General features: G+C 31.3%; 5 protein-coding genes across 5 annotated transcripts; 3 read left to right on the plus strand and 2 right to left on the minus strand.

The window, feature by feature from the left end:
* The first annotated feature begins 8,326 nt into the window (after positions 1-8,326).
* On the plus strand, positions 8,327-13,958 carry HELRODRAFT_110109 (hypothetical protein). The gene is made up of 9 exons (XM_009015221.1): positions 8,327-8,458; positions 8,631-8,784; positions 9,260-9,346; positions 9,820-9,923; positions 11,502-11,593; positions 11,883-12,169; positions 12,450-12,642; positions 13,376-13,488; positions 13,667-13,958. Exons 2-9 carry the CDS (start codon positions 8,634-8,636, stop codon positions 13,675-13,677), a joined length of 1,038 nt encoding a protein of 345 aa, XP_009013469.1. The 5' UTR covers positions 8,327-8,458; positions 8,631-8,633; the 3' UTR covers positions 13,678-13,958.
* A 2,851-nt stretch (positions 13,959-16,809) lies between these two features.
* Positions 16,810-26,927, plus strand: HELRODRAFT_74885 (hypothetical protein; the record flags this gene model as incomplete). Its single annotated transcript, XM_009015222.1, has 7 exons — positions 16,810-17,006; positions 17,390-17,514; positions 18,851-18,973; positions 19,484-19,587; positions 20,154-20,230; positions 22,016-22,139; positions 26,835-26,927. 7 exons carry the CDS (start codon positions 16,810-16,812, stop codon positions 26,925-26,927), a joined length of 843 nt encoding a protein of 280 aa, XP_009013470.1.
* A 6,447-nt stretch (positions 26,928-33,374) lies between these two features.
* Positions 33,375-34,952, minus strand: HELRODRAFT_169408 (hypothetical protein; the record flags this gene model as incomplete). The annotated part of the gene is made up of 1 exon (XM_009015223.1): positions 33,375-34,952. The coding sequence occupies one exon, from the start codon at positions 34,950-34,952 to the stop codon at positions 33,375-33,377; it is 1,578 nt and encodes a 525-aa protein (XP_009013471.1).
* Positions 34,953-40,395: 5,443 nt separating this feature from the next.
* On the minus strand, positions 40,396-41,853 carry HELRODRAFT_169409 (hypothetical protein; the record flags this gene model as incomplete). The annotated part of the gene is made up of 2 exons (XM_009015224.1): positions 40,396-40,511; positions 41,514-41,853. 2 exons carry the CDS (start codon positions 41,851-41,853, stop codon positions 40,396-40,398), a joined length of 456 nt encoding a protein of 151 aa, XP_009013472.1.
* Positions 41,854-65,974: 24,121 nt separating this feature from the next.
* On the plus strand, positions 65,975-67,593 carry HELRODRAFT_169410 (hypothetical protein; the record flags this gene model as incomplete). Its single annotated transcript, XM_009015225.1, has 2 exons — positions 65,975-66,148; positions 67,426-67,593. 2 exons carry the CDS (start codon positions 65,975-65,977, stop codon positions 67,591-67,593), a joined length of 342 nt encoding a protein of 113 aa, XP_009013473.1.
* Between the last annotated feature and the right edge of the window lie 4,496 nt (positions 67,594-72,089).

Here is a 72,089-nt window from a genome sequence, read left to right on the forward strand (position 1 = left end):
CTTGCTGCAATACTTAGTACAGAGCGAATTGTAGTCAATTTTACTACTGGACGAAACGTCTGATTATAATCTACATTTTGTCGTTGTGAAAATCCTTTTGCCACAAGTCTTGCCTTGTATCTATCTACACTTCCGTCTGGCAAGGTTTTTATTTTGTAAACCCATTTACATGGAATAACTTTAGCTCCTCTGGGTAGCTCACAAAGTTCCCAAGTTCTATTTTTGTTTAGTGAATTAATTTTATTATTCATGGCATTATTCCAATATTACTTTCCCGGCTTTGAATGGCTTCTTCGTATGTATCTGGTTCATGTACATCTAATAAATATGTCTCAGCCTGCATCACATACTCATCTAACTTCTTAGGTTTCTCAAGCTTGACCTATCTATGAGTTGAACTTTAACTGAATTATCTATAATCTTCTCAGTGTCATCTGTAATTTCTTCTTTTGAATCATCATTTCTACTACTCGAGTCATTTTCTGATTTGCAATTGATTTGAGGATCTGTTGTAAAATCTTTTTGAGTCTGATGTTCAAATGATGTTGTACATTTCATAGGTTTTTCTTGGAAAACAACATCTCTTGAGAATATCATTTTATATTGATTTTTGAGCCATATACAATAGCGTTCGTCACCATCGTAACCAACAAGGTAACCTTTTATGGCTTTCTTATCCATTTTTTGACGTTTTTGATCAGGTATGTGAACAAAACATGTAGATCGAATTATTCCAAATGGTTAATTCTCNGGCTTTTTACCTGTCCAAATTCAAATGGGCTTTTATCTTCAATCGACGACTTGCCTGTTCGATTAAGTAAATATACTGCAGTTGAACATAACTCAGCCCACATAGCGACTGGAAATTCAAAATCTGGATTTGAGTACTTCAATGTGCGTGCCATTTCTACTATTGTTCTGTTTTCACGTTCACTACCACCATTTTGTTGAGGTGTATATGGTGCTGTTAGTCTTTGCGTGATTCCATGGCTGCGCAGGATGTTTCGAACTTCTTCGTTGTCAAACTCACCCCCATTGTCACTCAAAAGTTCTTTTACTTTATGACCTTGAGTCGCTGCTTGAGACAAAATATTTTGTAGTGCCTGTTTCACTTCATTTTTGTGTCTAAGTAAAGAAATGAACCTCATTTTGCTGTAATGATCTTTGAAAACAACAAAATATCGTTTACTATTAAATGATTCTGTACTGAAAGGACCACAAACATCTGCTGATAGTAGTTCACGTGGTTTATTGGTTGCATTTCTCTTGCCAAATTTTAACCGATGTGCTTTACCATAGAGACATGGTTCACACAAATCCTTGTCAAGATGAACTTTAATGTTTAACTCCTTTTCTATAACATTCTTTATGTGACGTTTATCTTGATGACCAAAACGTTCATGGTAGAGCTGCACTATTGAATTTTCACTGACTATATTCACTTCAGCCGGTGTATCTGGAGTTTATGAAATCAAGTTTGCCTTATACAAGGAACCATCTACTCGTCTTGTCCCTTGTACTACCACTCGGTTCTTTATACTGAGTTGACATTTGGTTGCATAAGATTCAAACTTGCTGTTTTTTGAATTTTTATCTTGTGCGGCTAATATGGAAAACAGGTTTCTACCTATATATGGAACATACCAGACATCTGAGAGTTTTATATACTGTTGTTTGTTATTTACTGTTGACAGCATATTTATTTCGCCTCTACCCACAGCAGCAAGAACTTCTTTTCCTGCAGCTTGAACAGAACTTGGTGCGACAAACTTCTCAAAAGTAACAAAAATCTGGATTGTTCGTTAGGTGCTTTGTTGCTCCATTGTCAATATACCACTTAGTGTTGTCTCTCAGTGTTTGATTACTGGCTGACGTGCACAAAACTACATTTGATGTTTCATCATATGCTTTTCTTGGTGTTGCTGAAACATTTTTGGAATTTTTAGAAGGTCTTCCATCCCTGACCCACTTTCTACATTGCTTAACCCAGTGTCCAGGTTTATGGCAATAGTTGCAGTTACCAACTGGTTTTGTCCTTTTAGTGAAATCTCGTGATTTGTTGAAACTTAGCTTTTCAACATTTACAACTAAGGCGTTCTGCCTTAATGATTTATCGATTGTGTCGAAAGTCTTTATCTCTCTTTCGAAAGCACAGAGATGAGTGATTAAATCATCTATCGACTGCTTTTCTTCACCTAGCATTAGCCAACTTGATTTGAAATTTTGGAAACTATTTGGGAGAATCTGCATCGCTTTGTATACTAATAGCAGCTTTGGTAGTTTATTTTTTCCCGATGCCTGAAGCCCACTGTTTAATTCGTTACATAAAGTCTTCAATCTTGCAATTTGGCCGGATACATCTACATCCGCTATCCAATTGAAATCGAAAAAATTGTTACAAACTTGGAACAGTTGGTCCTTAGTTGACGCTTCAAAATTTCTTTTTAATTCCTCCCAAACTTCAAATGCTGTGTTCTTGTCCATTATCTTTTGGTATGTATCTTCTGTGACTGCATTCGCAATTACTGATTTGGCATAACTGTTTGTCTTTCTAAACAGATCTGATTTATTTTTAAAATCTTTTGTCTGTTGCTCTGTTTGATTTTCTAGTAATTCTGGTTTCGACAACTTCCCATCAATCACATCAAGTGCGCCCTCATGGTAGTCCATGAAATCTCGAACACGACGTTTCCAAATGGGCCAATCGGCTGCGCAACTTAACTGTTTTATTTGAAGCTCTGAGTCCATTTTGAAGGAAAAAAAATTGATGTTCTTGCTTCAACGATAGTTGGAAAAGTTCTTTTAGTCACGAATTGCCATCTCTTTCTTTTTTTTTCAAAAAACTTTTTCTCTAAACAATTTATAAAGCGTTCTGGGCACATAACCTGTTTAAAATAAAAAAACTTCTTTGTTTGTTTTTAATATAATTGTTTATTAAAGAAACGTTAATTGAAATATTAGAAGACACGTTAGTCGACAAAAAGCGAAAAGAACATCACGTGCAAGTTAGTCAAGTTAGCAATAATATATGATTATCTGAAAATATGGAAAGTCATAAATATATTGAAACATATATAATATACATATATATTATTTCAATAATGTTTTGTTCTTAAGTAGCCTTTATCATTACATTTAAAATAAATTATTCGTGATTGCGTAATGGCAATGTTAAATGTTAGATGGCATAGTCGACATTTTTGCCTCTAAGCAATGTTAATAATTATACCCTTTTAGAGCACTGTTATCATGTGATCAACTTATTTTGTTGTTTTTTATGACTTTGTTTTGTTGTTCATGATGTCAAGATTTTTATTGTTGTTGTTGATGATGTTGTCTTTGTTGTTTTCATGGTTTTCTTTGATATCACGATTTTTGCTGTTGCTGTACATGTATTTGTTATGTTTCTTATATACGTATTTGCTTTCTCTTTGTTATCGTCGCTGCATAATATTATTTCAAAAAAAATTTTTGTGCCGATGTGCTCGTTGTATTTGAGAGTGGCTTGGGAAACTTTTGTCATAAGCGGGTTCGCTGGATAGTTTTGATGTCAGCTGCATTGTCCAACTCTTCTTGTTTATGGCGATTGCACTTTGTTATGCTGTTCACGTTGTCCTCCCAGTTCAAATTATTAATCTTATAAATTCGTTTTGCAGGAAATTTTGCTGTTTCGTTAGTTATTCCTCTGCATTTGTTCAGCAGATAACAAAAGATATTAAAAATTGTTTAATGTGGATGTTGGTGTTGATCGATAGTATAGTTGGGAGTAAACGACTAAATAAATTTTTCATTCCTCTGTTCAGATCATTCAAGTCAACTATCTCATCCTTCATTAACCATTCAATTGGTTTTTGGAAAGTTCGCTATAACAATGTTAAACTCAGCTCTTTAAATTTTTATTTATTTCAGTTGACAAGTTTCAGAATAGTATTTTGGGCGAGCAGATAGTGTAATGGATAAAGCTGCTGGATTCAAGTGCAAAGATATTCCCGCGTGGATTCAGGCGCGCTCACATGCATCCTATGCGTTATAAAATATTTTACTTTGAAAAATGTTTAAAAGATTTGTTAATAATAATAAAAAAATAACAATGGATATGTACACAATGCTGAAGATTATGAACTAAGTGGATAAACATATTTAAAAGTTATTTAATTATCCAATTTAAAGTGTTAAGTATTTTATTATAAATCAACATTTAATCTATCAACTAAATAATTTACTTTGTTGATGGTGATGAATGAGGCCTTAATTTGAAATGACGTGTTAATGATGCGATCGGATTAGTGACGTCACCTAAAAGCTTGATAGGTAAATTTGATGATGGTCCGGCGGAAATTAATGGGCAGATATCGTGTTGGGGTTTTAAACTTATAAAAAAACAAACTTCTACTTGCAAACAGACACAAACAGTTTACCAGTTTTATTGTGTTAGCAGTAATTTTGTTGTTTTTTTTTCTATAAGAACTCATCAAATCATGAGCAAGCAAGCATTCTCAGATGCAGTTTTGTCAAAGTAGCCAGCAGTGGCTACCACTACGAACTGCCAATAAAATCTGTGTGGAGCCTGGAAAATTGTCTACAGCTACTACAAATAATTGTTGTAGCTATTAATAAATTTCACTATTGCACGAACAAATAATACTAATTTCTTATAGTTTCATTATCTTCCATTACTACCATTGCAACTTCACTACTATTACTACTACTACTACTACTACCACTACTACTACTACTACTACTACTACTACTACTACTACTACTACTACTACTACTACTACTACTACTACTACTACTACTACTACTACTACTACTATTTAACTACAACTATCACCAAATCTAGAGATAATAATAATAATAATAATAAAAGTAACAATAATATTAATAATAAAAAAAATAATTATGTAATAACAAGCTGTTATGTTTAATAAAAATTAAATATTTTCTAACTGAATGTGCGTGTGTTCATCAGTGTTTGTGTGAATGCATGGATCTATCAGTACAAGTGTACTTATGCACGTTCTACCCAACCTGCACATATTCTAATAATAATTTGGCGTAAGTGCCTATCTGCTTAGTACACCAGGACCATTGTTATAGTCACAGCCGTGTGTTGTCGTCAATGCATTAGAAGTTGTCCTAGAATAAGAAAGTTGATGGTCTGCTATTGCTGTTACCCGTTCTTGTTGATTTGTTGTTGTTTACGATGTTGATTTGTTGTTGTTGTTGATTTGTTGTTGTTGTTGATTTGCTGTTGTTATTGTAACATGTTTTCGTCTTTGAGTATTGATGCAATTCATTGAGAACGTGTCATTTTTTAAATAAATTTCATTAATATTTTCTGCTATAAAAAAAAAAAATGTTTTTTACTTTAAAAGAAAGACCAAAGCCTGGTTCAGTTAGATATTAACAAATCTTTGGCTGTCGTGAATATTTCACTTAAAGAAAGCCTCTAATGTTTAACAAAAATTCTCATAAATTAAAATTAATATTGACACTTTCAAACAAGCTAAACAAAAATTAAAAACTATCGCAACTTTATCAACTATGCAAAAAAACAATAATATGTTTGATCATCAGTTTGAACGGACGTTTATACAGTCGATTACATAAATGGAAAATTTGAACAATTCATAATTCCTGTTATAGAGGGCTAGACTAGTTAAAAATCTTAAAAAGTTACTACCGCTACTTTTATTTACCGCCCACATTTCCACTAACCACATTCGAAAAAAAAATAGACAATTTTTTTAAATAATTAGCACAACCCTGAATAACAGTTAAAGAGTCAGCTTCGCAATCAGTATCTTGTGCACTGCAAAAATTTTACAGTAAAAATTTATTTTTTTAGATAACGTTGAGCAACAGTACTTGAGATAAGTTCCTTCGTGGTTATAATAATTACTTAAGGTCATGATAATAACTACTTGAAGTCATGGGATGGAAAGTATTTAATACTTAATAGTATCAACGAATATTCAGGTTGTACGTTAAAGTATATACATATTTAGGGCTATTAATTTAATTCTTTGACACAAGCTATCACCAAATAAGGTGTTTGATTTTTTGTTGCTTTCACATTCAAAACAACATTCCAAAAAAAGGTTTACAAAAAGCAACAAAAGTGGTATCTAAACAAAAAACAAAACCAAAATCAGACGATTTTTCTATCACCCAATCATTGACAGTAAGCACACATGCAGTGGCGGATCCTGGTGCATGCCTAAATGCATCCACATTTTGCCAGACCAGGAAAGAAGAAAATATTGAAGGTTCCCTGTGATAATATAACAAAAAAGTAAACTCAAATTAGCAAAAAGGGTCATCAACTAAAAATTTTGAAACTCCTCATCCCACACAAACTGAAATAAACGGGATTTATGAGAATTAGCGTAACAAAGGCCATCAACTTTAATTCCATATCTTTCAAAATCTTCAATCAGATTCAAAATCAATCCAAAATCCAATAAATCTCTAATCCAAATAGACGTAAAAGTGATAATTCGCACACCTTCCTGTAAAGAACTCAAATAATTGTGATTCAATTCGTTTAATGATGATTTAAATTCATCCATTTTCTTAATTTCTATGTGCAGCAGAAATGACAGCTTCGTTTGTTTGAGTAGCAAGCATTGTCAGCCTGCAAACAGACCAAAATATTTGTTATCAACGCATTCGTTCGTCAGCCATTCTATTGAAGTTCGCGTCACATTATTAAGAATACTTTAAAGTAATCGGTTTGTAGATAACAAACAGTTGTAAGCTTCGTTACAATTAAACCTTTCTATTCATCACCATTTAAACTCTCTCGCTCTATCTCTTTATCTTTCTCTCTCTCTCTCTCTCTCTCTCTCTCTCTCTCTCTCCTCTCTCTCTGTGTTGTGTGTGTGTATGTGTAAATAAAAATCTCTCTTCTTTTATCAATTATATTAAATTTTTTAAGAAATTAAAGCCAAGCATTTTTTTAAATTTGTAGACAAATTTATTTGTAAACAATTAACTTAATGATGAAAAACTTAACTAGTTCCATCCTTGTTTGTTTGCTTATCATCATCTCATTGCCGCCTTCTTCACCATCCGAGTAAGTTGCTATCTTAGTTTTGGGAATTTTTTTCGTATTTTTTTATTTCAAGATTTTTGTCAAAAATATCGCTAAATTTCTTAAATTATTATCATCACCATTTATTATAATTATCATCAGTTAATATTATTATCATCATTTATTATCATTATCATCATTCCCATCATCATCATGATCATCACCAATAACACAAGTATCATCATCTTCATAGTAATCATTTTTTATTTAGCCATCTTTTATCTTATCAAAATAATGTAATGTAATGAGATACATTCAACATTGACGTTACCATTACTACTGTTTTAACTGCAAAGTGAACATGAACATCATCAGCATCCTCACCATCATCATCATCATTATCATCATCACCATTATTTTAATAACACCAGAAGCAAGAAGATTGATGACTCGTCACTTCTGAAACTGTTGGAATATTTCAAAACCCACCACCACCAACAACAACAACCACACACAAACAATGATGATGGTGATGATGATGATGATGGCGAGTCCAATGATGGAGAGAACGAGGAGGAGGAAACGGAAAACAGTGATGATGGTCATGATGACGATGGTGGTAATGATGGTGACCATGGTAATGATGGCGATGATGACGACAACAACAATTTAGCTAAGATGCATGTAGAATTGAAGAATATGATGAAACGATTGAAGACAGCAAAGGAAAATAAGATTGTGAGTTCTGCAAGAAACTATGCTCTACCCTTCATTAAATTTTATATGAGAAGTAGTTAGAAATCGATGAATGACATCATTTAAAATTTCCTAAAACCTAGCGGCTATTAATAAGACAATAAAATTTATATGAGGTGCTTTCAATTAACGGCGAAACAGTTTCAAATAGGAAGAGCGAAAATTGTTGTATAACTAATTTCTATCGATGATATGAACTTTTTGCATTACAAATCTAGGCTATTTGCGTAAAATCTCAATCTAATAAAGTTTGATTAAATGTTGCATGTTGAAGTTAAGCATGATAACCAAGAAGTCTCTCACATATTGAAATTATTTCTCTTGAATGAAACAAATTTTTTTCAAATGTTTTTCAAATATTTCAGGTCGCAAGTGCTCAAACAAAAATAATAAGTACGTAATTATTTACTCAATTTAAAAATTGTTGTATAATTGAAAAAATTCAACCAACCGTTACAAATTTTTGCACTCTACTGATAATTTTAACGATCAATCAGTTCATATTTTATTTAAAATTTGAATCCAGATGAAGATCCTTGTGGTCCAAACCCGCTGATAATAAGCGACAGCTCGTCAGGAACCATCTACTCGCCTGGATACGCAAAAGGCCGTTATGAGCCACAGCTGAAATGTGCTTGGAAGTTTGTGGCACAACCAGGCGAGGTAGAAATTTATAACAATTTGGACTTTTCAATTAGTTAATTGAGAGCAAATTAAATATTTTTTCATAATGTAAATTGAAAGTAAATAAAATGTATTCGTGAAACATACCAGCTCATATGTTGAATTTAGAAATAATATATAGTATAAATAATTTGTATTTTTTTGTATTTAGGTGATGAAATTAACATTTCAAGTAATGGACATCGAGAGCTCACCGCTTTGTGGATATGATTCCGTGTCCGTTTGGGATGTGGTCAATGAAAAGGGAGTCCCTCTTGGAAAATTTTGTGGAAAGACACTGCCTGTAGAAACACTGAAGTCTACTGGTAAGTTTAGGCTGTCATTTTTTAATTGATCACTCCTCCATTTAATAAAAGTTTAAAACTTATGAGCACATACATGTAACATTTGCGAACTCTTTGGGGAAATTTTTATCTGTCCTATCAACTTGAATTAATTTCATTGTCAAAGACTGTGATGCTGTTTGTTGATCAAAACAAAACATCGTGCATAACCCCAAATTAGAGATTTGTTTATTTGTTTTTGCGTCGTTTCAAATCGAAGTTACTGTGCTTCAAAACATTCTTGAAGCAAGTTTTTAAAAAAATCACTCGAGTCATAATAATTATTACATACCATCATAATGTAAAACAACTTTCAATTATAAAACAACATTAGTCATTCGTTTCAAAACCTGGAACATCACCTCCAACCAAATCATTGGTGGCAACATCACAACAACAAAACCTCTAGAACAACAGCACTGATTTCATTCTATTTGATATTCCAACAAACTAACAGGTCGGTTCCTCTTTGTTTACTTCATCACCGATAAATCGAAGGGAGACGGAAAGTTTGCAATCCAATATGAATCCGTTAATCCAAAGCGTTAGTATTGCATGCATACTTCAATTCACAATCGTTATGGTTACCTCATTGGATGAGCAGATAGGATACATGCTTCATTTTGTTGAGCACTGCAATTTACAATAATGACTCTGCTGTCATCTTACGGAGCATAGCAATCATTGAATTGTTGTAATATTTATATGATAGATACACTAAGAGCAGTAAAATTACAATAACTTTTGACGTCTTATTTAAAAAGAGATTTTTTAAGATGACAAATTGATCTTTTGTTTTAAACAAAGTTTCAATTTAGAGTAAACTCAAAAAAATCAATGATGGCAGTATGTGACAATGCTCGAAGTGTTTAAAAATGCATATATTTCATTATCTGATCATAACAAGAACTGTCACAAATGCAAAATCAAAGATTTAATTTTTCAACCTGATCGTCATATCATTCATTCATTCATCTATTCAGTCAATATTTGCAACCATCATTAACCAAAATTCAGCCCCTGAGCCCTCAGACGATATGTGTGGCAAGCCAGCCATTCAACCATCAACCAGGATTGTCAACGGATACCAAGCTGTGCCTCACTCGTGGCCTTGGCAGGTTTTAATTTTTTAAATCAAGAATAATAAAAGAATAAATAAAGAATAGATAATAATGACGTTGGAATTATGATGTTTTAAGTAATTAATATCCGTAATGCTTACTGCCACTTATTACTTGATAAGATAAATGTCGTGTTACAAAAATTAGTTAATGGCTTTCCATAAAAGATATCGCGCATTTTTGTATTTCTTTGACTCATCCGCCTGCTGACATGAAATGTCACAAATTTTCAAACCCCTCCATGTCACAATTTTTTGACCAACCCCACTCTTCTTGAAGGTTACCACATAAAACGAATTGATCATTGATGTGCTGGATGAAAATGTCATCAAAAAAATCTTCTAAATAATTTTTGGGGAAGCGGATCTCTTGTAAAAACAGTTGAAATGGAGTTTGCTGAATTTCAAAATTTAATGTTTTTCAATTTAAATCTAATTTCCTCGACAGTATTTTGCATCTGTCTTTCTTCCTCTTTGATAAAGAGCATTTATTGTCATTGTCATTTTCACGTGGTTCATCTTCTTTATCCTAGTATAGAAAAGACAGATTGAATTCTAGAACAAAATATTCTTTCTGGAATACGACTAATTATTACAGATCATTTAAAAAATTTAAAAAATGATAAGTATTTGCCAGCCAATCTTTTTATTTGATCTACCAGGTTGTATTATAGTAGCTTCAGCCACACTCAATAATTGTCGTCCTGGAATGGCATCAACTGATCTTTGACCTCAACACAGGAAAAGCTTATAAAATAACCATATGTATTAAAGAAACAATGAAAAAAAGCAATGAAAACCAAAAAATAATGAAATTTATAAGGTTAGTTTAGTATTTTAAAAGAGACTTTTTAACGGACGTCAGCAGAAAACGAGTTATCAATATCCTGAACAACCGAAAAAATCAAATCAACTTCATCTTACAGCAGGGGTGGGCAAACTACGACCCGCGCTATTTTATGTGGCCCACGAGGCAATGTTCGACAAAAAAATGTCATCAGTCAGACATCATGACCAAAAAAAAGAAAAATGAGCCACAAATCTTAAAAAATTCTCATACGGGTCAAGAAAAATTTGTTTTTTAAGTATATGCGGCCCTTCAAAGATAAAATAGATCTTAATGCGGCCCCAGAGAAAAATGTTTGCCTACCCCTCTCTTACAGCTTTGAATTTGGATCAACGCAGATATTAATTCATGAATAAAGCTAAAACGTACGTCAAAGAAGCAAATTTCTTATTACCTTTTTTTTGATAAAAGTATGATAAAAGGGTTTACATTGAAAAAAATCGAAACAAAATGGTATGTCATATAAGATTTTATCATCTCCTTTTTCGCCATGTCACGAAGTGTTAAAAATGTTTTTATACCCCGCCCTCAAAGAGTGACATTCTTCATGGATAGCCCCTAGATATAAAATTTGTTTGTTAAAGTTTGTTTGCCAGTGTCCTTTTTAACCTGATTGATATACACAAGTAGCGCCACTAGAAAGTTTCCATTTCCAAAAAATATATTTAAACCGCCAAAAATCTGGTTTACTATGAAAAATGTTAAAAATAACAATTCCTCTGATAACAGGTCAGCATAAGGTTAGTGATCGGTAGCAAGCAGTACCACATATGCGGTGGCTCAGTAATCTCATCAAGCGTGATCGCCACGGCTGCTCACTGCTTGTTAGTCAACTTATTATCCACTGTTCTACTGTTCAATTCATTTTTTCGTTCTGATTTTGCATGCTAAGTTTGTTTGTTTGTTCCGATCTTATTATAAAATGTTGTTGTCCATTTTTAAAAATTTGTGTAAATTGTTTGATGTTATTTTTATTTTTCTCGGGTTCACTGTTGCAATTCCGTCCTGAATGTGTCAAATCGATAAACTGGACAAAAATGGCTGCGTTATAAACGTGTCAGCAGCATGCAATGTGAACGTTCTAACAACTAATTAACATCTCCTATTCGGCAGTTTTGACGAAAAGCACAAACCACACGACTTTCGAAGCCTCAAAGTTGTAGTAGGCGATCACGATCAGAAAACCAACTTAGACGGAAAAACTCAATCGCCAGCCATCCAGAAAGTCATATACCATCAGTCCTACAACCCTAACTCTGCTTCAAGTCCGTACGACATCGCCGTCATGCTCCTGCAGACGCCTCTCACCTTCGACAGCAGCGTTAGCCCAATATGTCTGCCTCGAGAAGATGTCTCCGTGAACAGCCTCTGTTTCGCCACTGGATGGGGGGACACTAACGGTTGGAGCTCATTTTCAATTTCATTATTTTTAAAAATATGTGTAATAATAATTCACATTCTCAAAAATTTTAAAATACTTAACTTCGAAAGAAAATGTTGATACATAATAACTAAAGTGATAATTTTTTAACTATTTTATATAATTTGATTACCAGTATTAACTAATTAGAGAAGTTTCCTAAAGTAGGTTAACCATTTTTACTGTTGAAATCTACAAATCTATAAAATGAACATCTTATTAATAATAGAAGACTAAAAACACTGAAACAATTTCTGAAGAAACCGGTGATGAAACCGTGCTCAACCAAGTGCGCCTGCCTATCGTCAGCTACACTTTCTGTTCGCAGAGAGAATATTACGGTAGTCAGATTATCGCGACCATGTTGTGTGCAGGGTACGATGAGGGAGGGAAGGACGCCTGCCAGGGAGACAGTGGAGGCCCTCTAGCTTGCTACAATAATATCAATAAGAGGTAAATTTTCATTAAAAATTAATTTCTTCATGTAGATTTTATTAACGTAATTTGCTCCAATGTTTTCTCTTCTTGCGACTCATGGGCTGTCCACAAAGGATGTCACGCTTTAAAAAGTGTCAAGTGTCAACAAATTTTTGACAATTTCGGACAAGGGACAGAAAATGAAGGCTTATGAGCATCTCGTTTTAAACTTTTTCAATTTACATCATGAATTAATAAAAATTTTCTTGACAATTTTTTGTCAATAAAAGTTTATAAATTTTTAAGTATGTTCAGTAGGCATCAAAATAATTTGCTCCTTTGATGCTTAACTTATTGCATTTTTCAATTTATTCCTAAAGTTAGGTAAGTGTTCATTTAGATTTATCTTTAACACTAATGAAGGCAGTTGATTTTCATTTACCAATCATTATTCCTGATATCGATAGCATGCATGAAACAGTTCAAAGTGTTTGCAGCTAAGAAGTAACTTAAAGAGAGGGGGGGTCAAACAAATGGGGCCTTCTTTACATGAAGGGTTTGAAATTTTGCAGCCGGAAGGGAAGGGAGCCAAAAAAAGGCAAAATATGCTTTGACATTCTTTATGAACAGCCTCAGATTTTCACATTTGAACACTCAGTCCATACAATATTTTTTGACTGTCCTTGAAATGAACTCCATGTCTACCAATATTCTTCCGCTGTGTTAAATGTATTATCTGTGAATTGAACTAGAAGTAATAATTTTTAAGGTGGTACCTGCAAGGCATAACAAGCTGGGGAGCTGGTTGTGCAAAACCGAAAAGACCTGGAATATATACCAGAGTAACAAAATATTTGGGCTGGATTTATCAGAACAGTGGAGGTGAGGTTTGATGTGTGCTGAAAATTTCTATGCTTCAATATCATCAAAATCAATTAGTGAACGAGTAGTTAGTAACTTTAAATCAAATATGAAATCGGACGCTAAGTTTGTCGTGTTTCATTAAAAACAAAAATTAAATTTTAAAAATTAAATCACAACACTTTAACCCACCTCACAGTTATTTCCTAAAGGTTTAAAAAGGAAAGAATTAACCAAGCAACTGCTTTTTATTTTTAATTATAATGATGAACATTTCAGATGTGTTATTTTAAAAATTTAATAATTTTTTTTCAATGTTTCAATTTCAAATTTGATTTTAATATTTTGCCATTGAGCATTCAAAACAAGACCCAACTCATCCAATTTAGTGAAGTTTGCTAATAGCGAGTACACACTCAACTAATAAACATTCTTCTAACATCACGTTATATTTCTGTTGATGAATAAAATAACTTTAATTGAATTACCAATAGTTTTTGCAATTTGCAACATTTTGCAATCAAACCTGGGTTTTGCTGTGGCCTTTGTTTAGGTATTGGAAATTTTTCTCCGACAAAAAATTCAAGGAATTTTATGAGATATAAAAGTGTCTGCCGTAAGTTTCGTGTTCAGGTTATCTTTACCACCAAAAAATATAAGTATACCACTACACAGTGTTAGTTGGAAGCCATATGGGGGACATGGCGTTCCTAACAAAATGATTGAGTGCTCCAAACACTATTTCTACGAAAATGTATAATGAAATATCTTATAATGACCTGTTAACTTTGGGTAAAATAAAATTGGTATGTTAGTGTCAATAATTAGTAGTTTATTAAGTTTCACGTGTTCGTTATTTTTGGACGTTATTTATTTTACATACTTCAGACAACGATGAATGGGAGAGATTTCAAGAGACCTGCTTGCCAGACATAAAAATACATTCTGAATTTTAAACATTCGCCATCTATTATACATTTTTTTTAGTCATAGGAATTGTCCTTGATTTCTGTCTCACATTATAAATGCTATGCTGGTGATAATTCTCATGATAAATTAATTCAAATGATGGCTGTTGTATAACTTGATTTAGAATTTATTTCATATCAGCGATAGGTGGAAAAAACAAAATGAAACATTATTCTTCTTAATATAACATTTTTATCTTGCAGTGTTATTGCTGTAACAATTTAACTAGATCATTTTGCTTTACAAAGTTCGCCTTCGAAGTTTAGGGGGCAAAGTTTCTCTTAAAAATATCAATAACCTCCTTGAACTGTTTAAAACAGAATTTATTTTTTCTTGACCTACTCAAGTGGACGATCTCTTTCGATTATTTTTGAAATCTCAACTCCTCAACAAGTTTCAACATCGATCTAAAACGAAATAAACTTAATTTTATTCAGTTGCTCTTCTGTCCTTGTACTTTTTGTTTCTATAATATTTTATTACAAATTTCTTTCTAAAACAATTTTTTAGACAAATATTTAACGGTAAGTAACTTTGTCAATGTAGAAAAAGAAAATACTAATTGTTGAATGCCTCGCTTCATTTCAACGTTGCGAGAAACAGCTGTGAAAATTGTAAAAAAAATAATAATGCGCAAATAAATTATTATAAGAAGCACGTGAATTGAGCGTGTTAATGTGTTGGGTCGCTGTCGAACGAAGTCGCGTTTTTAACATACAAAGCTTAAGATTATATTCATTCCAAAGCCAAATTTCAACAGATTATATGTTCAATTAAACAAATTTGGAGTTAATTTTAAATGTCATTGCCCTGCGAGTGTTAAAATAATGGTTTTAATTGAAGGTCATGCCCGTGATCTTCTGAGTTTTATATACAGTTATTTAGCTCAAGTGTAATGCGAGCTATACAGCCTGCACAGATTTATAGCTGTTTAATATATGATTCGTAATACTTTTAAACGATAAGCATGCCAGAGCGTTAAGTATATAACATATATTGAAGGTACGCATTATTGCATAGAAAATCTCATCTAAAACATATGTTTGCTTAGCTCGATAGCTGTTAATGTAAACAAGGTTGAGCACCAGCCAGTATAACATTGAATAATTTAACTCTAATTAACGAACGAGTTTAAAAGATTTGTTGGTCAAATTAAAACATTTTCGATGACTTTCAAACTCCTCGTAACTTCAACGTCGTCAGTGGTTTTCTTGAGATCCAACATGAACAACTTCATGAGACGGGTCTGCATTCATTTTTCTTATTTATTCGTTTTATAATTTATATTTAAATATATAACTAATCTATGTTATCGACTGATTATTTACATTTCAACCTTTTTTCCATAAAAAGTTTTAATAAATGACTGTGTTAGCCACCTTAACATCTTTCTTCGACGACCTGTGGCTGCCACTTCTACTACCACTGCTTTTCGCGTTTTCACGACAGCTGCCGCCATTTGTCTATTCCAAGACACTAACACTAACATAACGACACTTCTTATTTGAATGATCTCTCAAATATATTTTTATGGAGCATAAACTTTCAAGCTCGAAGTGTTTATTTATGAATGCGTGTTATTTTGTGGACCTTGCTCCTTGCCCTCGCCTGCTTGCCTGCCTGATTGCCTTATTTTAGTTTTTCAAATCATTTGCTCGTGTTTTGCGGCGTTATCGTTAAAAAAGTTTTGATGTATTAACCTTTTTTAGTATTTCAAATTGTAAATTGAATTGGCATGCAGTCAGAGAACGAGGTAGATCGGTGGACTATATTGATTTTTAAAATTTAAATTATTATTATTAATTAACATGTGTTGCAAGGGCAGAAAAGGATCGTAGATTTTTTTTGCGTTCAGTTGTTAACTAGAAACTTTACCGATTGAGAATATTTTTAAAACTTCACCACATTGAATAACAATAATAATTAAATCTTTTTGAACGAACAGCTTTCAAGACACGCGTCTGATGGCAACCTCTGCCAAGGAGCGTCCACTGATAAGTGTGAGTAGGGATGATGAAGATGGGGATGACAATGAGGTTGATGACGACGGATGACAGAGATAGTGATGACGATGATGAATAGAACGAAGAAGTTATTGATAATGATGATGGTGGTTTAAACTATTATTTTTAGCTAATAAATTAGATGATGATCAAATTACGAAATAAATTTTGAACAAATACGTTAACGCATGCGTTAATGACAATGACAATAATTTCATGTTAATGAAAATCATTTTATTGAATTTTTTTAAATGTTTATTACCGTTTATAATGTCAGAAGGAAATTGTTAAAGTAAACTTTCAATTCAACAAACACAATTAAAAATAATTGATTTTTCTTACCAGCTGAACGGTAAGATAGACTGGTTCAATGAAATGTATTGTAAACAATCATAACCCAAACCAATCCTCACCAGTTCTGAGAGGAAAAGTTGCCATGGTGACTGGATCAACCAGCGGAATTGGTCTAAGCATGGCGAAAAGTCTGGCACTGAGAGGCAGTGACCTTGTCATTCATGGGTTTGGGGATCAGGCGACCATTGACCAAATTAAATTAGATTTTGAGAGGTGAGTATTATAACATTTTATTTTTGAAAATGTTCTACAATTTTAAACTAAACTTTTATGTTGCGTTAACATACTGCATCCTCGATTTCTACATCGTACACATAATAGGTTTCAGTTGTGAGTTACCTACGCGATATTTAAATGTTAAGAATTGTACATACTTAAACGTACGCGCTCCTGTTCAATTGTGATTTATGCATGCACGAATATTATTGATTGCTGCATGTAATGGTTAACCACTTTTGCTTGCGGAATACGCTGTTTCTTCGCTACTGTATAACGCAGCGACACCTAAAAAAACACAACTCATACATTAACTTTCCAATTATTATTAGCAACTGTCATTCATAATTTTTAAACCATTTTTATTTCCACCTGATAAGAAAATACAACGTCAAGTGTCACCACTTTCCGACGGATCTGACCAAGCAGGATGAAGTAGAAAAGATGTTGCAGGAGATTGCAGGACTGCATCCGAATGGAGTCGATGTTCTCGTCAACAATGCAGGTTGGCTCGCTAGTCGTTTTTTTCGACGATGGCGAAGAACATGCAGTAAAGTCCCACCCCAAATATTTATTTATATTTATATATTTATATTTATATGTTTATTTATTTATCTATCTATTGTTGATTAAATTTTGCATAGTTTGCAGCAGCGTGTCCATTATTACACGGAGCATATTTAGTACAAAAATTAGTTATTTATCATAAAACCAGTTTGTAAGACGCCGAGTATAGATACAAGAATGTTTGCGTAGATAAAATAATAACGAAAAAATACAACATCTAAATTAATTAAGTTTCTTTTGACTTTTAAGAATTGTCGCTGCCGGTTGGCCGTTGTGTCCAGTTGCTGAATGAGTTGGTTGTTTGGTTGTTGATGATCTGGTCTGAAATATGACCAGTCGTTCTCAAATGTGGTTCAATGTGATTTGTTGTAGTTGCATGCAGTTGTTTAATTTGTAGTTGATGTTTATTTAGTTATGACTTAATATTATTTATCGTACACCCTTTGTGGATATTTCCTGTTAATTTAAATGTTGTGTTCTTTCGTTGTTATTTTTTGTCGCCAACATTCTTGTATTTATTTATACTCGGCATTTTAATAATTGTTTCTATGAATGCAACTACTTCTTGCTAGGGACGGGCGTTAATATATGTCTTCGTCATCGTCCATAAATTTAAGATGCTCGTACAAATAGCAGATACATTACGGTGAACATTTTTTACACTACAATCATTTTCACATAGACCTTAAAAAAAGACAACAGACAATATTTTTAACTCTACTAATAACCACTGCCGTGTAAAACAACAACAAAATACTGCTGTATTTGATAATAATAATGTTATTATTATTATCATAATAATAATGATATTGTAATAATATAATATAATATGCAATAATATAATAATATCTAGTGGCGCGATGATGTAATGGTTAAGGTGCCTGGCATTGTTGACGCAGTGTCCGGGTTCGAATGCAAAATATCTCCACCTAACACATGCAAAAGTGTGTGATGCGTTGATCCACGTGTGTATTGTTGTAATAATAATGATAATGCGTCTCAGTCGTATGCCACGGCGCTATATAAAATGACATTATTATTATTATTATTATTGTTGTTGTTATTAATAATATTAATACTATACTATTAGTAATAGTACTAGTAAGTAGTATTAATATTCATGGTAGTGGTAGTAGAAGTAGTATTAGATTAGTATTAGTAGTTGTAGTAGAAGCAGTAGCAGCAGCAGCAGCAATAGTCATTTTAGTAAGAGTGGTAGTAATGGCAGTCATAAAATAATTTCTGGTAAAAACTTTATTAATAAACTCCTCCAGGTTTTCAGCACGTTTCGAAAGTCCAGGAATTTCCAGTAGAGAAATGGAACGATTTGATAGCTGTCCTGTTGACGGCACCCTTCCTTCTCTCGCGATCTCTTCTGCCAAAGATGTTGGAAAAAGGTAATCACTCATTCGACTTTATATGGTAATTAGTTGTTGATGATGTTTTGGTTGGCGGTATTGTTGTTGTTGTTTGTTTGTTTGTTTGTTGCAGAAAGTAAAGTTGTTTTTGCTGATGTGATAATATATGTTTTATTTGTTCAGGTTGGGTTAATAAGAATTTGTTCAAATTTCATTATTCGTATTAAATGGAAATTTTAATGTGATAATGACGGTAATAGTTTTATAAAATGAAAAGATTAGACTGATGATGTTGAAAAGGGTGATTGACGATGATCATTATAGACGTTTGCAATGATGACGATGATCATGCTAAAGATGTTGTCTGTGACCTTTTTAAAAATAACGATGATGATGATGACAAACAATGAACATTATGACAATGAAGGTTATGATAACAATAATTATCATTGATGATCAATGATAATTATGATGATGACGACAATGATGAAATATAACAATGATGATGATGATGACCTCAAATATCACTGAACACCTAAACACATCAAGGATGGGGACGCATTGTAAACATTGCATCTGTCCACAGTTTGAAAGCCTCGCCCTTCAAAGCAGCTTACTGCTCGGCCAAACACGGCCTGGCCGGGCTGACAAAGGTTGAATTATATTTTTTTGTGTTGTCAACGTGTTAATAATGTGTTTCTGTTCGTATGTTGTTAGCGTGTTCATCTAATTTTATGTGTACATCTGATGTACCGAGTAGGTACAACATGATTTACGTGTGGTGAACAATTTTGACGCTTGTGTTAATTAATAGCAAACATTTCATGCTATGCACTCTGACTCTGATATTTGTGAGCACTATTTTGAGCAATTTTTAAGAAAATAAAGAAAAAGAACCGTTTTATATATAAAATCAACCACAAAAAGGTCGTCTCATCAGACACACTACCAAAAATCTTGGCCACCCGTAAAAATGTTAGCCTCCCTCCTGTTAAAATTTAAACATTTACAAAATTTTGTCCCCCTGTCAAAGTTGTCTAGATCCGTCCCTGTTCAATAGGTTTAAACTTTACAGTTTTCTTTCCAGCTGCAAGCTTCTATTACATTATCTCATCTGCCAAATCAACATTTGTCCCATCTGTCCTAAATTTCAATTTTCATTTGCTAAATAATTAACTTTCATTCGCCAGGTGACTTAATATTATTTTTCGTTCGCCAGGTAATTGCCCTAGAAACAGCCGGCAGTGGGGTGACGTGTAATGCCATCTCGCCAGGCTATGTTGAAACGCCAAGTTTGTAATCATTTTCATTGTTTCAGTATTGCCTTCTATAGCAACATTAGATCATTAAGATACAAAATACTAATTTTATGCTCCATTGTATGTGTTTAATATTAATTAGAAGTTTAATAAACTGATGGAATCTTCTACGATGTTTATAAAAATTAAAGTAGTCATGTATAACCAACCTTCGGATTGAATGGAATGGAATTAAAAAATTGTGATCTGTTAATTTTTATCTCTTGTTTTTTTTATCTGTTAACTGTACAGACAGCAAAAACAAAATTTGAAATCAGCAGAAAATAAAGTAAGGTTCATATAATGAAAATAATTGTTGGCTAGAACCAGATGACTACTCACAAATTTATTGCTACGTCTGAATCAATTTTGTTGAAAATATATTTTGTAAGGGAAATAATCAGCATATAAGACTGATAATTTATAGTCATAATGTACTGAAGTCCGTGCCATAAATATTCCATCCGTAAATAATTAAAATAATGAATCACAATGATATAGAGCAAACCGAATTACACATTTATCACACATTTATCATTTATCACTGATATCACACACGCACACACACGCAAGCATGTTTAAGAGGAAATTCGTTTGATGTGTCTGTTTTGACCTTTAACGTGATATTTTATATTAATTCGGTATATTTTTTCCACTTATGCTTTTAATTTGTAGCAAAATGCTCGTAAAAGTATTTCTTAGTGACTAATTTCTTAATTAATGTACAATATCTAGATAGCTATGTGTTGATATGTTATGAAATATACGGATATAGTTGAATCATCGAAATTATCAAAATTAGTAATTTCAGTGAAAAGTGCTTTCTTTCCTCTTTATAGTTTTGAAAATGCAAGTTCAGGCTTTGGCAGACAGGGAAAAGATAACTTACGATGAAGCAAAAGTTGGTTGTTGGTTGTTTGAGTGAATGTTTTGTTGGCTGGATGATTGATTGATTGGCTGATTGAATTGATTAATTTGTTGTTGACTTGTTGGTTGGTTTATTTATTGGTTAGTTGTTTGGTTGGCTAGTTGACTGGTTGGCTAGTTGAGTGGTTGGCTAGTTGGCTGGTTGATTGGATGGTTGACAGGTTGATTGTCTGGTTAGTTAGTTGGTTGGATGGTTGGTTGGTTTATAATCTGTTTGCCTCATGATTTCCTTGAGTTTTATGTTCACTTTTATGTTTGGTTGTTAAAAACTTTTATGATCTAATCAATATTTCAACGTTTTTTTCAAAAAATAACAAATAAATGCAGTTACAAATAAATGCTTATCATAGGATTTTATAGATTTTTAGTGAAGTTTACAGATTGAGGAAATAATAAAAGAGTGAATAAGTGACATGGAATGAATGATGAATGAGTGAACGATTGAAATGGGTATTGATGACTAGATGATTGACAGATAGGTTAAATAAACACGCGCTGATGGCAGGTACTGATTGACTGATCGCTAAAAAAGGGTTAATAATGAAGTGGTCGAGTTCAAAATGGTGATGGTGATGATGTTAAGGATGGCGATGAGGACGACGACGATGGTGGTGACGGCAATGGAGAGGATGATGGTGATGATGGGGTTTGAAGAATTTATGGAAATCAAAAATAAAAAAAATTATGGTGATCAATTTTAATGTGATGAACTCTGCTATGACATCATCGATGATGATGATTATGTCGATGTGTTTGTTCGTTGTGGTGATTATATTAATGATAACGATGAGAATGATGATTATGATGATGATGGTGATGACGACAATGAAGAAAAAGATGATGATGATGATAATAGTAATGATGATGATTATGATGGCAAATGTCTTTCCAGCGATAATAATTTAATCTTTTTAAACCACAAACAGAAACAGTTCCTTTCTTCTTTCCATCCATCGAAGGAGGCAGTTAAAGTTGAACAGGTGTGTTTGTGTATGTGTGTGCGTGTGTGTGTGCGTGTGTGTGTGTGTGCGTGTGTGTGTTTTGTTCTATGTATATATCCCGGATGTGAGTGTTATGTTTGGTCGTTGTATTTGTGTTGCACTTGTTTTATTTTCCTGTTTATTATTTGGTTTGTTTGTGTTGCTTGTAAGCGTTGTTTGTTATTTGTATTGTTCGTTGTTTGTGTTGCTAGTTTGTTTGTGTTGTTTGTGTTGTTTGTTTGCATTGTTTATTATTTGTGTTGTTTGTTTGCGTCACGTGTTGCGTGCTAGCATATCGTTGGTGGTGGCTGGTCAACGCAAACGATACATGCAACTGTTGTGTTCCGTGTTGCTGTTGTTTTTATTTTCATCACTCGCCGACTTTATTTAAAAGTCGGCGAGTTTGAAACTCAAAACCACACCGCACTGCCCGGTGCTATGCTTGCGAAGATTGCGCAGACGAACATTCGACAAATGAAGGTTGCTCATGTAGGTCAGGTCCGCAGTGCAAGTGTCAAAACGTCTTGACCCAACCCAGATGTTAAATGGGAACAAATTAAAAAATGAATGACACTGCGTTTGTAAAATCTGCGTTAGGAACGATTAACACATTTTATTTGTTGTATTTTAATGGCTCTGATCGATGGGTATATTTCGTGAACAGTTTAAATCGCATTATTTTGTGAATCTAGCAAAATTTATTCAGCGTTGCTGTAGATTTGTTAGCTCTTTAACGTTTTCAATCAATGGCGCCTTCGTAAATGACCATCATTGAAACAGCCATTCGACTTTACGTCTTGATTGAATCATGTGCTTAAATTATTGACAGCTGAATATTTTCATATTCCATACCATTTAAAAATTTGACTAGCGCGAATGAGTCTGTACACAGAGTCTGCCTGATCATTCCGATTGCAAAAAAAAACAGCAAATTTGAAAGTGACACTAGAAGATAATGAGCCTCATTTGCATCTTTCTTCTTTTCTGCGCATTTCATTCGCGCTCACGATCCAAGTCTTTATCATATTTGCTAATTAGGTTAAACATTTCCTATTTCTTTTTTATCCTTGTTATTTATTGTTTTGTTTTATAGAGATGAATTTAAAATTGTTGGAAATCTGATTTTTGAGCAAAATAATTTAATATTCTTGATTTCCATATAGATTTAAAAACGTGTTTTTTAAATAACTTCTAAAAAGATTTCTTTCTCAAACAGTGTAATATAACTCAATCTTATGGAAGCAATAACCAACGGCTGGCAAACATTTTCTTCGCAAAATTCGTCCCCCCATCTATCGCTTATTATCTGGCAAAAATTTGAAGAAATAAGTAAAAGTTAAAAGAAAAAACCAATAAAACTGGTTTGAATAATTAATGTTCGTGTTGGGCTTCGCAAATCGCAAGTTTTTATTTCGAGAGTTATTCTTAGAGATGCAAATGCAAATCTGTCTTGAAATAAATAAGACTTTATTTTTAGGATTTAATCTCCGTTTAATTACAAAATCGCAAAAATAAATAGAACAAATAAACACTTTATAAATAATAATAATAAGAACAACAAAATTTGCTAGTCGCATATCTAGAAATTTTCTAATGATGAGCTTAAACTTGTTTGAAAAAACTCGGCGACCATTTTTTTCTGCACATCAATCAATTTTTTAAAAATTTTGCTACTAATTTAGGCTGATGAAAATGCCTTTAGTTCAATTTTTATAAATTCATATAGAGATTTCGTTTATTTTTGCCGTAACCAAGCCAGGTTGTTCATTGGAAGGGGGGAGTTTCAACCGCAAAGCTCTCCCCATGCCTACGCTTCTGATAAATGCAGGCATATTCAAGTTTTGCTTTGTTTTAGAACCAATGTGTACATGAAAGCAGGTAGTGACCACAAAAAATATTCTAAATTAAAGAAAATAACCATTTGAAACCATAATAATCGTTTTTAACCAGTTGTACCCATAATAACCATAAGTAACTTATATAAACTTATATAACCACAGTTAAACCTTTTTTCTTTTTGTATAATTTGATTTTATTGAAAGTCATAATTTTACATATATATATAACCATAACCTTGTATAATCATAATAACCACATATAACATTTATAGACATATATAACCGTAATATAAAACCAAAACAACCATAAGCTGCAGACACCGTACAACCTGCAACATAAACTTGGAAGATAAAACTTTTCGGAGCAGTTGCATTGACCGATTTGTTAACAGGGAAGGAAATGCAATCAATCCAGCGAGATCCCAGTGGCGAACGTTCCATAAATATTTTAACAATATTAAAATCAACTGCCCCCCAATAAGTAGTAGTGCAGGAATGGGGTTATATAATATATACGTATGTTTATATATGTGCAGGGAAATATAATATATATATATGTGTGTAAATGTTTTTAAACATTACGTATACACACACATACGCATACGCACACACCTACACGCATATATATATATATATATATATATATATCAAAAGACAAAAATTAATGCAGTAATTTATGAAATCTACCGAATTTTTAGCGTTGGATAGTTTTTTATTACATTTCTCAACGTTTCTAACCAAATTATTGTCATCATTATTTATTTTATTAAAGTTAGAATAATATACAGATTTCCAATTCATTCTCCATTGGATTTATCAATTATCTTCAACACTTGTTGCGGTTTATATAGAGAATTTGTAAAACGCAGGCCTTTGTCCATGTGATTTGCATTTATTGTTATCAATACTGTCCGTTACTCTTCATTATCAGTTTTTTAGAATATCACTCTTCAAGACTTTCATTGTATCATGTTGTTGATTTGTTTCCGATGTTGAAAATCGTGAAGCCATTCAAAGTTCATGCTTTATCATTCTTCTTAAAAGGACACTTTTTATTTCCTGACCGATTTTTGTGGCTCCCTCTATAAGGCTTCTCTGTTTTTAATTATCACACACTCCAGAAACATTATTTCGCCGTTGGCTCTCGAATATACGAATGCAATTTTGAACTTAAGTAAAATTCAACCATTGAAAATTAATAACAATGAGATATGAAATTATCGCAGTCATCTTGTAATGTTTTCATTATTTTTATATTACTATACATCCGATTAATTGTCAGGTTTTAATGTTTTTATGTTGCGAGTAATGCAACACGCGAGATATTGAAAACGTTGAATTGAAGTTATTGCTGGCGTAAAATTAGTGACAAGTTATATTAACAAATTCAACGGTTGATGTCTTACGAATTGTGAATGAATTTTTCTGCAAACATTCTGTTGTATCAAAAGTTCAACATTGCTTTTCTGTAGAAGTTTCTAAGTTATTAGTTGTTGCTTGTAGTTGAACAAAATGAAATTTTTATTTTTATTTGTTTCAATGCTTAGTACCAGAAAATGTTTAAATGGACGGGTATTAAAAAAATTAGGAAACTATTAAATGGTTAGACAATGATTGATTATTATTTAATAATAATGTATGAAAATATTTGAGGAATTGATTAGAAATTTTACTTCTTGCGCTGTTTTTTTAAAGTTGAGATTTTTTAATGACGATATATTTGTACCCAGAAAATTTTAGTCGGTTACTAAAACACTACAAAAATTTGGCCATAAATAATAATAACGAGTGAAAATATTTTTCGTTGCAAAATTTAGGCTAAAAATTTTCAAAAAAAAAATCGTTAATCTAAAAATATTTTGTTTGATCACCCATGTGATCTTTCCAACTCTTTAACGAGTCATGAGACGGGGCGCCATTAATTTTCCCTCCTAATTGACGTTTTCGTCAATCTGAGTTGCAATTTTTTATTTTTCTTCTCTTTTTTGAAATTTTGTCCTGTAAATTGCAACTTTGTGAAGCTTTTTTGTTTTTTCATTCAAAAAATTGCTCTCCTTGTTATAATGAAAATGTTGGCAAGTGTGTCAGGTGATTAGAATACATGAACGAGTTGGTTGAGCCGTCATTTGAGGGCTGTGACATGGAAGCTTGCATGACGTGTTTATCGGACTGTTGATCTGTCTGTTGCTCTGTGTATGTGTGTTATGAGTGTTGTGTATATATATGTGTGTGTGTGTGTGCGTGTCTTTCTCTCTCTCTCTCTCTCTCTCTCTCTCTGTGTTGTGTGTGTGTATGTGTAATGGGTTATGTATGTATATGAAAATACCCTTAGCTGATGACGATGTCTTTTTACTAAAATGAACATATCGCACTGTAGACACATATCCGTTACACTCACTTGTCACACACACACACACTTGTAACAAACACTCACACACACACATAAACCCACACACGTGTCTGATATGTTGATAAATAAAAAAATCACGTTTCAACGTTTTTAACGAGTGATTTTGTGTTTGCTTTGCAATTAATCTTCATTTAGAGGTTGTGCTCCTGCTGCTTATTTAAACTCGTGATGATTAATGCTACTCACTGTCATCGTCATCATTCAATGTCTCTCTCTCTTACAGATCCATCGACTCATGGAGTTCATCTTGATTTTACAATTTGATTTTTTTTATCCACATTTTACAATATTTTTTATAATTATTGCCGAAAATTCCCATAATTCACCTGTTTTTCATCATTAGCATCATCATAATTGTTATCGTCATCATCATCAGTCATCACCATCAATCATTCTCACCATCAAAATCGTCATCATCATATCATCATCACACCATCACCAAAATAGCTAGCAGAGATGTGTGTGTTCCTATGCAGTGATGCCGGCACTCAAATAACCGGGTCCAACTTTGTTATGGACGGAGGCTGGAATGCTAAGTGATCAACTACCGTCTACAACATCAACAACATCAATAGCAACAATAACAACAACAGCAACAACAACAGCAACAACAACATCAACAACAACACCAACAACGACATTAACAACATCAAAAACAACATCAAAAACAACAACAATATCAACAACGACATTAACAACAACATCAACAACAACATCAACAACAACATCAACAACGTCAAAAACAACTTGACTTATCCTGAAAGAAATGTGGAACAAAAAGTAGATGAATTGGTGAATGAATGCCTGAGTGGAATGAATCAATTCACCAATGAGTGAATGAATGACTTAGTGGAATGAATCACTAAGTAAATGATCACTGTGGTAGATCAATATGTGAACGACAGAAAAAAGAAAAGAAGTTGATGCATGAACAAAGTGAATGAATGAGTGAATGATTTAACAAAAAAGTGACTGAATGCATAGATAAATGAATGAATAAATGCATAAATAAATGAGTGAATGAATGAGTGAATGATTAAATGAATGAAAAAAGAAAGAACGAAAGAGTGAATGAATGAATAAACAAAAGAGTAAAAGATTGATGTATTATTTTCATGGTGAAGAGACAATGAAAAACTAAATGACCAAGCATAATATTAATTAATACCTAAATGAATGAACGAAAGGGCAAAGGTTGAAAAGTTACAGAAATGTCGATTGAATAGTAACACGCTTATATATGATTTAAATATTTAAATGTTTGTAGATTAGCGTTGAACAATAATTTATTTCGCCATTATTTTGAAGTCCAATCCAGAGTTTGTATATTATTTATTTTTGTATTTGAGAATTTATTTCAATGCCGATTGGTGATTGTAAACTACGATGGCTAGGTAGCAGGTCTTTGGGTCAGCTGATTGAACGAGGAATCAATTTTGAAGTTTGAACGTTGGATCGAAGAATTTCGTGGCTTGGATAATGAGAATGATGATCATCTACCTATCTATAGCGAGTTTTTTGTAAACTAAAAACAATATGAGTGATTGTTATGGATAAGCTAATGAATGATAAAGTTAAATGGAGTTGCAAATTAATGATGGACTGTCAACTGAATTGTCCAGCGATGAGAATTAGGCGGGGCGATGCGGGGATGCTTCTCCATACTTGACCGTAAAAAAATTATTGAAAAATCAGGGGAATATATAGAAATAAAGTATACGGAAATTGCTGAAAAGGTCATTAGCTTGTTGTCGGCTTTATCATTTTAAAATCAGATATACCCATCCCATATTCAGACTTCAAGCTGTTAATAAATTATTATTTACATACTCTATGGCAAAGCAAATGGAACCTAGCTAACACTTTTCTTCGACAAGTATACCCATATCCAGAGAAAAGAAATACAAAAGTATGCTTTAATCGCCAAAGAAAATGTCTTGCAGATAAAATTGTAAATTATTTATTAAAAATAATCTTGGTAAAAATATTTTAAGAATGCTGTTAATGGCAATAGTGATAAGTAACGTTTCACTGAACAGTTGCACTAATCTCAAAAAGTCACTGATGAAAATTCGAAAGATGGCCGCAAGAACTAACAAAATAGCGAGATACAACAAGATAACAGATGCTACTGACCAACAAGTAGAACACGTGCATGTGACATTTATTACGACAACGACAATGCAGAAAACTTAACGAAGATGATTGAATGAAGCCTGTGAATGAAATCAGATGAAAATGCAGATGATGTTGAGAAAAGTTTTAAAAAGATGGTGCTGAATATAAAATGAAGATTGTCAATCTATTATCTCCTACGCACGTTTCACTTTGAAGTTTCCGGCTGTCACTTTCCAGCATCAGCGTGTTTTTATCGGATTTCTTAATTGGAGAGTTTTATGAATCATTAGATCTTCAAATTCTGAGAGCGGAAGCCAGTATATCTTTGTTGTATTTTCTATCTTCACCGGAAGAGTGTTTGCAAAAAGTACGAATGATGAACATCGTCACCAAAAATTCAACGGCACACACGATGATTTAATTTTTTAACTTTCATCTTTCTTTTTTTGAATGATTCTTAAAATAACTTGCCTTATTTTTGCGTTGGTGTACATTTTTGTACAGTTCACATTGATGCGTGATCATTCATGAAGTTTCACGCTCTGGCATGGCATAACGTTTGAGATGGAAACAATTTGGAAGAATTATTTTTTTGGCGTGATTTTTTTCATCTTGATGCTTTTGTAAGGTAGCACAAGTATAATCTTACAATCCATCATCTATTTGAAAAGAGCTTGATAGGTCGGAAAAGCATTTTCAAATCCAACATCATTCACATTTGGTTGAAACCATTCGAGCTTCCATCTGATAGCCGTATTAATTTTTTCCTTAAACTTTTTTGTATTAAAGATACGGTTTAATTATTATCACCATCCACCCACGTTTTCCTTTTTAGATTATTCATTTGTTTTCTTTGGTGTTTCTCAAGATTTCTTCTGTTGCAGAAACTTCTTTTGATGAGGAATAAAATTTTGTTCCCTCAGTTGTTAAACTAAATTGAGCAAATTGCTTGTAAAGTCACGTCATCGTCAATTTTCTTGCTTTGAATACAATCGATTTATTCTGCTACTGCTTTTATGTAACTATTTATTTAATTTTTGTTCATTAGTTTGTTGATTTTTCGTTCGTTATAATATTTGTAGGTTTATTAATATTTCAATCTACCTACTCCCAACTATTTATTGGAGCATTCGTCATATTAAGCCTCTATTTTCTTTCCATTTGATACATGATGAAAAATTGTATTTCTTTTTAACAAAGATAAAGCGTTAAGTTGTATTTCTCGAGTGAAGTTATAAATTTTGTATCTTCAAGATATCCGCACATATAAATCATCACGTTGCATTTTTCCGTGGCTTTGTGCAATTCATACACAACCTACATATAAGCTTATTAACTCTTGTAACTGAAAGTTTCGAACACAACTTCGTATGTTGTCACACAAACTTTTTCATTTATTTCTATTTTCTGACGTTTTTTTTTTCACAATTCGTTTCAATTGAAACTACTTTTTTCCAAGTACCCTCCTTCTCAAACAACGTAATAATTTTCTCCGTTCACTGGTAACATAATTTTTAAAATTAGAATATAAAAATTGTATTGTAATGAAGTAAGATTTAAAAATGCTAGTTTTACGTTTCATCTGAAGGCTTATTGATTTCCAAATTACTTAACTGCAGACAATTTCTCAAAAATATTATGTTGAAGATATGTTTCCATTATATAAATATCAGTTTATAATATATTTTTGGATACATTGAAATAACTTTAACAAATTTGAAAACTTGTAAACTTCTAAACCTCGGGCCTACCTGATTGAATACAATTCTCCGCTCCCTTGTCCTCTTATATCAACAGGACCTCTCCAGTCTCCATATTATTAATGTCTCTTGCTTTCGTTTCTTCAACACCACGCATCATCTATTCTTTATTAAATCACTCATCTTTCTTCGCCACGTTACTTTCTTTCTCCAATTTCAAAAATTAATTTCATTTTTAAAAAAAACTGCTTAATTTTGTGACATGTGGAATTATTTGAATCATCCGTCATTTTAATGGGTTTATAGTTTCACTTTTGATGAATATAAATTTTCATTTAATTTTATTTAATATTTATATTCTTTATTTATTTTGTAATTTATTTATTATTTATATTCATATTATTTAAACATAATATGCTGACTTTTTTCACTGGCTTGAACGTTAAAATATTTTTTTTATGAACATATATTTTATAAAGTTTTAACTTGCTTGGAACAACTTGCATAATATTTTAATTACTATTTGTTTGAAAAAGTGTTTTGGTTTGATTATTTTACACTTTTCAAAATTTTTAATTCGTTTTAATTAAAAATATGTAATTTGTCACTAATATTTTTTGATGTTTTTAAACCTTTTAACAATTTCACAAACTTTTTTTATTGCTTCAATTTAAAAGACATTTTTTACCGCTTTTAATCAACTTATCAATTTTTCAATTAGTTTCTAATTAAATAATTGATATATTTTAATAATCAATTATTAACTTGATTATACTTTTTTGAATAATTGATTTATTTATTGTAAGTATTTTTATTGCTTCAATTTAAAAGACGTAACTTATTTATTGTAATTGGTTAATTTTATCATAGCAAATTTGTTTGAAAGATTGAAAAATAGTTATGCGTCTGTAAACGAAATGCTTAATTTGCTTGATTTGCTAAATATTTTTGGAGTGGCTATGATGTTTAACCACAACATTGGTAATTACTGTACATTTTTACGCGTGAAACTATGAAAAATAGCTATTAACACACTTGAGATATTACGCTAAACCTCATTCACCAAAAACCCAACAACCATATTTTATTTGTGGTTTATTAAAAAATTTTACAAGACTTATTAAAATGAAAAATTCATTCTACTAATTTTTATAAAATTTTAAAATAATAATGATTAAATAAAATTTAAACGTTGTTATTAAATTACGAGAACAATTAAAACAACAACATTTAGATCATAATGATAAATTAAAATTGTTTTTAAGATTTTTCAAAAATAACTCTTAATATTTAATAAAATGGAATAAATACGTTCAAGTTACAACGGGAATTAAAATATTTAAATGAAACAATCTATTTCAGTGTACAAGTTTATAATGATAATTTAATAATTTCTTCTACATAACAGCATAGTGGTGATTATTCATCATTGTTGCCATCATTGTAGACCATCTTCATCATCGCCAAACATCATTCTACATCTTCATGTTGGTCAATGCTTTCATGACGTTATTTTTCAAGTTAATATATCGTCGTCGTCACCATTATAGTTTGTTTCTTTGGTGAACTCAGTTTATTGTTATTATTATTATTTCACATCATTAACATCATCAGCAACAACATGATATCATCGTCATCTACTTTAACAACCTGACGTCATCTTCATCAATTTAAAATAATAATCATCATACCATCATCAACCTAAAATCACCATCATCATATCAATCTAATCACCATAATCATCACCAATTTCACAACGACACAATCATCATTCTCATCTGCAACATCTACCTCACATCTTGTTTGTTTTCTCTGCTTGTTGAAGTTGAGAGATAGATAGATAGATAGATAGATAGATAGATAGATAGATAGATAGATAGATAGATAGATAGATAGATAGATAGATAGATAGATAGATAGATAGATAGATAGATAGATAGATAGATAGATAGATAGATAGATAGATAGATAGATAGATAGATAGATAGATAGATAGATAGATAGATAGATAGATAGATAGATAGATAGATAGATAGATAGATAGATAGATAGATAGATAGATAGATAGATAGATAGATAGATAGATAGATAGATAGATAGATAGATAGATAGATAGATAGATAGATAGATAGATAGATAGATAGATAGATAGATAGATAGATAGATAGATAGATAGATAGATAGATAGATAGATAGATAGATAGATAGATAGATAGATAGATAGATAGATAGATAGATAGATAGATAGATAGATAGATAGATAGATAGATAGATAGATAGATAGATAGATAGATAGATAGATAGATAGATAGATAGATAGATAGATAGATAGATAGATAGATAGATAGATAGATAGATAGATAGATAGATAGATAGATAGATAGATAGATAGATAGATAGATGATTGGTGGCCTCTTGTGTTGATCACGCTGTCACATCTGGGATTGAAAATCATTCAAATTTGAAAGTATCATCACTGCTTGATTATCAATCCAGGATCCCCACAATATCAGCAACTGATATCAATTGTTTTGTTGGTCCAATTTATTTTTTTTCATAAGTGATTATTCAAACTAACAAACTTTGTTCGCTGTCAAGATGTATCATTCAAGTGCTCATCATCATTGTGATTACAATGGCAATCATTCTTATGAAATTTTCATAGCAATTACGTTTTTTAGATCATTTTTTAACATCATTAACAACATCACTATCAGCTGTTGTTACTCTTCATCCCTACCATCTCCAGTACCATCATTTTCATCATTACAAACACGCACACAATAAATTTAATTCAAAGTGGTCTGTTTACACGACTATTAAGTTCATTACTTTATTGCTTTTGTCAGGACACTGTTCATCACTGCAGTCACTCTATTTTTGTCATCATCATTATCACAATCTTCGTCATCTTTGTCGTTGCATCGTCATCATTTTAGATAATGACGAAGATCATCGTCGTTATTCAAAAACATCTGCAAAAAAATTAGCCTCATTCTTTCTCTTTTACTTTCTGCGTAACGAACATAAATGTTTCTATCAGTCTTATGAAAGTCATTCAAAATTTATAAATCAAAAAATTATTTTCATAAAAAATATTATATCTTTCAAGTTGCGTCACAATTGAAAGTAGTTTAAACGAGATGTGGTGAGATTTGATGGTGGGAGACTAGATGGGCTTGCTTGGCACTTCAGACATGTGGGTGGTGGTCATGTTCTTCCTGTTGCACGCTCCTTCCGACACACCAGCTTCACAGCATCTCTTGAAGCAAAACATTTTCTTAATCTGTTCTCTGAATATTCTACCGCTGAGTGTGTAGAGGAAAAAATTATTTGCAAACGCTGTCATGAAGAGGAGGTCCGTGTAGTTTTTTGCCATTCTGCGGACACTTTTGTGTATGCTGAGGTAACCATTCAGTGACAACGTGTCAAAAATGCTATAAATGAAACTTGGAAGAAATGCGATGAGGTACGTGCTGGAAACTAAAATGAGAGTTATTGTCAACTGCAAACTTTTGTCTTCCTTGCGTTTGCGTTTGCGTTCGATTTGTTGCACGTGAGGCTGCGGTTCGTGCTTCGGCTCAACTGGTGAGAGTGGTTTTTGTTGATGCGGTGTCAACTCGTCTGCTGTCATCTGTTGTTGTTGGTTCATTTTGTTGTTTGTTGCGTCATTGTTGTGGTTGTTGTTTGTTTTTATATTGTTTACAATATTGTTGCTTTCGATACGGTCGTTTTCTTCAACGCAGTTGTTTTTGTTGTCGTGCAGTTGTTCCATCTCAATGTCTTGAGTTTGTTGCGGAGGTCTCAAGACAGAAATTTTCTTGAATTTAGAAATGTTTTTACATCCTAAATTGTTTTGAAAATCTTTCTTACAATAAATGTCATTTTTGTGGCTGCTCACCGTTGTAGTCACCGCGTTATTCCTCGCAACTGAAGCCGATGCAGTTCTTCTCTTGTTTCTGGTTTTTGTGATCTGTGCAACTCTGATGATGATGAAACTGTTGAAAACTATAATTATGAAGGCTGGAACTACTCTGTAGACAATATTCTCGACTGTAATGAATACGCCTGAGCTCGTTTGAACGACCGAGCAAATGTTGTAAGTGGTGTTCAAATCAATCAACGCCACATGCGTCGGTAGCGTGGTCAGTAAAATGAAAACTAATGATAATAAACCAGCATAGGAAGATCTGCGTACGTTACAAAACTCTTTGAAATGAACTGGAAAGTAGACTGCCCAGAATCTTTCAATGGTGAAGAGCAAAATTAAGATGCTGGAACAGTTGGAGGCCAGGTCGACGAAGAACAGCGTAGTCATACAACTTGCTCTGCTGTGCGTCAGGGCATCATAGTTCCAATCAATGATGCCCCAGCATTTGAAGATGGCTAACGTTTTACGGAAAAAAATGGAAATTAGGTAGATGGAATCTGAAAGAGCCAACAGGAGCAAATAAACGTTGGATGAGATTTTCCTCATGTCACGTGACGTGAAGACGGCAAGGCTGATGAAGTTGCCGACCAATCCGACAATGATGAAAACAACGGAAAGACAGATGAAGATCTTCAAAGATACGATGACACTCTCGCTGTTAGTCCTCATGGCGTCACAACTTCGATCGCCAGGTGGAGCGACATCAGTGACCACGTTGTTGTCCTGCTCGTCTGTTGACACCACTTCCGCTGGAGAGGTCATGGACATCAAGATCATTTGCAGGTTGTAATCGGTCAACGTTTCGTTTGATGGCATGGTAAACAAATTATTATTAACGTATTAACGTTCTATCAGGAAAACGTATTTTCCTTGATTTGCTGTTGGTCCGATGTTTATTTTCTTATTTATTAAAAAATGTAGAACATTACAATTTAATATTTACTCAGAGGGGTTGTTTGGAATGTAAGCAACCTTCGCTTTCAAAATGATTCTTCGTAAATTTGAGTTCAAATATAAACCTGTGAAAAAATTAAAAATGTTAACAATATTGATAGCGATCATTTTGAAACCATAGTAATGAATGAACTAAAAATAAGGATGATATTTTGCTTAACGAAACAAGATTGAAAATATTGTTTATATTATAACGTTAATAAATGATACAAAATGTTTTCTAATGCTGATGAAGTGATGGCAAGGACGATAGTGAAGTTATAATTTTAAAAATTTTAATCCTGAAAAAACGCATTCACGGTATCACGTTTATAGTTCGGTCAGGAAATAATGAAGATGGTATTGTGATATGGACCCCATAGAATCCCAGTAAATAGCTTCTTAATTAAGTTTTCAATGAACTCGCATTGTTAAAAACTCTTCACGATTTTGTATATAATGGAGGGATCATCTATCTTTTGTGTTATATTTTATTGCATTGATTAAATTATTTATTTTTTTAAATATCTCATATTTGTTAGGAAAACCTTGTGAATTATTTTACCCACACAAAACTGCTCCGAACGTTTTCGTGTTTTTTTAACTTACATGAAATTGCAAAAATTATTATTTATTAATATAATACAAAAATATAAATATATCGGTACTAAAATTGGAATTACAAATACATTCTTAAGATAGTGTATTAAATATTCTTTAAACACAAAAATTTCACATAAATATTTCACATTAACAAGAATGAAGAAACGGAAAACATACAGTCTGGCTTGCGTGCATTGCAATGCACGAAAACTTTTCTTGCGAAACAATTGAGTTGATTTCTGCAAAAACATGCACAATCACCAAATGCAGCATCTATACGTCAAGTTCTTCAGTTCTTCAAATTCATGACAAGAAATTAAGTGTAAAAAACACGACAAAATTGCCTTACTACACTTTCTACTAACAACAACAGCAGCAAAAACATATTTGACAGAGGTTTTCGCCAACGGCACGTATTGAAAACTTGCTTTATAACAATCAAAAGCATACATTAAAACATTTGCATCGAAAATTGCTTCAGATTTGAACCCAATTAAACAGGACATTCAGCACACAATCGATAATCCACCACAAACAATAAAATGCCAGTGAAGTGACTTCCTCGTCGTCTGCCGGTTCGTCATTTTAAAGATTGTGTGTGAGGTGTAAGATGGAACTTCCGTGCAATCATCGTACAGAAATGTCAGAGGATACGTGAAGACTTCAAATGCAAATGACCGTCTAATTTAATTCTGCACCATCTGTAACTTTAACATTTTTCTAATTTGTTTAATGGTGGCACACCAATTAAAAATACTACGCTAGGCAAAAACGCAAGAACACGTGAACAACAACAAAATTGTAGCAAACATCAACTAATTGACAAAAGAAAAGTTGCGAGCAACAAATGTTAAACAATTACGTGACTTGTGTATTTTTTTATTTTAAAACCCAACAGATGTTTAAATGTTATTAACCCCATTAGACATGTTTTTTTTAACCACAGTTATATTCAATTTTTATAATTTTGTTTCTATCGGCTTTTTATATTTTTTTAAAATTTTCATTTTTATTTTTAAACCTTTAAATGAAAATTTAATTTTAGGTTAAAAAATAAAAGATAAAAAAAATGAAAAAACGACAACAAGGCAAATAAACGAAGGAATGTTTGGTGCTGACAGTGAGAACATCTTCCATCCCAACCAACAACCAACATCAATGTTTTCAATTTTGTTTAGCGAGCATACAAAATTTTTTGTATGTAGGCAGCAGCCAAAGTATATAGGAGGGTTGTGTTGGTTGGGAGATGGATGGATGGTTGGATGGATGGATGGGTGGGTGGATGGATGGATGGATGGATGGATGGATGGATGGATGGATGGATAGATGGATGGATGGAGGAATGAATCAATAACGTGGAAATAAACAACATCACACCACGCACACACACCACACACACACACATTCATACACATAACACCTACACATTTTTTTAAATTACTTTGTTCTATATGTGTACCTAACTTGTTACAAAAACGGTCATATCAATGGTAGAACAACAACGTACAATACAATATTTTATTCCTTCCTCATAATGGTAAAATATAATAGCAAGAAGGCAGGATGATTGTGGTAGAGTTCACTGAAGAACTCATCAAGCACAATCACCTGGAACATAAAATTTCAAAATTCTGCAAAAATATCATTTGTTATCAAGAAAGACAAAAATAAACTGGAAAAAGAAATGTTAAATTCACTTGTCCAAAATTTTCCAGTAAACACACATCCATACTCACCCACACACATCCATTCTCACTCACACACATCCACACTCACTTATTTACACATTCATGAGAGCATAATGCTACAGGTAGATTAAATAAATAAAGTAAATTAAATTAGATAAATAATTTATCTTCAAGACGTGTTTCTTACATCTTCAGATCTAATTAAAACGTTAATTAAATGAGTTTCACTTTCAATACCGTTGTAAAGGTAATTGAAAATAAATTGGGAGTCGCACACACAAACCACACACCCAGGTCTTGCCGGATCGATACAAAATGAGATCTTCAACGGTTTTTTAGAACTAGGTTCAACTATTTTTGTTGATTTTTCGTTACTTATTTCATTGTAACGATCTGAATGTTTTTTTTTATAACCAGTATGAATGGCTGTCTGGCTGTCCTCGTTTTAAAATCGTCTGACCATTTAATGTTTGCACCTGTAGAAATTTTGTTGATTTGTGGCAGGTTTTCTGACTATTGAAATGCTGCAAATTAAAATTAAATATTTCCGAAACAAATTTGTTGTTTACATTTTGACTGTTGTTGTTGTTGCTGCTGCTGCTGTTGTTGTTGTTGCTGTTGTTGATATGCTTTTGTCTAGTGACTAGTTAGTGGATCGTTGTCCAGCGTTTGTTTGTTGAGGTAACAGATGTTTTCATGTTATTGCAGATATCGATCAAAAGTAAACATTCATTCACCCGCAAACATACAAATTCATCCTGATACAAAACTTATTATCCAACCTGGGCTTCTTATTTTTTATGCATGCATGCACACATGCATACACACGCACACATTCATCTTACATGCTCTTGTAAGTTCGTACAATCGAACACGCTTCCGGGTCACTATCTGTCAATTTGATCAATTTGAAATGTTTCACGCCTCATCATCTTCTGTTCTAAACTTTTTTTCTCAAATTTTCTTACTTCCTCATACAGAATTGAACATTTGTGTTTATCGATAGTTTTAACATTTCTTAATATTTTTGGAGACGTACACAGATACAGATACAGACACACACACACTACACACTCACAAACACACACGCACACACAAAAAAACACACACGCACACTCAAACAAACTTATAAGTATACAAAAATATCATACTAGATATACGAGCGTTTACGTTGCCTACTAAAAAAATGTTCACAGAGTCAATGGAAGTCAAATTAGGCAAGGAATCATCAAGATGAGGCATTCACTTTTTGAAAATGATTTTTATTTCAATTAAACAATATGTTAGATACCTTTGACCAGAAATTGAAATATAATAAATTTCTCGCGTTGAACATCAAAAATCTTATTTCAATATTCGTATTTTAAATATTCTAAATGTTCTAATTTGTCATTGAATATTTCGTATTACTTATCAAATACAGCAATAAACTAAAACTGTTATTCAAGAAAAGTGTGCAGAGCATTAAATTTGCAGAACGTTATGTGAATCATCTATGAAATGCTATCAATCATGATAATCTCATTGATCAGATGGCAGAAATGAGCAGAACACAAGATTTCATCTTTCGAATTAGGATCCTTCATCAAAAGCACAAAAACAAACCTCGCGTAACAGTATCATGACCAAATATAGACATTTCAATTGAATTCATTTCAAACATTTCCTAGATGTTTTTTTTCAGATCAACTGTTTTTGAAAAATCACTATAAAAAAGCAACTGTCAGCCAAAACTCGAACATATCGAAACGAAAGAAACAGGATGAAATTTTAGGATTACCAATCCTATCCATCTGGATGGACAAGTTAAACTTCAACCTGATTCTGCACTCCCTCATTGCATGAATTTTGCCAAAAGTTTTTCACTTACGCAATTGTTATTTAGATTGAAAATTTTAGCAGCCTATTCAGTTTTTGCTTTTAAACTTGTTTTCACAGTGAGGTGCCGGATATGACGTTTTGGTATCAGGTACAAACAGTAAACCTGAATTGTCAGAACACAATGTTCTAAGAATGATTTTGTCAGTTAAATATTTAAGGGCAACTTCCTTAATATATTTAAAATCTGTTAAAAAGATCCTCAAAATAACTCTTTGATAAACCGGAAGCCAGTGAAGAGGAAAAAGAATTGGCTTGAACTAATCTTATAAACTTTATTTGTCATTGTTCTGTGTTGACTTATTTCTGTTAACTATCTTATAACGTATAAACTGTAATTCTAAAAATGAGTTCAGTGGCGTCTTTCAAGCTCCAAATAAAAAAAATTAATTCTTTATTTAACATTTAAAGTAAAAGTTTGTAATAACAAAATTGAATTACAGCAAGATGAACAACATGTTGTCACGTCAAAATATTTTCGGAACCCCCGAACTTTTGAAAAAAATTAAATTATTTTCATTCAATTTTTTAGACGAAATTTTTGTAAAATCTATTAAAGCAGAAATGTAATCATTGCCAACACCGTTAATATCTAAGTCATCACCATTATCATTGTCGTTGTCATCGTCATCGTCGTCCTCACCATCAGCCCCATTCATATCGTGATCATTAATATCTATATCATTTTTTTCACCATTCTTATTTACGCCCACGACGCCCTCATCCTCACCATCATCATCACCATAAACATCATTATCATGGTCATCATCATAGTCGTCGTCGTCATCTTAACAAGTTTTTTATGTTATCGTTGGGGCGTTTAAATGAGGTGGAACTGGCGTGTTTCGTGATGAACTTTTTGAACTTTTAATTTTTAATAGGAGATAATCCAACGTTGACATTATCATCATCATCAACATCATCTTCATCATCATCAACATCAATATCCCTCCTTCATTATCATCATAATTGATATCACAGTTTGTTATCATTTTCACCACCATCATCCTCACCATCATCACCATCCTCATCATCATCATCATTTAGATCAACATCGTCCTTTATTTTCCTAGTCATCATAATTAGCATCACCATTAACATCACCATCACCATTATCATCATCATATATACATATGAACATGATGAGTTGAACCACCTTACTCATCTTCATCATCATCATCCTTGACATCATCATCATCACCATCAGCAGCGTCATCATTCTCATCTTCCTCAACATCACCATCAAATGCATCGGGGCTAATTTTGTTCAGCTCTTGCATCACGCGATTTTTCAATTTAAAGTGGTGATGACTATAATAAGAGTTGCCCAAATGGTGGCACATGATGTTAATAAATGATGACAATGATGATGAGTGATGTTAATAAATGATTATGACAAGTGATGCTTATCAATAATGATGATAAATAATGTCAATGTTGATGATGATAAGTGATGTTAGTGATGATGATGAGCAATGATTATGATGAACTTTTTTTGCCATCACAATTATTTTATAATTCACATAACCATCAATGATTTTATCATCATTGACATCTTCTTCTTCTTCTTATTATTATTATTATTATTATTATTATTATTATTATTTATGTATGACATTACACTATATCTAGGGTATGATTTTTATGGTTCTTTATCAGTTTTTAGATTAATGAATTTTTAATTAATTATTATTATGCCGCAAGAATTTTATTAAGTTTTAACATCTTCCTCATCATCATCACAATCGTCATCGTCACCCTCACGATCATCATCATCACCATTATTTTCAAAATTGGTTATTGTGTGACTCGGCGCAGATATCAATTAATCATTCGTCATCATCAATCAAACCATCATCATCACCGTCATCATCATCATCACCGTCATCATCATCATTGTCATCATCAACACAAACATCATGTCGCTATCACCATCATCATCCCCATTACCGTCCACATCATCATCATCATCGTTACCATCATCATCCTGTTTCATCATCACCATCGTCATCATCATCATCATCGTTTATATATATTATATTTTATACAGTGATATTCATGTATGTTTATCTGATGACAGATCAAATATTTTTACCCATACTTCTTGCTCATGTTTATGTATATACCCTGCCTATGAATCATGTCTTATTGTTTGTCTTTGTTTCTTTTGTCTGCATGTTCGTTCATTACAATGTAGTTAATAAAAATTCTTCAAATCTCTGCAACCATCATCAATTGTCATCATCTTCATCTTCATCATCATCTTCATCATCACCTTCATCGACATCATCATCATCATCTTCATCATCAACAACTTCATCATCATTTTCATCATCTTCATCATCAACAACTTCACCTTCATCTTCATCATCATCATCTTCATCGTCATCTTCATCATCATCTTCATCATCATCTTCATCATCATCTTCATCATCATCTTCATCATCACCTTCATTGACATCTTCATCATCATCTTCATCATCTTCATCATCACCTTCATCGACATCTTCATCATCATCTTCATCATCAACAACGTCATCATCATCTTCATCATCTTCATCATCAACAACTTCACCTTCATCTTCATCATCATCTTCTTCTTCAATTGCCGCCATTGCACTCGTGTCATCGTCATTATCGTAACGCACGTCACTGTTTGTTATGTTTGCTATCACGGTGCAGAGCAGATTATATTGATGATGATGATGATGATGAACGGAAGCCACTTATGACGATTGCTTCAGGCATGATGTGATAACAAAGTTTATCAATTTGTTTTCTTGGGAAAAAATTTAATTAAAGTAATAATACAACTCTTTAAAGTAATTTCTTACAACCAACAATTTTGATAATTTTTTTCTCATTTTCCACTGATCATTCGAATAACTTTTTTTTATAGACTAATAACGTCCAACCCCTAGCAGAAACAACCTTTCTCACTCACTTCTCACTCACTTTTCATTGTAACAATTCACTTCAATTAACAGTTCTCAACCATCCAATTTCATCTTGGTCCCATCAGCACAAACTTTGGAGATTTAACAGAGACAATTTCACTGACAATGAGAACCTCGTAGCCAATGCCGAATTTCAATTTATTGTTCAGTTAACCGATACAAACAATCAGATTAAAAACTACACGTAATATAAAGATAAATTACTAAAGTTTAAATATTTGCCAAAGTAAAAGTTAAAATTTGTGGTTTTTGGAAAGATTTAAAAATTTTGAAATGATGGCAAAAAAATAAAGAAATTATAAATGTGGATTGCAGAACCAAACACACACAAACACAATCACAAACACATAAACATTGCAAAAACTAAATTGCTACAAACGCTCGTTCACCTGTTGAATAAATGCGATTCATTCAAGACTGAGCTTGCATTCTGTTCTCATACACTGTGTGTTTGTGTTTTATGTGTGTGTAACGTGTGTTATGCATGTGTAATGTGTTTGTGTGAGCGATCTGTGTGTACCTGTGGATGTATGTGCGAAGAGTTTTTTGTATTTATGCAATGTGCCTGCGTGTAGTTCATGTTGCTTTCACACATATTGATGTGTAGTTCATATTTTTATATGTTATGTTTCCCAAAAAAATCGCTTGCGCCTCGCACCGCATGTGTGAAATCGCCTGCGCTTCTCGATTAAAAATGACTTTATTAGTATTCAAAGTGGGTCTTGAGATCGTTATTAGGTTAGGTTTGCGTCAGTTGACGTCTGTCGTCAGTAGAGATGTCCTTCATTCTCCAGACATATGTTCATCCGTCTCTGTTTCTTGCCTGCCGTTCTCCGTGTTGACATTTTTTCATGTGCGTTTGTGTGTGCGTGCGTGTGTGTGCGTGTGTTACATTGTTTTAAAAATTGTATAACAACGACACTTGAGACAGGAGATTGCACTTGTTCCCATGTGGATTGTTACCTTTTGTTTGATATTCTTATTTATTGAATTTGAAGCAATTTGAATTTCCGTGCCGTAGTTGCCTTCAATGAAAGTTCATGCAATTGTATAACATAAACTGAACGGACGATATAGGACGCAAATCTAATCGCATACAAAACAACAGTAGATTTCAAATGGCTGCAACTAGACCTTTGATAAAAATTAATCAAAACCTAACAAAGTTTAAACCATTGCAATTATTTTAAATTATTATTTATTATTGAAAATTATTTACGGATTTTTTTTTGCAAATGGATATGAATTTTTATTAATTACTGCTCTCTGACAATTATTTGTTATTTGTTAATGACGATTTTCACCTACAGGTCTCTAATTAATTCTCGTTAATTTCGATTCTACGTCACAAATTATTTATATTTCCGTCAAATTCGTCCAACAAATGAAACTTAAAAAAAAGGAAAATATGGTGGACCACATTTTTAGATGATGACATAAAAATTTTTTTGCGTAAAAAATTACGCGCGAGAAAAACCCGGCCATAAATCACGAAGTGGTTTTCATAGAGCAGCGTTAATTATTAACACTCTTTCCATCAGCTGCTTTTTTCCGCTTAGTCTATAAAATGAAAATTTGTTTTCATTGAATTTTTTATAAAAACCTTCTGGTCAAAATATGAAAATATTAATTAACAATGAAAAAGATTTAGTTTTTTTGATTATTTAAATTAATTTTTAAAATATTTTTCGTATTTACTAATCTTCACTCAGTTATTCAAATCATAAAACGTCTGTCGGTCATACTCATATGTTGTAGGAAGCGAACAACTGCCAACTTTTCGTCTTGCACGCAAAACTAACAAATGATTTTCAAAACATTATGAAACAAATGACTTGCATGAAACAGTGAGACACGTAGGCTGCAAATGATGATAACAACGACAGTACTCGATGAATACACTTTCAACACACAATCAGAACAGAAAATATAACAGGAAGTAGTTTCAACCGACAAGGAATGCAATTAGTACAACAAAATCTTACAGACCACGGCAAGGAGTTGATTCATACAGATGGTCGAAATTCAATCTGCATTATAATATTAGTGGCTATAGGCGCCTGACTAAATTATCATAAAAAAGATTTAATGGATTAACAAAAAATGTTTGCTGGTGATAAATTTTCTGAATATATGAACAAACAAGTGAATGGATGAACAAACAAAAAAAAAGCAAATAAATGAATTAACAAACAAAACCCCAAAAACAGACATTTTAAAACAATGGTATGATGGATGGAGGAATTTGTGATATAGTGGGTAGCATGTTTGTCGGAATAAATAATTGTAGTCATAAATTGTTTGTCAAATTAAGCGTCTGTATGTAAGATGCTTCCGAGAAGTAATTTAATGAGCTTTAGAAAAGAACTATTGTCTTACGAGCCGTGGGGAGATGAGGATTTGAGACATTCAAATTGATGTAACACGATTCGTTAAATGAAAAAATGAGACACTGAAAATTTTTACGGTTGTTTAGTTATTTTAATTAATTTTTGCTATGGAAGTTAACGATACAAACAGTCTATCAAAATTTGTATTAAAAATTTCTTACTGTATGAAAACAAAACAGATTAGGATAAATAAGGATAGATTATACAAGTTATATTGAACAGCAAGCTCGAAACACATTTGTTATTGTAACACGTTTACCATTTAAAATTGAAATAAAAGGAAACAGAAAAAGGAACTGAACTATAGCAAATGTTTGGTATGAATGCTTGAAGCAGACTGGAGCTTATAAATGAGGAACATTCTTTACCTGGTAGCGAGAAGAAGGAGTTGATAAGATTGTTTATTGGTCTGTGCATTAAGTCTAATTCATCATTTCATCATTTTTATCGCTGGCTCAGTCAAAAACTGTTTATTAAAATGTGATTAGAGGTATTTATGATTTATTTAAAGAAATAACAACAATCATTTTCTTACTTCTTATATACTCATATTTAACAGGGGATTTGAAAAGAAAAGTTTTGCTGAATAGTTTAATGGAATTAAGAAGTCTTCAAAGGTTTTTTAGAATTTAATAAATTTAGATTGGATTGAATCATGTGTTCAATTTTTCTTTGATAAAACAGATTTTTATTATTCCTTCATTTTATTTTTTAAACCATTGTTATTAAATTTCAACAAAAATATATTTGCAGGTTATTAAGCTAAATTCTTGAGAAAATAACAAATTTTCAGAAATAACTTCATAAAAAGGTACTCAATCATTTGTACAAAATGAAACTTCCGAGAAAACATTGTGAATGGAACGTCAGGAGCGCATAAACAAAAGTACGAAAGATACGCCGAGATATAAATAGAAAGTTCAATTCACTGAACGTAAGATTTGCCGCATATTTGTGCTACAATTGGTTTTCATTTCAAACTTTTAAAATCTTTGAGAATTTCTACGATCAAAATGAACAGAATCATTTCAATTCGTTACATGTCAATGTAGTTATATGATTCGTGGATACATTGATGTGAAAGTGAAAGTGTGAATTTTGATACGAACTACTAAAGCTTAACAAATGTACGCACATATTGCTTTCTACGTACAATTTTTACGTACTATTTTTTACGTACTAATTTTTTACGTTTTTTTTGTTAACCTATTTTATTAATTTTATATTTTCTAATGAATTCAATCACTGAGCTTAATTTGATGATTCCATTTTTTTAGCATTTAATTTTGTTTCAACAAAAGTTACTTCATTTTAAACTGAATCCTACGCTAGGATGAGGTTTGACTCGACATAATTACAAATTAGTGTTGACAGTTCAATAATTGATTGTAGTTGTAACAGTAGAACCTTCCCATAAAATATTCAACGAAATGAAACGTCGCTATGGAAAGCCATGATCACGTTTTCGATAGCTCTGCGCAGATTTTATACCACTAGGACCCCATAAAACCGACTTTTTATCTATGCTGTCCTAACGTTTTTTTGCTGTAAATATGCTAAAAATGAGATCATCACGTATGAATAGAGTTTTTTCTAATTTACAGGTTTTCAAGTGGTGTTAGATACATATTTTTCATATAATATTATGTTTCTTCAATATATCATACAATATTATATAATAATTCATATTATATACAAATAACATTTAGATTTTTAAACCCCATAACTCAGCAAACTGCTCAATTAAACTGAATTGTGATGATTTGAATGTGAGGTGATATAAGACAAAATTGAATAAGGAAAAACAAAAGTAACACTATTTCAATCATTGCAAATTGGTTGATCGATTAATCAAAATAATTTAAGTATTTTTTATATTTTTTATAAATAAACAATTAACTTTGATATGAAATGTTAGTTTATAACAAAATATGAAGCAACAAGCATATTGGTTGTACCCACGATAATGAATAATTATCAAGTGAAACAAATGATTAAAAGTAAAAATAACATTCATTTTGTATTAAAACAGAAAAAAAATTTTTTTGATGTATCAAGGCTCGTGACAGCTGCAGATTATTTTATTTTAAAAATTAAGTGACGAAAATGAACACACACAAAGTCAACTTGACATTTTTTTTGTTTTTTGCTTTTGTATTATTCAAGTACATTTATAATACCATAAACACAAAAATAAGATTATGAATTACTAAACTGAAGATGAATTACTACACTGATGACGATGTCACTTCGAATTGTATCACTCCCACACACACACACTTGAGCCACCGTTCAACTGCGGATCGTAAACAATGAGAACGTGCTACGTTGGGCGAGCGTTTAAAAATGCAAATGAAACCAACGAGTGTCAGGAAACACATTTCCTGGAAGCTTTGGTGCGATAACACGCGGCATCCATGCTAAACCAACCACTTTTGAGTCATTTTATATTTTCTTCTAAGCGGTTGCGCTATAAAAAAAAAACCTCAACACACTCATTTTTCAAGTTAGAATCATTCACACGCCACTTCAATAATTCATGTTCGTGTTGGTTTGAGCGTGTTCAACTGATAAGAAATGCTAACATAGATAACATCATCTTTATAACGATTCCTATTATGCAAAAGTGAATGAAAATTGTTTTTCATGTAAAGTACATAGGTAGGACATAGGACCAACTTTAGTTTGGATAATAATTCACACAATTTTTTTTGAAAAGTCTAAACAAATTTCAACAACAAATAACACACACACCAATTAGTTCACAAAGTAAGTATTAAATTTATATCAGCACAACAGCCCTGACTTAAACTACATAACACATAAACTACAAACAAACAAATATGCCTGCAATCATGTAATGCAGTAGGAACAAGAACAGCTCGATGGAACGTGCTGTGGTACGAGACTCGCCAGGAAACGCTCATAAACACTCCGTGCAACACTCGCACTCGTGAGTTAACCAAACCAGGAGCCAGCAGAAGACAACGCATCCACGTATTTAATACAAAACATCACAGCACGCCAACAAACATCATAAAAAAAACTCATATACCAAACAACGCTTAAACATGAGCAATAAAAATCAACCCATTACCATGAAAAAAATATAACATCGTAACTAACTTCTCGTCAACCAACTAAGCAGCTAATGCGTGAGTGGTACGTTAAACGCAATAATATACAAGGAAAGTTGAAAGGAAGGATCTTATCACGAGGCTATCATAGTTGATAACCGATCTGTTTACAGATACACATTCATACGCGCGTGCATACACACGCTTATAAACACAGATACACAGACATGTTTGAAACAAAAATGAAGATACTAATAACTTTGTGCGAATGTTCTTTCAATTGTCTGATTATTAATGAGAATTATTTAATTTATTGAAGAGCATATTAAATTAAGAAAAAGAGACTCACACTTCAGAAATATACGGCAAGGTATAATAAGATATGCTGGTAATTCATTGCTGGCAATCTATTGGCGGGTAATAAATTAGAATTAATGCGGTGGTTCGTGCTGTAACTCGACACATTTCTCATCGAAGGAATCGCTCAAGGAGTTTATTTTTTCTTTTTAAAATTCGTTGCCAGCTTTTCAAAACGATTTATCACAAAGTATGAAAAATTCTATGAAAACAAAATAGCAACAGAAATATAATTTTACATGTTGTTAATAAATAGTAATTCACCAAAGTGGAAAATGATTACTGTCAATTATTACTATTTGATTAATCACGTTTTATAGATCCGCCCCTACATTCTAACGCTCTGCTGGATTTTGTTGATGTTTTGTTTCCATCATCAACTTTTTTTGTCTTCTCCAATGATGTTTCTATCCACTGTTGAAATTAAAAGATGACCACTGACCAGTCACGAAGAAAATTTATTGGACGTCATTCATAAGCCGAAAAAATATACCTCAGTGATGGAGGGCTTAGTTTGAAGAGGGCAAGGTCACGTGTGAATCATGCAGCTTGATGACGTCATGAATACCATTAACAACATTAAATTATGGAAAATATTTATAAATAAGATTTTTTTGTTTGTGAAATATTTTAACGGTTTGTTGTTAATGATAATAACTTTTCACGTGACAGACCTCTTCAACTTTTTTTTCCTCGGAGTCGCTTTAATTGAATTGATTGTATAAAATAATTTTAGAATGATTTTAGTCAGTGTATTCTATTGAGAATATTTCAACTTGAAATGAATGATATTTAATTTATTCAGTCTATTCTGTTTGCCATAGAGCGGTTAAGTGAGGCTCAGGCAGCGGCGGATTTAGACAAAGTTAACGGCGGGGAGAAAACATTTTTAAAAATTTTGAAACTTGACGACGGGGATCAAGAAAGTAACCAAAAGTAAGGCCTAAATAGGCTGGCCATCTTTTTAATCGTTTATTGCACCATATTTTACTCGATTTTGTAATTAAAGATGTGTTTTTCTGTCTAAAAACAAGTTTAACTGACTTTTAATAAAAACATTTTTTACAAAGGTTTCTGCGATATCTCTCGGCCTCATAGATCTGCAACTGGATACAGGACACCTAAATAATTTTTTCATATTATGAAAATAGTTTCAGTAGAAATGAAACATTATTTCAAAAACTCGAATGTATATGGCGGATGCGGTGTTGAAAATATGTGAAATAAAATTACAATTTCTCTTTCTCAATAATTTTGCTAATTTAAGCAAAAGTTTAGTAAAACGGAGACGAAAAGTTATGTTCAGCACCATCTTGATATTGTGGCAAAATAGAGAAATCACGTTTGCAACTTTTATGCGACAGGCAAGCATTCTCAGGCTTATAAATTTGCGGATTGGTACGTTTCAGCACCTTTGCGCATCTCTCCTTCTTTCGTGCCGGTTTTTTCACATTTTTGCGATTCCTGCTTCTGAATGAATGTGAACGAAAGCAAACTTTAAATTGTTTTATTTAACAATTAAACAAAACTTTTTTTAACAAAATTGCATTAAAATATTGGCATAGTTAAAATTTAGTAACAATAAAGATAACTTGAAAAATTTACTTGTTTTTGGCTGAAGCAATATTAAAGATATGTTTTTTACATATAATTTGAGTGATCTATAAAAGTTTCTGAACGAAGCGAGAAGAAAATAAAAATAACTTCTTAAACAATTTGTCGTTACATTAGGATTGATTATTAAACTTATTTTGACGTAAGACATGGTCAAATTTTTCAACAATGCCATTAAAAAATAAAGTTTGCTTGAGAACAAACATAGTAATATTTTCCTTTTAAAAGTAAAGTACAATCAACTTATCCTCAAAGAGAACCAAAATTTCATAACACACATGGGGTTTCAGGCGTAGGAAATAAGCATCTGTACGTGTATGAACAATTTTTATGTGCCGTAATTCAGATTTTGTTAAACTTTGTTGTGATGGAAACTTAAAATTTTAGACACAAAAATTGACAATTCGAATCGGTTACTTGGATGACATGTTAGATTTGGTTAGCTTTGTAATTTGAACGAACTATCTTAGAGTTCATAAAAGAGTTTAATAAAATTGAAAAACCATAATAATAACTTTGAAACACCAAAATTATTTTCTCAAAACATGGATCAAAACAGCACATTAGATAAACCAACAAAAAATTGAAAAAATATTCTAAAACAGCCGGCCAGCCACCCAACAGACGTCTGTATATTTATGATAAACGAAAGCGAAAAAAGTAAAGAGGAAGAAAATCGGTGAGAGTGAGTAAGGAAGGGAAAAAGTGATATAACTCGGACACATTAGTAACCCCGAGAGGAATTTCAACGTTGGTCAAACAGTTGAACGGCGCCTAAGGTATATTGAATTAAATATCATCACGTGATACACAACGTCCAACAGTCTGCCTGCTTTCATTCCATTCCGCGATGACGATTTGAAGTTTACTTGAAAATTTTAAAGAAAAATTTAGAATAATTTTGATTTGCAGTATACCGTTTCTTTCACGTTAAAATCGAAAGATCAGCAAAATTCGCATGCAGGCAACTTAACAAATAATAATCTATAATTACTTTTAAGCAACGATTAACTAAATTACGATAAATTTTTTTTTGAATAATCAATCATCATTCATTATAAAATTTTAAAATTTCAACTAAGAATTTTACCTCTTTGACAAAATATTTAAAAATTATTTTATAAACGAAATTTTGGTATTAATACAAACTATTTATGTAAGATTATGATTTTTTCGACAGTTTGAGCAAAAACTTTTCCTAAAAATATAAAAAATTAAAAAATAACCGAGCATTTAGATAAATAAATGATTTTCTTTGCAAACATGCCATTTTTTTTCTAAATGTCATACGAGCTTACTCCCTAAATTTGTTGTTTTTTAAATTTTTAAGTTTTATCATTTAAGCAATCTTTTATGATTTTTAGATGAATTTATTTCATAAATGCTCCGATATAATAAAATAAAATCGACAATAAATATAGAATATTTCTACGTAAAAGGTCAGTATATTTTAGGAGCAATATTTTTTTAAAGATAAAAAATATTTTTGCTGGTAATTTATTTTTTTAATTAAAAAAATGGAAGCCATAGTCAAGAGTTTAAAATTTAAATTGTTTTTATTAGACATCGATGAAGATGACGTAACAAAGCAGATCAAGTGAAATTTGAAATTATTTTAGTGGTAGTTTATCAATCTTTTTTTTGGAAAACTTATATAACAGGCAAATGTTGACTCATACTACATAAATCACATATCTTAAAATCGCTCCATGTATTAAAAAACACTAGATACCATGTTGTAGAAAAAAGACCATAAAATAACAAAATTTTGCAACTAAATTTATGTTTGAGTGTTTTAAATTTATGTTAAAAACAGCCAATTCAGACAATATTACACATTCTGAAATTCTAATTTCAACATGAGTTGTAAATTTGTTTATGTGTTTTTTCACTACCATCAACATTTTTAGATGCATCTTACAGTACTGCTTGATGTGTTTTCGCATTTTGTCATTACTAGCCAATTCTTCATTGGCTTTAACATCTTCATGCAGTATATTACTGCCTTATATCGATTGAACCGACTTAACAAATTTTGATTTTTCTAACTTTTTCTAAAATTTTAACTTAAAAAACTCGCTCATTTGGTTTGCAATTTGTTAAAATTTCTGTCCTTTTTTTTAAATGTTTCCAAAAAATAAACAGATGCTATTTAGAAATAATTTATTTCATTAGAACGCTACTTATCATTAGCGCGCATTCTATTTCAATATATATGTGAGCCGGTAAATCGATAATTGCTCTTTCGTCTGCCGAGTAAAGCAGACGAAAGATTAATTGCCACCGCAGTTTGGAGGTTGAAGTATAACATATTGTAGATTAATCACGTTTATATAAAATCCTTTTTTACGCAAAGGTTGAAATGCAACACATCGTAGATTAATCACGTTTATATAAATTGAGTTTTTATGTGCAGATTGAAATATAAAGTACTGTAGAATAATCGCGCTTATAAAAATTCGATTGTGGTTTTTTCTCACTATAGAATTGTTTAAAAATTATTTTCGGTATCGTAATGCTCCAATGTTCATGACAAAAAAATTAGTTTTATTAAAATACAATGTTTTCACATACAATCTTGCCCTATTCTCAAGCATTTATACTTAATTTACAAAATTTCAATCATTATTTTTTCCGCCACAAGTTTTACATGCAAAAACCAACACGCATGTTCTAACACAAAGAAATATTTCTCACTTGATGATTGGAGGTGGCTGTCCATATGGAAGATGTTTCAGGCAATTCCTGTTGCCTTCGCGAATGCAAATTTCGATAGTTTTATTATTAGATTATCAAATTATCAACAAAAGAACGGTTTTTCAACTAACAAATATTATAATAATTAAATAAATGATATTTGATAATTTTTGAAAGTTATTTTATCTATACACGACGATTCAACTGAACTTATACCTTATTACTAACAATTCTGTGGGGAAGAGTTTTTAATTTTTTTTTCAACGATTTTTTTATTCTGGTTTAGAAAAAAATTAATAAAGTTTAATAACATTGTAAAAATTAACATTTGATCAAAATTTAAAAAATAACTATAATATTAAATATTAGTTAAATTAGTTTAGGTGCTGTTCGAAACAAATAAATAATTGAATAAATGAACTACCGAACTACCGGAGATGTTGCAAGATTTTCAACGGTACCCGTTCTGCTTTTCTGCTTTTTATGGGAATGCAGTGTGGCGATATGTATGAGTATATGTTATATACGTGTTATACACACACACACCGCACACACACACACACACCGCACACACACACACCGCACACACACACACACACATATATATATATATATATATCTGTGCATGTCTGTGTGTGTGTATTGATGTGTGTGTGTGAGAGAGAGGGAGAGAGAAATAGTGAAAAGTTTGATTCCATTTTAAAATGCCCGGTTTACCAAATTGTCTTTTTTTATTAATTGTGTTATAAGACACCACTCTTAATTTCAAATTCTAACATAGATCAAAACTTTTTTGTTCTTATTCATTAACCTTTGAACGCTTAACATATAAAATTTTAAATGTGATTTGAAGTCATGTATGAAAAAAGTAAACTTTTTACTGAAATTTTCATTTTTAAGTTCTTAAATTTTGTTTAGTGTATAAAAATGTTGGGTCAAAAAGGTAATAAAATATCAGATTCCTATTTTTTCTGAAAAATTGTCACTGATTCTTTGGGTATTTAATACTTTAAAATTTTTTTTAGTTTGTATGTTTGTAAGATGTGATTCAGTTTCTGCAGTAATTTTTAAAGACTTACAGAACGTTTTTATTTTATTGCTATTATTATAACAGAAGTTTCATAATCGTTTCTATTGTTATTATTTTGTCGCATGTTGATTTTAATTCAGTTCATCAATGTTTACCAACCACTTCATACTTGATGCTCTGGCTTCCTGAACGGGCACACTGTTTTCAATGTTTACAATTTATCTGGCGTTTGTTTAAATCATTTTTTTTGAGATATTGATGGTAAGAACAAAAACCACAACTTTGAAAGACAACATTTATAATTTAGCTTAATAAAATTTTCTTACATTTTGTCATCTAAATTTGTCTAAAATATTTAATGTTCAAATAACAAGAGCTTTTTAAAAAAAATTTTAACATTTTGATAGTTTTGTATTACAAAAAATTTGTGGTTCGTGATAAAGCAATAAAATCTTCTGGTTTTTGTTTGACTAAATGTTTGTATTAAAGAACTAAAAGGAAATGAACAATGTTGACGAAATCTCTATTTAGAATTGAAATAAGAACAATATTATTACTACTAGCCAAAACTCCAGTAGGATACTGTTTAGCTGACTGCAAATAAAATATATTATTATGTAGATGATAATATAGGTTAGGAGGTATAATTAAATATAGGTTGTATATAGATATGTGTTAAAGTAGGTAAGAAAATTATAATGATAGTTAAGTTATAATAATAGTTCACGATGTACAGACATAGAGCAACTTAATATAATATTAATATAATATAACGTTCAATTAATCATAGCATATAATAATTTGTATAGTAAGAATGAGGTGACATACAATAGGGACTGACTGGTTGAGCTCTAGGGAGCGAGGCTCCTGATATATAATAGGCGAGCACACGAGTTATAGAGAGCTATCTTAGTTATCTCAAAAATACTTGTAAGACTTTAACACATTTGAACACTCCCTTTGATAATCTTTACATTATATTTATTAGCGTTATTCAATTTTACAATTTAAGTTTTTTTTATAATATTAAACAATAAAATTAATAATAACGATAATGGGTGAGTCATTTCTTGTTCGATTCGATTACTAAACTTTATAACATTTTGAACACTAAATAATACTCAACAAACGTAAGTCGCTAATTAAATTCATCTATAATTATTCCATGTAGATGAACAATATCGAGTTATTTAACGTTGAGCGAGTAACTATGTTGTTCGTTCAGTAACCGTCGTGGGACGGTGTAGAGCGAGCAAAATAACAAAATAACATGTTGGAGAACCGGGGTATCATTATAACAAAATAACATGTTGGAGAACGTGTTGGGTATCAATATAACAAAATAACATGTTGGAGAACCGGGGTATCAATATAACAAAATAACATGTTGGAGAACCGTGGTATCAATATAACAATATTCTATAAGATTCAAGTTAATATTTCAGCTCCAATTCATAAAAAACTTGATAAAAAATTTATTGTAAAATGATTACCAAAGCACAAATTTGATAGATGTTGCTGAAAATATCTAAAAGGTATGCTAAGTGCCAACACATTCCGTAATTAATTGAATTACTAAAATTCCCCATAAATAACATTGTTATTTTTAAAATTTCCACTTACATGTCTGACGTGCTTGAAAAATCTAGAGAAAAAATTTATGTTCAGTGACGTGTTAAAATAATAGTTAAACTATTTTGTATTCAATACTTTTCTAATTAAAAACGCTAATATGTTGCAATTTAGTTCATCTGTAGTTAATCATTCTAGCTTATTCTGCAAAATGTGGGTCCTCCTTAAGGTTCTATGTTTTCATTTCGGTTCCCAAAAAATCTCAACTACATTAAAAATTGCTTTATTAACTCAATTTAATTTTAAGCTTTATTACTTGCATGAGCTTTTCGCAAATTTTTTTATCAATTTTTTAAATTTAAAATGCGGCAAATAGAATGTTTTTAACTCCTCCGTGAATCCAAAATTAGTTTGAAAAATTTTTATTTGTTATTATTTTATTTGTCATTATGTTTAGACTGAAGCAGTTTTACAATTTTAATATAACAAATCTTATTACTGTCCTGTATTGAAAATGTTGGATGTAGCAATGTTAGATAAATAAATGACTGTCAATGTAGGCTCCAAGAAATTATTAACACAGTTCATAGTGGTAGCTTAAAATATATTTCTATCTAAAACTATTTGCTTTTCAGATGTATGTTTTCTATTGCAACATTTTGATGATAATAATATATTAGTATTATTATTAATCTTATTATAATTATTAGTAGAAAGGTCAGTAGTAGTAGTAGTAGTCAATGTTTTTCAAGTGCTCTCCATGTTTTCAATGAAGAAAAACATGGAGAGCACTTGTGGTTGGGCAAATAAATAAAATCATGGCGCAATAGTTAAAGGCGCCCGCTGGTCCTGGTTTTGCAGTGCCTGGCTTCGAATACAAAGAGATCTTCTCTATCATATTCAATGTGTGTGATGCATGGTTTATATGTATTCATGTATTATATGTACGTATTCATGTACGCTACGTTTCTATTCACTATTCCAATAGTTCATTAACAAATGATTAATCCAAGTGGTATATGTAGGCTTGCACTTTTGATATTTGCATCACCTGTCAAAACGTTTGTGAACTGGTTTAGAAAATGTAAAATCAATGATTCATAGCGATGAAAAACAAGGACATCATTTATAATATGTGTAAAAAGATATCGGTCAATGATATTGATTAAATAATTATCTCTGTAGGTGCATCGTTCTCAAGAGAGCAACTAACTCATTATAATGAAGATGCATGTAAAATAGGATGAAGACGATTGCTTGTTTGCTGTCAGCAAATATTTGCTAAATTTATATCCAACTCAATTATTGAGATGAAGATGATTTTTATGATAATGATGAGTACATCAATAATTGTGAAGATGATAATGTTAATAAAATATGCTAACATTTTTTTCAATATTGTAGATTGAGGATGGGATGATTTCTCGCGTTTCTGCATCCCCAGAGTAGTACTATTTTTCGTGAAATGGGAAACAATTTTTAACAGTTTTGTTTTGTACACGTGAAAGAAATAACAAAAGCCCCAGAGAATGGTGATAAAAGTTTATTTAAAAGCTGCTACATCCTATTTGGAACTATAAAATATCATCTATCTTTATTCGGTGAAAAAAGTTTACGTTGGTATATATTGTAGCAAAGAGCCATTAAATTATAATGGTAAATGTGGAATGAAACAAACAAGGAATAAAATTGTATCTTGGTGAGGTTCATGCAGTTAAAATGAAAATACCATTGAAAGACATTAAAATTAATTTCAACAAAGTTTTTAATTTATAAAAGCTCATGAAAAATTTAACATCATGAGGTTTTGCATTAATTGAGTTCGACCGTATCATATAATTTAAAAAGTTCAACGATACCAAGTTTTTTTATTCAACTCTAACTTCACAAAATGATGTTTCTCTTTTTTTCCACAGTTTTTGCTTCTTCCAAATTTTTTCAACAAAAACCAGAAAAAGCTTTTTCAACATGTTTTGTGTGTGGAAATGCGAACCAATTTGCTCAAATGTTAAAACCTTTACAGCTGCTGACTCGTTAGAATTTCCATAGTTTTACAGCCTTTTTGTAGTGAATACATTTATGTAGAGGCCTTGGGGCAACATTTTGTGCCTGTCTGCCCCTTCATTCTGCCCTTCATATCAAAAGATAACAACACAAATTTAATAATTTTTCAGTGCGTTGGTTGCAATGTTATCAAAAATTTTTCGTAAACAAAACTGACGATAAAAAAACAAATTATTATTATTATCGTTGGTATTTATATAGCGCCAATTATAATTTAGAATTTTCATTGGCGCTCAAGATCTTCAGGCGATTTAACAATGATGATAAAAAAATATGTTTTAAGTCGTTTGTTAAACTCTGCCAGCGTCAGTCCATTTTGTCGAAGATCATCAGGTAAACTGTTCTAAAGCACAGGTCCACCACTTCAAAATCTTTGTCAGCGACCCTTAATCTGGTACCTCTGATGTGAATCATGTTAGAGGATGATGAACTCAGCCCTTCATATCAATGATAAAAAAATCATATTACAATGGTAGGCAAGGTTGTTGGTGCAGACATAAAAACTAAAACTCCAAATTTGAACAGAATTCATTTTTTTATTGGGAAGAAAACATATAAGAAACAATAAACATTAAGGCTTTCAGTCGAGTACCATTTTCTGTAGGCGGATTACCATCCAATAAATCAGTTTTTAATTTGAAATTTTTAATTTGCAACTGAATCTACATTTTCTTATATATTTGTATTTTATTCAAGTGGGCTTTATTAAAAGTTGCAAAATGATCCATGAGGAAAAGTGAAACTTCAATTACATTTAGTGTGCGCGTGCGTGTGCATGTGTGTGTGCGCGCGTGCGTGTGTGTATGGTTTGTTGTGTGTGAGTGCGTGAGTGTGTGCGTGCGTGTGTGTGGATGTGTGCGTGCGTGTGTGTGGGTGTGTGCGTGCGTGTGTGGGTGTGCTGGTGTGTCGTTGAAGCTCGTACGTAATGCAACAGAAGAGAATAATTTATTGGTCGTTGACACAAAACGGACTTCTATTTAAAATTGTCTCCATTGTCGGGAGCTTTCTATCTAAAAACACAGCAGCTAGTTTGAGAAGTTTCTTTCCATGATTTAATTATTTCTTGAAATTGCTTAGCAAATAAATTATAAAAATGTTTCAGCTTAGAATAATTTAATATAGTATTGTAAATGAATGAAATAAATGAGTATTTTTTGGCATATATATGCTTAAAAAACCACAAAACGGTTAACGTGCTTTAAAGACGTTTGGCCATTTTTTTCTCTTCTAATTGATTCAACTATTGCTGTGGCATCGATTAATTGCATTGATTATTAATTGTTTATCAAGCTTTTTAAAATGTTTCAAAACCGAGCTAACGAAGTAGTTGTCGATGCAAAACATGACGTGAGCTATGTAAAGTATACTCTACAAACGCAATTTAAAACGTGTCTAATTCTGAAATTTTGTGATCATGTTTGACTTTGAGTATGTGGTTGCACCAAAAAATTTCATGATTTTCAAATCTTCTTCAAGTTATCCAATTTAATTAATACTTTTAAGAATGGGCCTGTTTTCTAACTTATTAACCACGAAGTTTAAGACATTTCACGTAAATTTTTAAGAACCTTTAAAGTTATTAACGTTTAATTGATGTTTACAAAATGAAACAGATCGCTGATCATTTTTAAACATTAAATTATAATAATATATGTCAAAGTGGTAAGTGTAAAGTTTTGTGTTTTGTGTGTGATATATACTGATTTTAATAAAATTTTTGTGTCAATTTTTTAAAGTTATAATAATAAATTTAAATAACTCTAGAGTTGAATAAATATTTTCCAGTATACTTTTTAAAAGTGGAAAAAGTTACACTGACGAAGACGTATTCTACCGAGATTATGGGGCAATTTTAATAAATATAACGAAAAAGTATTTAAGCTAGTATTGCGAAAGAAAGTTTTTTAAAAAATTGATTTCTTTTTGTAATTTTTGGAGAAGTAAATTTTTTTTATCATATTTATCTATCAGAAAGATATCTCATATAGCCAATATTCCGACAAATATTGGTTTTCAGTTTCATATATTGAAAATTATAAAATAAAAGTATTTGAATTGAACTAACATTTTATTTGCAATGAAAAGTAAACACTATTCACTTACTGCAAATAATTATTTGAATAAGTTCAAAAAAAGTGTCGTAAAAAGATTCAAATTAGTAATTGTAATTCCTTCTTAGAAATTGGTAAAAAAACTTGAAATAAATTTTCATTTAATATCAAACATTACGGGCATTATTAATTTTTAAGCAAAAATTTTGAAAAAGTTGATCTGAAAGAGAATTGTTCGAAAAGTCTGCGCTACATCAAATCATCCATCACGAGCGTCTTCACACAATGGCTTTTGTTCGTATCAGCCCTTCCTCATCAAACCTACTCAAGGCACCCGACTAAATAAAACTTCAAATTATTTTTTAATTAAAAAATTTTTGTTATTATTTGTGATATTCGTAATATTTTGAACAAAATGTGGAAAAAACTGTAAGTAAAGACATTCAAAGGAACATCATGTACATGAATGAATTCATTGCGCTAAATCAAAAACAACGTTTCAGTATTTTATTCAAACGAAACAGAATATTCTCGCCTCAAAACCACATTACTATATAAAGAATATAAAATGGATTATTTTCAAGTCAAAGATGAAAGTGACTCCTTTTTGTTCATTTTGATTGTGATGGCGTTCATCAAATGGAAATTGCAAGTATGAACGAATAAAAGATTGTGTTGGTAGCAAACGTATGTTAAGATGTATAAAAATCAAATATCTTTCATGGTTTGACAGTTTAGATTAAGTTTATTCAGAATGCACCATGGTCTGGATCAAGTTTATTCCGGAATAAAATCATATGGCATTAAGTGTCTGCCGCATCAAGTTTTTAAAGGACAATGTATATTTGGGATTAAGTTCATATTTGGTCAAATGTGTAGAAGATCAAATGGCCGGGATTCAGTGAAGTTGAATAGAGTGTAGCGGGTTTAAAAGTCACCTCATCGACGACTTCGTTGAACATTGAAAAACAGGTGAAGATGAAGATGGAGATGCTGATAATAAAAAAGAGGAAAATGATGACGATGCAGTTCAAAATAACGACAACATTGAATTTAAGCAGCGCTCGTTATTGTATTGGTCATCATCAGTCCCCAATTATTTTTCCAATGTGGAAGTTTTATGAAAATCATGCTAAAATAAATAATTAAATGTAATGCAATGTTTTTGTGACATTTTGCAAACAATATTTCATCAAATGCGAAAAAAATTCCAACGCAACCGCAAAAAAATATTCACAACTTTATCCATCTCGGACAACTTGATTGTATTATAGCATTTACAACGATGACGCCCGTGATAACCAACAAGAACGTGTCAACAACAAGGTCAACTCATCAAATTACAAAAGCCTAAAAATCTAAAAATAAAAAAGTGTTTAAAATCAATAAAATCAAATTAACGTTCCAAGTTTATCTTTTTTTATACGGTGCAAAATTTGTTATAAAAATTTACGCTCGAAATAACCATGAAAATAAGAAAGAGAAGCGGGAACGAAAGTGAAAGTGGAAGGAATTTGAGATTTGATGTGCTCTCCCAGGCGGCAATAAGACGAGATGAAAACCCAGAAACACTAAAAATATTATGCATTCTCTAAAAACATTGAAAATAAAAAAAAAATGTAACAACACAAGCAAAAATAAACTGATGCAAATCAGTGCAAATATAAGTAGAAGAATTTTAAAACAACTTTATTAATTTCGAAATATTTAATTCAAGATGAGATATCTATCTATAATTTCTAGTGCACGATTCCATTAGCTATGTAACATTGAACATCACATATAGTTCAGTTTCGACAATATTTGGCATTATCTTTTTGTATATAAAATTTTGTTTTTTAAACAACGAGAGGTTTTTAAATTTAACAAAAATGGTTTGTGCAATTAAATTAATAGAAAATAATGTGCACACTTTATGTCATTTATTAATTTTAATTCTTAATGCTCCCTTCAAAAGTTTAAATATTTCAATTTTTCAAAATAATTAATGCAAATAAAATTACCTGCAAATACAATATTTTCATCAATTATTATTAAATCCAAAAAATAGTTTATCAATATTTTACAATTTTTCAATAATAAAACCATTGTTTTATTCGTTCCTGGTGTAAATTGTTCTAAACAAATTTAAATTTTTAACAAAGGCGTCTGTGATCAGCTTAACGTTTGCTCTTATGTGAACACACTTAAAGTTTGAAAGATCAATCGGTGTATGATAACCAAGGGACCAGCCTGTAATGATGATTTGAAGTGGAGGTTGGCTGATGAATTAAAGGAATTTGGCTGCTGTTTGTTACGTGTAATATAGCTATGTCGTTGTAATTCTCAAAGATTCTCAAGTGCATGAAGAAAGTTGGTTGCAATCAACAAAAACTAAAGAAGTGTGTATGTGATTACGTATTTTTATTTTTGAAATTAGTTCCCGGACATCTGCTGTCACATATTTGTTGGATTGACAAAATTTTTATCTGAACATTCATGTGAATGTAGTTTTTTGTTCTCCATTGTCTCTAGTGGATAGACCTTGTTTATGTTAATAGTTAGCGTTGGCCCATTCCCAATAGAAAAAAATGCCAAAGAAATTGTTGACGTTAATATTAATTGTGGTGTCAGAGCATGTCAGAAACATACACACAGGCACACGTACACATGTACTTCATAATTTTGCTGTTTTGCATTTTTTAATTACAAATATGCAACTGGAATGCTTAGAATAAATAATTAAATAATAAAAATAGTTATTTTCAACGTTGTCAGCCAGTCGGAAATAAGTTATTTAAAAATGAAATAACTTTAATTTATTTATTTCAAAAGATTATTTGAAAAATTATTCACATTTTTATTTCTAATTTGTTTATTTTAAAAGATTATATGAAAAATTATTATTATTATTATAATTTTTATTTCACTAAAGAGCTAAGGATTAAAGTTGAGACAAATGAACGTTCTTAATATTTGCTGTCTATGCAAATTTCGGTATGCCAGTGTTTTGATGTATTTTTAAAAAATGAAATTTTGTTACTTTCATTGTTTAAGTTTATTGGTAACTTTTATTTTGTAAGTAAACTAGATGTTCAATCGTTCTAAGTACGTTGTCTAATGTTTCATAATGATAAATAGACACTTCATTCAAACCACTAAGGGTGTTTAGTTTATTTTATAGTAATGTGTTGGTAGCGGTAGTTTTTCCTGCTTGTAGTATATTTTCATCTTTGTAGTTTTTCCAGTTTTTTTCAAGATGTTGTTTCTTGCAATTTGCTGGATTATATAACGTTATATAGCATAACTATATATAGCGTTTTATGTTAAGCCAAGTACATAATTTATTAGTAGCACTATTTATTATTGAATTCAATGTTTTACAATCAGTTTAACATGTGTGTGTTTGTAACGAAGATTTGCATAATTTTAAATTTAATTTTAAAATTAAATTTGCCGCAAATACGTGAGCAGTGCAGATTCTTCAGGTGCAGGTGGAGAACTTCATGACATTTTTAATCGGTAGGCAATGTCTGTTGAACAACGATGTGATGCCATGTGGCCAAACGAGGAATCAATGAACATGTATGTTGAGCTAATCAAATTTAATGAAAGTGCAATTTTGTGTGTCTTTGAAAATCAAGTTTACTATCAAACACCATTGAAGATAATTATACAAAAATTATTATTTATATAGAAATAAGCGGCTCAACTGTGTAAATGAAATTTTATTACTCAACTGTATAAAAAATGAAGTTGAACGATAAGAGGAATGATGAATCGTAAACAAACGTTGGTGTTAAAAAGGTCACGAGAAAAATAAGAGCAACGGAAAATCAGGATAATACCATGATTTAAATGGCGAAAAATTAATTGAAAAGTTTTAAAAAGTCATGATTAAACTGGAAGATTAGTTCTGTTGTTCTAGGTTAGAACGGACAACGGCCGGTTGACAACACAGTTTCAATAAGAAACATTGCACATCTTACATCAATTAAAAATATTTGTTATGTTTGATTGTAGAAAACATTTAAAATTATTTGAATAATTTTCTTCCTATGCCAACAGTTTTTGTTGCGTTTGGCAAGCCTTATGATATGTTGGCTAATTAGCATTAAATATCATGAATTATGAAAGCAAAGTATTGATAAACGTAATTTTTGTGGCCATAAAGTTTCAGAAATGTATTTCTATTGTTTAAAATGAAACATTATTAAATCTGTCAACAACATTTATGCGAATTTTCTCAAAGGAACTTTAAAAAAGTAATTTCCGGCTAAAGATGTTGGCTCCTCTCCAGGAAGTAACAAAATCTTTGATCAAATTTCAATTTCAAACTTGATGGAAAGTAAATTTGAAAAATTAAAAAACATTTTTCTAAAAGAACATCGCAGAAACAGAATGCCAATAAAATATTTTTTCTAGAATTTTTTTTATCTTCTTATAGAAAAATCAATCACTTTCTACCTACATCCATTTATGAAAATGTTATACTCGCACTTTTATCAACCCACGTCCTATGTGCATGTATTAATAATATAGCCTAAGTGTTGTGGGTCAAAGTTTCTCTAATTCAAAATTTGATGAAAAATAACTACCCCATCATTTTTCATGTAATTATTTGTAGTCTTGTTAAATAATTTTTATTCAAATTAAATGTGGTTTTCACTAAAATTTAATTAAAAATTTCTTTCTCAAGAACGAAACTAGATAAAATATGAGAATAATGAATTTAATAAGCTGACATGTGTTGGCAACATTATTTCCTATATTAACTGATAAAATTTTAAAATAAAAATTTAAAAATTTTCTTAATTAACAATTTTTTTGATAGAATACAATTTAATAATAAGTTCAGATTAGCTAGTACTGACGTTCAGGTTCTGGCTTGTTTTTATTTCTTTTAAATTTATTTTTTAATAAATTTCTAGATTTATTTTACAAACCAAGTAGTTTAGTGCATAAGACCATTCTATAGAGTAAAGCAGAATTAATAAAACATATACAACAAACAATTATACAATTCATTTGGATCAAAAGTTATATTTGTAAAACTTTTAGAAATCCGTTGTTATCACTGATTAGGTCATATGGTTAAGTAAGCTTATTATGTGAAAGTTGGAAAAAGATGAGGCAAGCAACTGTCCATTTCAAAACTGATCAACATATTTTGAAATGTTCATATGTTGGCAGAGCAATCTTTTATAAATAAATCATAATAACGTTTACGTTGGTGATTCATGGTGGATCTATAAAATTCTGTTTCATTTCAGCCGGCCGGATTCTAGAAAGAAAAATTTTTTTCATATTAATCAACACCACAAAATTGAAAATGATGAACTAACATTCATTTTATCAACCTTGTTCCTCGCTTCCTCTCTTTAATTTCATTCTTAAAAAGGTATGTTACATTTGGTCTGCACGTGTACATGCAAAAAACTCGACTTATTTCTATCCTGGTTGTTTTATTGTTTTTTTGCTGTGATTCGTGATGTTGTTAGCCTTTGTATGACTTTATTTTATTTCCAGCATCGAATATAGAAAACCTTTCATTTGAATATTTGAATATTAATAATCTGCTCCTATATTAACGATTTCTTTAAAAAATAGTTATTATTTACGTAACTATTTCGTTGCGAAGCAATTTTTCAAAATGGGATGTGGAAGAAAATATTGCTGATTTAAAGAAAAAAATATGGAAAATGTTTTTGTTTATTTATATCTTGGTAAATATTCACACTTCAACTATTTTATGCTACAAAAATATTAGTGGTGTGGAGCTCTTATGAAACAGAATGTTAGATTGTCTCTCGGTGTGAAATTTCATAGCCCTTTCTGAAAATTTGTTCATGAATTTGTAACATTGTTCTTCATTTACGTTTCTATGTCGTTGTGTACTCTGTATTGTGTGATACAACTGTTGTTATGCGTTTTTATGGCCATAAATAGGGCTTTGCATTCACTACAAACTCATGGCAATTCAAATGTCTGCTCGCTTCAATACATGTACATAAGGTCTACTGTGATGTTTGACATGCTGTTAAATTTATAAAGATAAACGTGTTTTTCTATTTATTTCATAATTTAATGCATTTATAGTGTTATTTTTTAATGAAAAAATTATAGAAATGATTCAACAAGGTGAAAATTTTTGAAAAAAATATTTGCAAAAAACACAAAAATTATATTGCAAATTTTTCATAATTTCACACACTATCACTGCAATAAAAAAATGTTTAAAAATCTTATAAATAAATAAATGAGTCACACTTCAAAAGCTTTTTATCTGCAATTTTCAAGTTATTTATAAACGGATAACATGCAGCTTCAATGACAAAACATCCAGAGGCTCTTCTGAGAAATTTTTTAAAATGAGCAAAAACAACAAGGTCATAAGATTTGGTAGGAAAGAAGGCAGTTTCTGTTTAATGTTTTTACAACTTAATTATCTTCGATCATAACAATGACAGAATATTTGAATTGAGAAACATTTTTGTTGAAAACATCATATGTTTTTCGTTTTTGTAGCAAGAAGATTTGTTTGGTGAACTGGCCCAATTTTGAAGGAAAAAAACTAACAACACAACTAATCAATGAAACACTAATAACAATAGAGTTTAAACTTATACTACGTTGTTAAAATGTATAAGTTTTGTTTCTTATTGTTAATGAAAATATAATCTTAATATAAACTTGCTACAAGACTATATTGTAAATATTTATAATTATAATCATCTAATATGTATTAATTGAATATTAAGTTGAAATCGTGACAGCAATAGCTACCTGAATAGAACAATTACCATCTTTTTAACCTGGCTAAGAGAAGCAGTGCTCGTCTACGTGTAGACGTGTCGCCCGTTGTTCAGCGCATGAGTAAGAAAGTTAAGAATTACGACGTTGGAGATCGCAGTGGATGGTTGGGATAGGTTAGATACTAACAGCATGATGTCTCGAAATACTGCTATTCTTATCTTCATTGCTATCACTATTAGGGGTCTCGTGGCCGAGTGGTTAGCGTGTCCGTCTACCACTCCCACGACCCGGGTTCGAATTCTGCAGTTTTTTCAGATTCATCCGGGTAGCCGACCCCCGGTCAACCCAGCCGTCCATCCTTTCGAGGTTGGTAAATGGGTAGACGACGTAAGTTGTCGCATGTTGGCTGGCGAGATGGCTCGGTGGTTCAAATGCTCGCTGAGTCAAACATCTCAATGGCTATTATATACTCAGCGTATATGATGCGGTGCTTGCGCGTGCACATTAATACATGTGTACGTCGTGTGAAAAGGATAAACAGCCTTTGGGGCAAAAGATGGCTGCTTCAAATAAATAGATGAAGAAAAGAAGAACATAATAAAAGATATATAGATAACATAATATATCTGTAACATTGTAAGTGGTTCTGGGTATGTCAGAGCTGCAATAATAAAGACTAATAAAAAAACTATTATTATTAATTTTATTATTAAATATAATAATATTATTATAAGTAGTAATAGTAGTGGTGGTATTAGTATTATATTATTGTTTTATTTCACTCAATCATTACTATTGTTGTATGTCTTGGGTTGTGTCGTGATAGTTGAATATTTGAAATTTCAACAAGTGTTATGCATCACGAATATCTGTGGAGAAATGAATGAAATGACATTTAATGAACACTAACTTATTCTCCTTCTTGTTCGTTCGCTTGTTCAAACTTACATTCCTTCATTCGTTCACTTGTTTTTAAATTGTTTGTAAATGTGTAGTTCAACTGTTCATTCACTCAGTCACTTATTCCTTCAATGTTTATGAAATAATTTTTTTGGCAACGCATCAACATTACGACAACAATATTCATTTCAGATCATGACATAATAGATCACGACTAATAAAATTACTATTTTTTGTTTAATATTTTGAACAAAAAATACAGAATTACTCACAAATGATAATTTCTGCTTTTAGTTATCTAAAAAATCGCACTGTATAAAAATGGGTGCTGTTGAATTTAACCATACTTATTCAGCATAAAAATAGCATAACAATATATTCTCATACTCAGGGAACAGTTCAGTTTATCAAAGAAGTTTTCAAATATTATCTAGATGTTTGCAAATTTTTCCCGAAACTCACAACAAAAAATTATGAAAATCAGTTGAATAAACTTTTTGGTTATTTATTAAATTCTTAAATTGGAATAACAAAATGCGTCCAGGATTTGCAAATTAAAAATATTAATATTGACAATTTTTTTTGCTATCATTGATAAATTCAGTCATGTTTTTAAGAATGAATAATTCTTTCTAAAGAGAGTTGACAATAATTTGAATTTTTATTTATCTGTCTGTTTGCATTCGTGCTAAGGCATAAAGTAGCTTGCATAAAAATCGTTTTTAATGAATAAATTTGGCCAGGTTACATTCCTTCAGCATATGACTGCAACTGCTTGTTTGTCTGGCTCCACCACTCCCGATATAACTGCGTATCTTTATATCTTCAGTAGCCACAAAAATATAAAATCATATTCTAATGAATGTCTCGATAGCTCTGTGACTGCTGAAAGTGAGTATGATGTTGTCTAAGTAGATACCAAGTTGAAATTCATATTGCATAAATTATGTAAATAACTGAATGGTAGTGTCTGGATGATGCATGTCTGTTCAACTGGAGGAGACAAATCATTCAACAAAGGTACACATAAAAAGAATAAATTTATCTCGATGACTGGGTGGGATAACAAGCACAATTAATAAACCATTCCTCTGCTTATGTTTAACAAAAATTATAAAATGGAAAACATAATTCTAATAATAAATGTTTGAAGGCTTGATAATTGATAATAATTTTGCTCTTATTATTTACGTTTATTTAAAATAGCGCCGATCACACAAACAGCCAAAATCAGATTTTGAAGCGACCAATGAATTAATCTAAAGAAATAAAATATTATAAACTGAATCTTTTTCATACAAAAAACAAAAAGTGTTGTTCATTAGATTTTATTTATTGGTGCACGATGTTGCTGTCCTGTCAGGCAAATATTCGTTGTAATGTAATGAGAAGTGGACGTTGTTTGACTTGAGGTGAACGCTGTGAAAACATCAAAACATTCTATGTACACAGAGATACGTTCGTACAAACTTGTGAGCAAAATTATTTTTGAAATTTGCTTTTTCTAACATCTAAATAGAAGTAGTCATGTCATGGTCAGGCTATTGTGATTGCATGCATGGATGCAAAATGCACTGAGAGTACGCACAAATATATGATTTGCACAAAACATTATTCAAACAGATATTGGATGTAAAGAATTAATAATCATTTATTAACACACACACCGATCTGTCAACGAGACAAACCAATCAATTGTGTTGTTATTCAATGTGAATATTCAAAAGGTTTCTACAAAACCTGTTGTAGAAGCCTATTGTGTCGTGTTGAAGCGGTGGATGTGTTGTTTGTGTTTTGCTACCTTTGTTTATTATTAGCATGTTACAAAACCAAAAATTTGATAAGTTTATGTTAAAAAAAAAAACAAAAATATAACAAACATTCATGCAAGTGTATGCTCGTTGTTTGCAATGTTATTACATTTTAATGTTTAGTTGTCATTAAATTTCAACTAACCCAGTCGACCAACATTCACCAGCACACAAAATAATCACGTTGTAATGTTCGAGTTTGCCTGTTGCATTTGCACTGCAAGAAATAACATTTCTTTACAAAAACTATAAAAAGGAGGGTCGAAATAACAGGCCAGTTACACTTGCTTCGAGCATATTAAAGCACAGGATCTCAACAGTAAACCAAAATTTATAAAGAATTTTAAATAAGAAGCAGACTTTATTTTATTTAGCATTTATAAGTAAATATCTGCTTAGATATTATAACATTAAAAATGTTGCTCTCTATAGAGAAGCAGGTATGTTGATCGTTTGTTTTCACGTCGGTTTGTGCGAGAGGTAGACCTCAATTGTCCTGCTGCGTAAGCTGCATAATACATTTGTTATACTCGACACTGCTTCACACGCACACGCACGCCAATACACACAGACAAATATATATATATATATATATATATATATATATATACAATTTGAACGAAATTGTGTGAATTTTAAAAGCAATTAATTCGAAAGCGTTTCAACATTTTATTAAGCAAATAACGTTTCTCAAACCTTTTTAACTATTAATCAAATATTTTTTTAAATCAACAATGTGTGAATAGTTGTATCAAGTTTGGGAGTTTTAATGGCAGATTAAAGAATCCACTATGTGGTTCTCTTTAAGCCAGCATCAATAATAAAATTGATCGTTCCTATAACAAAGCAACATTTATCAGGGAAGTCTATTATTCATGACTCCGAACAATTTGAATAATGCAAAAAAAACAAAGAGGCTATGATTAAATAAACAATAAATTAATTTCAAATGAAAAACCTCAAAATTATTAAAGCACAAGTTGGAAGTTGCTCGTTCAAAAATCAGTTTATTAAACGACTTGCCAACGTACTTCATAAAAACTGACCAAATTTTTTCCATAGCAGAAGTAGGTTGCATTGTTATAAAGTATAAGAAAAAATTGTAGTCAATGGAAGCAAAAAATTCTGCCTGATATTTTAATAGGAATACGATAGCGCTGATAAAAAACACAAAAACATCTCATAGCATAATTATCGAACGAAATTAGACTATTTTCATCACGGTTATTTATATTCATCTGCTGTGCCATCATAAACAAATATCAACGTTATCAACAACAACAACATCATCAACAACAACATTATAAACAACATTAACAACAGCTTCACCAACTAAAAACATCATCAGCATCATCATAAACAACATTAACAACAGCTTCACCAACTAGAACATCACCAACATCATCACGAACAACATCACTAAACAACCATTTCTACCACGCTCATTTTCAAATCCAAACCAAATATTCCATCTCCCAAAGACTAATATGAACTTTGAAATTCAAAATTAACGATGTGCAAAATTGTTGCAAATTTTGTCTTGAAGTTGATGGAGACAAGTGGAACTCATTAGACCGCCTGATACAGTTTGATAACCTCCAGAGTGAATCCGTGTTTCTTGATTACAGGTTTTTTTTATTCTGAAGTTGTTCATAAATTTGTATTATAACAATGAATGATAAATTACTAAATGTGTGCTAAATTTTTAAAATTGAAACCGCACCTATGAAATGTGAGATGAAATGAAATAGGAAAATATTTTTTATCATTTTGGATACGTTCTTCGTTAATTGTTTATTAGATTTTAGCTAAATTTTTAAATTATTTTATTATTACTACTAAAATAACCCAATGGATGATGGTTATCAACATTTAAGTACATTTTGTTACCGATACAATTTGCATGTAGTGCAACGTTACATTAAAAATATTTAAAACACAATAAACAATATTATATAGTGAAAAATTCTGAAAAATGTTTTAGCACTTAGTAATGTTTGCACAACATCTGAGAACATTCGAAATAAATCAATCTTAATCTTCTCTTCCATTTTATTAAGATACTCCTTTTTGCTGATTTACAAATTTGCACAATTTTTGAATAATTTTTTTTATATTTGGATCGAAACTCTTCTCGCTTCTGTTCAGAGCAGAAATATTTTTTTCTCAAATGAATCAGTTCATATCATATTTTTTGCTAAAGGACCATAGAAAGTTTTAAATATTATCGACATGAACATGTAGTAGGTTACACGTATAAATGAATTGAAATTTACTGAAACGAACTTAAAAGAAACAAATTAAAATATTGCTGAAAGGATTAAGTATTCAATTATTATCATTATCCAATTATCAACCTTTTATGAGAATTGTCACCCTATATGTTATTAGCTTTATGACATTAACAACAAAATCAACATAACAAACACAACGCATCAACATGTCATCTCATTCTTACACTATAGCTATTCTGACGACTACATTACATCATAAATTCCTGAAACACTTGCACTTCAAATTAATGTGTCTGACTCAGCATATGAACACTATTTCAGTAGAAATAATAAAGTTACCTAAATTCAACTTGTTCGTAAATGTTGAATACGTTCCTTATTATTGTTCGCGTTTATGAATAATTTATGAAGGCATTCACGCTTTTATGTTCCGTCTAGTTTGGTGCACCACAATTTTGTGCTTGCTTATATGGATAATGGTTTTAATGCATGAATGAAAGTTTTTGTATCACATCCATATGACAATTCTGCAATTTACTGTAACGCGTGTTATTGTTTTTTTTTGTTTTTTTTTTCAAATAATTTTAGTCATCTATTTTGGGTAATATTCATTTAAAATTTGTTTTCATATTAAATTAGACTAAATAACTAACTTAAGGTATAAATTGGAATAAGATTTGATTTGCATGAAAAATAGAATTACATAGAAACAAACCTAACGTGTTTTGTAGGAACTGAATTACCCAACAAATGCTTTCACCAGAGCAACGGAGGAACTAACCATGACGACGGCGTCCTTTGTGCTCCTGTGTGTCACTGCGTGCTCTGCTTTTTCCTACGAACGTCTGAACGGAACATTAGAAGGGTGTGTTGTGTTCTTTTGTGTTGTCTTTTATCTGCCAGTTGATTGCTGACTTATATGTTAGTTTACTTGTTTTCTTTTGAATGTTTATCGCGTTCGCTCTGTTTTTTGACGTGAATGTTAGATAGGTGTTGTGATCTCATTATTGTATGTTCAATGATGCATTTTGTTTGTTTTGGGGAAGAAAACAATTTTTTTGGTGTATTGTTTGTTATTTTTATTCAATTTTTTGATAAAATCGCTTACTTTCAATATTTTTTAGCAAAAAAAACAAAACAACTTCGTAAAATATTTTTAAAATGTTTTTATACAAAGTTATAACAAAATAATTACGTCACAATTAATCCGTAAACCGGTAATGAAAAGTTTTCTATATTAACATACCCAACCACATATTTGTCACGCACACAAAATTGAAAAAAATTGTTGATCTCGTTATTTTGGGTATTACAAACGTGATTATAAAAGATAATTATACACTCAACCACCTTGCATGATTT

Source organism: Helobdella robusta (assembly GCF_000326865.2).
Source record: "Helobdella robusta unplaced genomic scaffold HELROscaffold_15, whole genome shotgun sequence".
In the NCBI taxonomy this organism is placed as follows: Eukaryota; Metazoa; Annelida; class Clitellata; order Rhynchobdellida; family Glossiphoniidae; genus Helobdella; species Helobdella robusta.

Excerpts from the sequence above, each read along its gene's own strand:
- HELRODRAFT_110109 (XM_009015221.1), top strand. The coding sequence starts at position 8,634 with ATGAAATTAACATTTCAAGTAATGGACATCGAGAGCTCACCGCTTTGT. Across the intron at positions 12,170-12,449 it reads TGGATGGGGGGACACTAACG|AAACCGGTGATGAAACCGTG; the intron begins GTTGGAGCTCAT and ends CAATTTCTGAAG. Across the intron at positions 12,643-13,375 it reads TACAATAATATCAATAAGAG|GTGGTACCTGCAAGGCATAA; the intron begins GTAAATTTTCAT and ends ATAATTTTTAAG.